This window comes from Folsomia candida, unplaced genomic scaffold (assembly GCF_002217175.1).
Source record: "Folsomia candida strain VU population unplaced genomic scaffold, ASM221717v1 Fcan01_Sc056, whole genome shotgun sequence".
NCBI lineage: Eukaryota > Metazoa > Arthropoda > Collembola > Entomobryomorpha > Isotomidae > Folsomia > Folsomia candida.
The window spans coordinates 317,136-389,224 of NW_019091248.1; the positions used below are offsets into that span (position 1 = coordinate 317,136).

General features: G+C 36.0%; 4 protein-coding genes and 2 long non-coding RNA genes across 6 annotated transcripts in view; 1 reads left to right on the plus strand and 5 right to left on the minus strand.

Annotated features, from left to right (window-relative positions):
- Positions 1–26,184: 26,184 nt before the first annotated feature.
- Positions 26,185–26,798, minus strand: LOC118433535. Its single transcript, XR_004833429.1, has 3 exons — positions 26,700–26,798; positions 26,526–26,610; positions 26,185–26,435 (listed from the first exon to the last, which is right to left on the minus strand). It is a non-coding gene; the product is annotated as an uncharacterized LOC118433535 (long non-coding RNA).
- Positions 26,799–29,097: 2,299 nt separating this feature from the next.
- LOC110862407 (elongation factor 1-alpha 2-like) lies at positions 29,098–38,647 on the minus strand. Its single transcript, XM_022111604.1, has 4 exons — positions 38,633–38,647; positions 37,887–38,189; positions 36,344–36,417; positions 29,098–29,461 (listed from the first exon to the last, which is right to left on the minus strand). Exons 1-4 carry the CDS (start codon positions 38,645–38,647, stop codon positions 29,098–29,100), a joined length of 756 nt encoding a protein of 251 aa, XP_021967296.1.
- A 197-nt stretch (positions 38,648–38,844) lies between these two features.
- Positions 38,845–40,419, minus strand: LOC110862417. Its single transcript, XM_022111614.2, has 3 exons — positions 40,157–40,419; positions 39,623–40,066; positions 38,845–39,540 (listed from the first exon to the last, which is right to left on the minus strand). The coding sequence occupies exons 2-3, from the start codon at positions 39,903–39,905 to the stop codon at positions 39,161–39,163; spliced, it is 663 nt and encodes a 220-aa protein (XP_021967306.1). The 5' UTR covers positions 39,906–40,066; positions 40,157–40,419; the 3' UTR covers positions 38,845–39,160.
- A 2,515-nt stretch (positions 40,420–42,934) lies between these two features.
- LOC118433529 lies at positions 42,935–45,469 on the plus strand. The gene is made up of 3 exons (XR_004833421.1): positions 42,935–44,105; positions 44,187–44,236; positions 44,397–45,469. It is a non-coding gene; the product is annotated as an uncharacterized LOC118433529 (long non-coding RNA).
- A 1,769-nt stretch (positions 45,470–47,238) lies between these two features.
- LOC110862409 (inactive pancreatic lipase-related protein 1) lies at positions 47,239–48,924 on the minus strand. The gene is made up of 7 exons (XM_035845518.1): positions 48,498–48,924; positions 48,293–48,441; positions 47,962–48,222; positions 47,741–47,900; positions 47,642–47,673; positions 47,428–47,584; positions 47,239–47,353 (listed from the first exon to the last, which is right to left on the minus strand). Exons 1-7 carry the CDS (start codon positions 48,836–48,838, stop codon positions 47,290–47,292), a joined length of 1,164 nt encoding a protein of 387 aa, XP_035701411.1. The 5' UTR covers positions 48,839–48,924; the 3' UTR covers positions 47,239–47,289.
- A 22,457-nt stretch (positions 48,925–71,381) lies between these two features.
- Positions 71,382–72,089, minus strand: part of LOC110862410 — a 2,285-nt gene continuing 1,577 nt past the window's right edge. Inside the window, exon 4 of the mRNA XM_022111608.1 lies at positions 71,382–72,089. This exon is cut by the window's right edge and continues 47 nt beyond it. Coding sequence (XP_021967300.1) covers positions 71,382–72,089 — 708 coding nt within the window.

Genomic DNA, 72,089 nt, shown 5'->3' on the forward strand with positions numbered 1-72,089 from the left:
GCCATAAACTGGGCTTTGAATGCAAGAGGTAAAACCATGTTCAACCCAGAAATTTTTTTTAGGACTAACATAATTTGACAGACAAACTCTTCAGTTGGTTCGGGTTCGGCACTTGGATGGATACGCAAAATTCAGCGACTTATGAGCACTGTAAGTTTGCCGTTTTCCAGGCAAAAAACGAGTTTTGCACTTTTTTGTCGAGAGAATCCTTCATTTTCTGGAACAGTTGCTAAGAGTCAGACGTTGTTTGTCAAGAATTTGTCCATCAAAGTGTGTATGATTGTCTTAAAAATATCCGGGTTGAACATGGTTTACCTGCGCATTGTTGGTTATGAACATAAATTGATAAGACCATGGGCAAATATTTCATACAGGATGCGACGTGTCACCATACTCGCCATAAAATGAAGATATTTTGAGCACGCAAAAACTCTACACGTCAAAGTTTTTATGATTAATTACGGATAATGAAGGATTTTTGTGATTGTGTAACGACTCTACTCTTTATGAATGCAGTATATATTTTTCCACAGAATTTGTGCCAACCTACATAATCATTCCGTCAATATGTGTAACATATTTGAAGGGAGAACGAAACGGTAAAGATAAGATGGTTACATATGTATGTACATACTTATGATTTTGAAGCCAATTCATTATGTATGTGAACTAAATAAAGTATAATCTGCATTATGTATGAGCAAGTCAATTAATGAACTCACTCACTCCTACATCCATACAATTATTCTTGCAGTTTGTCGCTTCGGAATATTGGTCGCATAACGTATCCAAATCCACGAAATATATAACCCAGGAACGCTATGATGGATGGTCGTCAATAACACAATAATCTTAGTTACTAGGACAATAAGCCCGTCTTACTTGGGTCAAAAACCCATTTTTTGAAAGTTCTCTGTGTACAAAAACGTTTTAACTCATACTATTTTGGTTTTTCAAATTTTCCCACAATACGCAAATCAACCTTTTTTTTAAATTTTCCTGCCATATTCAAATCTACTTTCTCTGCTTTTACTCCCTACACTAAGATTTTCCTTTCGCTTCTGTTACCAACAAATATTTCAGTCTATAATAATTATCCGTTTATAATATGGCTTATGAGAAAAGGACAAAATCCGGTCAATCAAACCGACACCGACAAGAATAATTTTTAATTATCTAATAAGCTGAGCACAATATGTAGTAAAATCTGTCAGTTTGTACCACTAAGGCATAATTAAAAAACTTTACTTATTGTACATAATACTCATTCAAAAACGATTGATTACTCAATTTGTGAAATTCATGATGTTTAATATCATTAGATTTATTTAGCTTCAAAAATCCAACTATTGTTCATTTTATTTGATTAATTAATAGGGACAATAATATCTACTTCAATTATTTTAAATTATTGGGTTCGAATCTTCACGGATAAATTTACGTTGTTGGTTTCACGCAACCTGTATATAAATCGAAACTTATCATAAAAGTACACACAAAATAGTACATATGTAGACATGCATTTACATTAAAGAGTTTGTCGCACAGTTGAATATTTTTAGTAATTTTTTACACAAATTCTTGGCAACTAATTTTTTGATGTGACGAAATGAATGGATAGAAACACTGGTACTATTTACAGCGAGAGTTGGGCATATATATTATGTATGCATGCACAAGTTATACATAATATGATATACATGTATATTTTTTTATGTGATAATAATTTATGGACATGCAACCTTTTATTTTGAATAATAAAATTATTATTACACACCTGATTATAAAACTAAAACTATGACAAAAAAAACATAGGAATCACAGCATGCTTCGATCCATTGGATAAATCGTATTAATAAATATGGTGCGTGTAAAGCTAAACTACTTGAGCATAAAAAAATATTTACAAAATCGGGATAAAAAAGACACATTAAATAGTTTTTATTCGACTTCATTACAAGCCCACGAGGGAATTAACCACTGAGGTCAGTTTCGGCTGCATACACATGTACATCAGAGGGAATGTGATACATGGCTCATGTATCACATTCAAATGCAGCCATGATGGCTGCATTTTTTGGACGGGGTTTTATCGCCTGAAGAAGAAATGGATCGAAATAAGGCCAGACCTGGTATTTTATGACTGGACTGGACTGATTTAAGTATATGTATGAACGGGAAAACGATAACGAGTTAATCCATCAAACTTATATAATTTGGTGGTCCAAACACTTAACCTGATTCTCATCCTGAAGCGGATTTGTGGTGATATCGTAGCAATGAACGAATGGAAAATGTAGTCACTACATCAATCAAAAGAAGCTGACGGGTGAATGCTGACTAAAATAGGGAAGAATTAACGTTGTGTAACGCGTTTACATAAAACGTATGTAGTACATAGACTTATGAAACGAGTATCCTGATGCTTCGTAGTATTGAATGATTGATGTGGTGATCACCACACGTGCCCATCATAAATAAATACCTTGTCAGATTGCAAGTACTTATAACTACATATGTACAACTCATCTTAAATTACATTTTATTGTATAAAGGCATGATTCAATTAAACAACCTGATCAATTCTGTAATGATCAGGGTGTAGGTTAAAAAAATATTATTTCCTATTGTATAAATACATGTACATATTTGTGGTTTTGACAGTATTTGTTAGCACTCCAGATGTATGCACATATTTATTTACTAAAATATATATTGTTTGATTGGATGAGCGTTGGATGGCTTTCGAAGGAATCTCAATTTAAAGATTTTTCAACAGTTTCCTAATTTTAAGTCTAAAATGTGTATTTTAAGCCTGTACCAACTGCCACTAATTTCTGGGGTAATAATCTTTCTTTACTTCTCCATATTGAAAAACACAGTTAAGGGAACCAGAGGTTGGTACATATGTGAATTAATAACTTTATTTCTAGATGATCTTCTTATGGTGGAGATTTCTACACATTTCTATGTACAAATGTTTTTAACTATAGGTCGACATACAGTCAATCCAACATATGAGTACACCCCTAAAAAACCTGCATATATCGCACATGTGTGGAAATAAAAATTTGAAATTTTGCACACTGGTAGTCCAGAAAGATTGTGGTTAAATGGCGTTCTTGTTTTTGAAATATCTCAAAAAGGTCAAAGGTCATGATTTAAAAAAAATTTTTTTTTTCATAATATATTTAAGGGAATTGCAACCCTTTATTTCTTCACATATCATTCATACATGATTATTCCAAACATAACTAAACTAAAAAAACGGAAGAATCATCATACGAAAAATTTATAATAAGCTAGGCCTGACAAAATCATGCAGAATCATGCAGAATAAATAAGTTTATAAAAGATGTGTCTATTTAAAAAAAAGGTTTACAATTTGTAAGAGTTTACGAAAGGAAAGAAAGTACATAATTTTAATCCCACGGAGGTGGCTCTTCTTTGGAGGAGGACTTTACTATTGTGCCATCAGGGTAGAAATTAAACACTGCCTCAACTCACTCTACTTCAAGACCACATTTTTGTATAATAAATATAAGAAATTAGTTGATAGCAAGAGAGAAAGATATTTTAGCAAGATATTATTATTGTTTTTATTTATTTTAGGTTAAGATTAATATGTATTTGGTTATTTTTAATCACGTATAATTTAAACCTTTTCCATTTTCTGTGGAAATTTTCCACTAATACTTTTCCCCCTCGTAAACTTACATGGAATTCGGTCAAAATTCGCCCAAAGACCAAGTGTCGGAAATGGGACATATAGTCGAAATTGTCCTCAAAGTGATTAAGAAAATGAATATAAGACTTGTAAATTGAACAAAGACCATAATAAATAAAAATATTTTCAGACGCCGCATCTCGAGACCCTTTGATCCCAGAACGAGGGTTCACACTATTCATGTCCCTGTTAAGAATTTTGGAAATAAAATGCCATTAGGCTGAAAGTGAAAGCATTCAAAATAATGCCTTGACTCAATATTTGTAAAATGACAAAACGGACAATCCCTGCCCTCATGTAGGCCCATAGACTCCGCAATTTTGGGCGTCAAGCCTGTATTATGTAAAAGTTTATAGACAATATCTTTTTCTGGATTACTTACCTCAGTTTTTTGGAGCATAATCCATGACGGGTCCGTAATAGTATCAATGGATACCTTAGACCATTGTATCTTTTGGGCAATACGAGAACATAATAAATAACGGTTGTGTTTTACTACCGTTTCCCAGTCAGACGAGTTACTATATTTTAGGCAACGCAATGTGACACAATCCTGTGAAGGAATATAAGTGTCAAGAATGTCGCGTAATTTGGCTCTTTCTCTACATATTAATCTTGGAGATGGAAAACGAGGCATACTTTGGGAAAAATTGAAACTCTCAAACTCCCCAATTGTGTTGCAGCCTAATTGTATTAGACCCGGAAAAGTATTATTTCTAAAGAAAATTACGTTATTAAGGGTGACAGCATGAAAAATCTTACGAGTGATTAGATCAAAACTAAGGCCAAGTATTTGTACTGATTTGTAAACATTATCATAGAATGGAGTATCATGCACCGGCTCATTTCTTATCAGAATGCTACTTATATTCGTATGAGCAAAGTTGCAAAAATACGACTCGCTGTTATTTATTATTTTATTTGCAAATACTACTCGAAAGGTGGTCAACTGGATAAGTGGGTGACGCACACCGATTCCCCCATTTGCAAGGGGCAAATAGAGTAGGTGGCGACCAACCCACCGTTTGGATCCTTTCCAGAGAAAATTTTCCGCTAGCTCAGTAATTTTTGCAATAAAAGATTCTGGGGGGTCAAGAACTTTAAATACATACCACCATACTGGGAGCAGGTATGTATTTAAAATTCTAGCCCGTGAGAAAAAACTAACTGCACAAGATTTGCTACTATAAAAAGCTAACTTTTTACAGAACTTTTCCAACAATGAAGTAAAATTTTGTGCCATGAAACCCGAATCACCAAAAAAAATTCCTAAAATTTTTAAACCATCTTTTTTTGTGGGTAAATGGGACTCTAACCAATTAACCCCGCCCAAAAAAAGTAATTCGGATTTAAATTTATTAAGTTTCGACGCTGACAATTTGGAAAAGTTGTGGTACTCAAATAATATTATTTTGAGCTGCTCCTGACTTGAGACTAGAGCAGTCGTGTCATCGGCGTATGCCGACAAGTATTTGTTAGGTGCTCTTGGCCATGCACTCGGACCTGATAACGAAAGACTTCTGCTGACCTTAAAAAGAAATGGCTCAATTGCAAGCACATACAATACCGAGGCCACAGGGTCACCCTGTTTCAAACCAACTTTCAAGGGAACCTTTTTAGTAAAGGTGTTGCCGATAACCACCGAGAGGCTAAAGTCAGTGTGCAAGATTTTAATGTAGTCAATAAAACTTTGAGGTAAACCATATTTCTCAAGTATCTTGAACAAGTACTCAAAAGAAACTCGGTCAAACGCGGCCTCATGGTCAAGTGAAAATAAGGCACCAACAAGCTCATTTGACTGAAAAGCATCACGAAGGAATGTTAGGTTATCATAAATTGATCGACCTTTAATTCCACATGTTTGCCATGGGCCTACCAGTGAAGGCAAAATAGGAAGGAGCCGAGATTTTAACACATTAGAGATTATTTTGTAATCTGAATTAGTTAAGGAGATCGTCCTAAAATTTTTAAGATCATCAGCAGACCCTTTTTTATGGATTAAACTGGAAATTGCGGTTCGCATGCAGAGAGGGAAACTTCCATTTCTCATTGAAAACAAAGCAACATTCTTCAAAATTATAGAGAATTGTTCCTTATATTTTTTATAAAACTCATGCGTCAATCCGTCAAGTCCAGGGGCCTTGTCATTCTCCAGCTTGGAGATCCACGCCGCAACTTCTACAGAACTAATTTCAGTAGCAAGCATTTCTGATTCCTCAGCAGAGATTACAGGCATGCCATGCATATAATTATCCAGATCGGTAATGTCCACAGACTTGACATCAAATTTGTCTCGAAAGAAATCCGTAATTAGACAGATTTTGCTCTCATGCGAAATGTTTGAAAATGAGTCACAAACTGAGATGGGTTTATCGCGACAAAATATTTTTTTACTTGGGAAATCCTGACATACTAAAAAAGTAGAGAATTTATTATCTAAACTATCTATGAAAATTTTGAATGTCAGCATTACACAGATCTTGATCTGAATTTACTTGCTGAATATCCCGTTGTACTCTCTTTACTGCCCATCTAAATCTACGCTTGAGAGAAATATCCATCTCCATTGCAATTTGCACTATTTTATTTTTTAAAAAGGTGTAGGTTTTCTCAGTGTAATCGCATTTTAAAATAAAGTCATTTAATAAAAAGGAGATGGTAATATTGAAGTCATGATTATGTAGAAGGTGGTTCGGAAATACCCACAAATTTTTAAAATCAGAAAACTGGTCAAATTTTAATAAAATACTAAAAATGATGTGATCACTAATAAACGGAAACATGTTCGTGTTTACGAGATTAGGAAGATGACTAGCATTGAGATATACTCTGTCTAGTCTGGCTTCAGAATGATTTTTTAATTTGCTAAAGAACGTCATATCATTGCCAGAAGGATTAAGATGACGATAAGCATCAAAAAGATTAAAGTTTTGACAAATTTGCGAAAATTCTCTGGCTACCATCTTACGACGTTCAACTGATCGCAAGCGATCCAACGCTTCATTAAGAACAAAATTCCAGTCTCCAACTAGGAAAACATTGTCAGGACCAGAACATGAGTTTATAGAGGATTTTAAAATACGTAAAAAATTGGAACTGTCGAAATTTTTAAAAGGAAAATGAATATTATAAAAGTAAAAAGATTGTCCAAAAACATCAATTGTAATTTGTTGTAGCTTTCCAGGAATTAGGATTGTGTTGCCTGTAATATTGAACTTATTCTTTACTAAAAATATGGTACCACTACCGAGGGTGGTGGCAGAATTATACTGTGTTTTATAGGAATTAAGAACAAATGACTCACATTTTGCAATGTTGATATTTGTCTCCTGTAAACAGACAATATCGGGAGAGAATTTAGTTATTAGTGAATTTAACGAATTTCGTTTAACCGCATTATTCAGACCCTGGCAATTTAGTGTCCAAATGCTAAGGGCCATAATTAATTAAAAAAGTGTTTACGAAATTTTTTCATTTCGTCATCTGTTAATTTATTGGCAAATTGATAGGCCTGCAACTCGAAATTTCGAAAATTAAGATCCGTCATGTTCTTAATTTTTTCTATTTCTTCCGATGGCAAATCAATATATTGTTTTACTCGTTTCAAAATGTCATGCATTTCAGTTCTAACTAATTCATGATTGTTTCCCAAAGAATTCACAACCTCGAAAAGAAGGTCATGTAATTCCTGGGGTTTTTTAGTGGCCATTGCCACCATCTCATCAAAGTGGGTGTAACCCCCATGAAAATAATCGCGTTTGAGGGTTTGCAGAAAAATGTAAAGGTTATCTTTACCAAAAGATTGGTAGGTTTTAAAGGAACCATTTTTCCAAACATTAAAAGCCCACAGGCTGGGGGTGGGAGAATTTGGCAGGGAAACACTAGTCACTGATCTGGTCACACGTCGCTCAGTTTCAGGTCGAGGTTTTCGACCTCGTTTCTTTGGCGCTTTGACAGCACTGATTGTAGAGGAGGAGTCAAAATCAGATTCATTTAATGCTGACCCCTCACTTTGGCTCGGAAGAGAATCGCACCTCGGTCGCTTTTGACTTTCAGTTTGACTTTCAGTTTAAAAAAAGCTCACTTTTCAGCTGCCACTAGTAATTTTTTTTCCTTGGTGGTTTTATTTTTGAATCGATAGGCAAAATCATTGTGGAAATTTTGACATGTCATTCAGCTCTGTACGATTTTTTTGAACAGAGTTATGAATTTTTGAAAAACAGCTCGCAGTAAAAGTTTAACATTGCTCTTATGGGAGATTTTGTGAAATTTCGCCGGCGAGCTGTTTTTCAAAATTCATAACTTTGTTCAAAAAAATCGTAAGAGTTTTTTTAGGGGTGTCCATACTTGTTGGATTGACTGTATATGATTTTACTTGTGGTGTTCGTTGACCAATTTATGTGATTATAATAATCATACGTCGAATATTTATTTACTGTCAACCTCGAAAAAATGCACGTTATATTTTCATTGAAAATGTGAAAATATTTTGTTGAATATTTTTTTTATGGGGGGCAAATTTCGACGTTTTTAGGAAAAACCGGTGCAAAAGAATTTGGAGGAGCTTTTTTTGAGAAAATTATTTTAGAAAATATATAAATTTCCTTGGCCAGGTTGAAACAGAAATGACACTCTCAAAATCAACTAAATTTCTTTAAAAAAAATTATCAAAATTTTAAAATAATATGGATTTTCCAATAAAAAATATGTATATTCTTTTGAGAAAATGCCAATATATTGAGGGAAATATTTATATTCTCTAAAACCCCGAACTACTTTTTTATATTGAATAAACGTTTTCGACAGTGTGACCTAAACATGGTGACCATTAAGGTCCCTGGCAAGCTTGAACAACAGTGGTTACTAATTGACAGCTATTAAAAATAATTGACAGCTTACCTACATAGTTAATTTCAATCATGCAAAGCACTTCGTTCGGACAAAGCTTATGTAGTAGCGAATGATATTTGTCAAACTAAATTACATAGATACACACCTCTTTAGTTTAAAATGATCAGTAAAATTGAAATTTTAAGAAATGCATTGGATATAGAAAATGCCTAGTATAACCACTGGACCCCACTTTGTGGACAGTTACCCAGGGAGGGAGAAAAGTATCTGATCTTGGCAAAGGGGGAAAAACTAGAAAAAACCCCAATGCTGGCCCTGGGAATTGAACCCAGCACCTTTGATTATTAGGAAAGCACGATCGCCCCCCCCGCTTCGGCACCCTTCTCTATAGGAAATTTTAATTTTAAGTTATTTTAAAACTTTTCCTGAACCTTGGTTCAGGAAAATTTCGAAAAGTTGCAATAAATTTGCAACAATGGTTTAATATTTTTCTATTAAACTTTAACTTTTTCTGATCATTGTAAACAAAAAAATTTGAACATCCGTCATCCACAATTGGCGACACGAAAATTCGCCATGAGTTTTACCCGGAAATTTGAATGGATCCTTCATATGGGGTTAATTATATATACGAGGACCTTAAAAATATGTCATGTTTATAAATTAATAGCCACCCTGTTTCCTTTAATTCTCTTAACTCCCTACTTTTCCAGTGTATGATGGCGACTACAGTGGTTTACCAATTCATAAAAAGTGACGAACTTCTTCCCACAAAAGTAACATGCATGGCGCCCAGCCTGGTGCCGTCTTCTATGCGCATCTAAGTAGGTTTTCAAGTAACTCCGGTACCTGCATTTGTCACAGGAGTACATCTTTTCCCTCCCCGCGGGGTGTCTTGCTTCCACGTGACGTCGTAAACCACCAGCTGATCCGAATCTAAACCTACAAATGGAGCATGGATAATTCTTCAGATTTTCATGAGCAAGTCGAATGTGCGTTTGCAAATCGGATCTGCTCAACCGTGTCGCGGGACAACGTTGACAGTGTAGAGTTTTTCGGGCAGATTTTTCCAAGTGCGTTGCCTGTAAATGTCAAAATTAACCTTTTCCACAAATCATAAATAAACAAAAGAGGAGGCAATGATATGCACATGGGAAAAATTATAAACACTTTGCAGACTTGCTGATACAACTATACAGCTACAACTAGAGTTCTGGAATGCCCAGGTGATAAAAATAAATGCCCGGAATTAAGGGCATTTATTTAGGCATAGAATTTACGCCCTGGGGATTTAATATAACATTGTCCTTATGCGGGCATAAATTGAAATTCCGGACAAGTTGCACAAATATTGCCATGAATGCCTAACTTACCTGGGCATGCGCATATGCACAATTCTACTCACACAAGAATTCTTATTAGTCGCATAAAATCCTTGATGCCCACTGGGGCCAGGCATATAACACAAATTCCGAGTCACCACGATACATAAATCTACGTTTTTATGGTAGACCATGGTTTGTAAATTTACCTCGTGACGTATCATATTTCCCCTGCAGGAAAATCTCCTTCCACAAGTGGCACATTTGTACGCCTTGTGACTGTGAACGTGTTGCTCAAGCAGGGATCTCGTTTTGTAGTCCTTGAAGCAAAGTCTGCATCGGAACTTGGCCTGAATTTCGGCATGTTCAATTTTCACGTGCCTTGAAAGGCTGCTTAGGTTTTTATAGATTTTCCCACAACTAGGAAACGTGCATGGAAGGTGGGGTCGTTCCTCTGTGGTGTGAATGATTTTAATATGTCTCCGCAAATTTGCAGCGTCGTGATATACCCGGTCACAAAGGTGGCAACTGGGTCTTTCCCGATGGGAGTGGACTCGTTTCTTGTGTCGGGATAAAGCAAGAAGGTTGTTACAGGTTCGGCCGCAAATCTGTGTACATAAAATAGAAATATAAGCAAGCACATGCACATTTGTGGGTGAAATACGTGAGAATATATAACACAGAGAAATCATACTGGCAACATAGATCGGTGCTTTCCTGGCTTGGAGGGCGCCCTCCACCCTTTAACCTCCGGAGGTCAAAGGGCGGAGGGCGCCATCCGACGTCGGAAGGGCGGACGGGACGAGTTTGGCCGGAAGGAGGAGGGAACAAAATATTTATCACATACTCACTTGTGAGTATGTATATAAATATGCATGTATGAGTACAAAGGTACGCACAATGCATACACATTGTACTAACATACCTACAGTAAGCAAAAATCTAGTTCGTACCTTTACGTTTTTTAAAATTCGATATGATGCCGTACACTTAGACCTTTGAAACTCTGCAGGCATTTGAAATAACTAACTGGGACCTAATTCCGCGTCGCAGATTTTTAAGGTCACCGACAGGTCACAGGTCAGAATTTTTTGAAAAATAAAAAAAACGTGCAAAAAATAAAACTCTCTGGATAATTTTTTTTCGACTTCCTAATATTTTTTATAGAATGCGGCAAGGCCTCCGAAGAAAAACAAGCTATGGTATGACCGTGTACGATTTTTTTGACGCCCACAGGAATTTTTCGCCCAGGACAGGTTGAAGGGCCTAAAATCGCGACCGTGGCGAAATTCGAAAAACTGATATATACAAAATCATACATACGCTAAATATATGCTTTTGTATATTTCAGTTTTTCGAATTTCGCCACGGTCGCGATTTTAGGCCCTTCAACCTGTCCTGGGCGAAAAATTCCTGTGGGCGTCAAAAAAATCGTACACGGTCATACCATAGCTTGTTTTTCTTCGGAGGCCTTGGCGCATTCTATAAAAAATATTAGGAAGTCGAAAAAAAATTATCCAGAGAGTTTTATTTTTTGCACGTTTTTTTTATTTTTCAAAAAATTCTGACCTGTGACCTGTCGGTGACCTTAAAAATCTGCGACGCGGAATTAGGTCCCAGTTAGTTATTTCAAATGCCTGCAGAGTTTCAAAGGTCTAAGTGTACGGCATCATATCGAATTTTAAAAAACGTAAAGGTACGAACTAGATTTTTGCTTACTGTATATACATACATATTTACAAACGTACAAGTATATGAACCTTTATACGTCATAAGACCGGATATATAAGGACATGAAGGTGGCCTCCGCCCTCCGTAGGGTGGAGGGCATGATATTTTCCGGAGGGCGTGAAGTATCCGATCTATGACTCGAAGCAGATCACAATGGGACATGCATACGTTCAGCCGTATATGTAGTGCAGCCGACCGATTACAAGATACCGGGCTAGCTTCCCATTTCACCAAACTTCTGGGCTCTCTGTACTCAAATTGTTTGAGAATTTCGATTCCTTAGCGTTTCACAGGGTACTGACTTTAAACAATAAGTTGACACGCTCCGCAGTCGAAATTTTCAAAAAATTGCACAGTCTAGAATACTATTCACCCGGCCAGAATTTTGAGTTTTCTCCACACATGTAAATATTTGCATAAATATGATGTTACCAAAACCTGGTAATAAATATAAAACCAGCACGGAATATAAACATGAAGTACCATACCACCACTTTTCTAAGAGTGTAGTTTCAATTGTAATTATTTCTAAGCTTACATTCAGACATACATATCTATTTATGTACATACCCCACATTTCTCCATTGTGTTTGGACCGTGCGTAATTGAGTGATTTTTTAAATGCTGCTTAGTTTTGAATCCTTTCGAGCAGGTGGAGCACTTCCATTTCCGCCAGGGTTGGTGATCCATTTGAACCTCGGTTCTTAGGAACTTGTTAACTTCACAAAGTACAAAATTTACGAATGTACTGATGTATTTATGATATTTGTTAATTCTTGTGTAATGGAAAAGTCTACTGTCTGGGCAAAAAAAATATGGACTGTTTTGGAAAAAAATTATTTTCCGCATATAGCAACAATTATTTTAATAATTTCAAAAAGGGGTCACCCACAGACAAAGTTTCGTACGAAATTTGAAGAATTAATAATCGAATTTAAGTACTTCGTTTATGCACGACCCCTAATTACACTTTTTGATATCTTCCATTAGTAACAATTTTTTTCGAAATTTGCCAAAACAGTCCATATTTTTTTTGCCCAGACAGTAAGTAATTACTTTTTTATTTGTGAGTTACAGTTTATTTGCTTGAATACAGTATCTCGTCGAGTTTAAAAATGACCGAATTTCAATGTGTTTGAATATGAAGGTTGAATAACTGATGGTGAGTTGATGGAAAAGTGGTTGCTCTTGTATATATTCTGAAAGAGGTTGCATTACCGCAGGCAAGCAAATCTTGAGTGAATGATTTATGCTATCCCTTCACTTGTTGCATACCCATAAGTACACACACACATAAATAGCTTACCTCCCTTTTTGGACGAAATATCTACGTTCAAATGTACATAATTTTGTACAGTCTTACATGGAATTGTACATCATCCCATGCCCAGGGCATGGAAGGCATATTTGCCCGGCATTTAAACAATTTTTATAATAAATACCATGCCTAAAATTTATTCGTATATTGTGGACATTTTACAACTATACCCTTACCTAGAAATCATGTTATCCTTTTAAAAAATAAATACAATTTTAATTCTATATTCAGGGTTTGTAAACTGATCTAAATCCAGGTAACCTTAGCTTAATGCAGAGTAAGGTTGAACTCTGGATTTGGCATAGTTTACTTAAAATAGAATAACAAGCATGCATAACCTAAAATTCATTTGGTTTTCAAAAGGGTAACACTTTTTCAAAGAGTGTGGTGTTCAAGGGTTTACTAAAATTTTACTGTTTCCCCAATGCAAGGGCGTCCGCTATGTGAACATTGATCAGGATGCGATACAAATCACATGTTTGTGAGAATATGTATGTATGCATGAGGAGCACAGTAAGTATGGACAAGTAGGTAGATTATGAACATTAAAGGTAAAGGGTTAAAAGGCTTTATGTCCTGTTAAAATTGCAATGTACATATGTGACGGGATTCGTTTACTCGCGAATGCAATACGGGGATTGTAACTATGTAAAAACAGATGCATTCCACTGGATGTGTACAACTTTCCCTGATTCCATTTTTCAGAGAGAGACAGAGATTCAGGCTGATTCTCGCAGGTGTCACTACCCGCTCGCAGAAGGGGCGTATGAAACTCACCAGTCTTTGTCTCTCTCTGACAAACATTTTATGGTGAACATTTTCTTACCAACGAGCATCTCATTTAATGTAATATGTAATGCATTCATATGCAACATATATTAAATAAAGATGCTGGTGGCATCTTTTAATTTGTTACCCCGTGTTTTCAACCACCTCGTGTTCAGATGATTTTCATCTTCACACGAGTTGGTTTGTTTTCCAAATTCTCCAGTTTTTTTTAAAGCAATAAAAAAGTGTGAGTTTTTTATAAATTAATAAAAAAAACTGTGCATCATGGAGTCTTACTCCTCCCACACGGATCAGCCACCAGTACCACCACCCCCCCCCCACTTTCGCCCCCGCCACCACCGCCACCCCTTCTTTCGACCATGTCGTCGTCATCATCATCATCATCATCATCACCACCACCACCGGATACTACCCCACCCGCCCAAGGAATTCATGGTATGTATCCTTTTTTGTTGTATTTGGGGAGGGTGGGGTTCCTGGTACCACTCCCCCTGCCCTGTTGGTTAGGGGGTCGTCTTCTCCGCCAGTATGTTCCTCTACATACGGTGGTACCAGAAGAGAGGAACATGCTGGCTAAATTTGGTTTTTTAAACCATATTTTAACCTTTTTGGTTGTTTTTGCAGAAGATGCAGAAACCAGACGGAACGTGGAAGGTAATTTTTTAAATTATGTTTGAAAAATTAAAAAATATAGTAACAATGGTTGAAAAAAATTAAAATTGGTAAAATCATATAAAATTTGGTAAAATATAAGTATTTATATTAATGAAAATTCTATTAAATTTGGTAAACAATATCAGAGCGTGGTTAATTATTAACATTAATGAAAATCTAATTAAATTTGGTACACAATATCAGAGCGTGTTTAATTATTAACATTAATGAAAAATTTATTAAATTTGGCAAAAAATATCAGAGCGTGGATAATTATTTATATCCACTAAAATTTTATTAAAATTGGCAAAAAAATATCAGAGCGTGGTTAATTATTTATATCCACTAAAATTTGATTAAAATTGGCAAAAACAATTCAGAGCGTGGTTAATTATTTTTATTAATGAAAATTTTATTAAACTTGGTAAAAAATATCAGAGCGTGGTTAATTATTTTTATTAATGAAAATTTTATTGAACTTGGTAAAAAATATCAGAGCGTGGTTAATTATTTTTATTAATGAAAATTTTATTAAACTTGTTAAAAAATATCAGAGCGTGGTTAATTATTTTTATTAATGAAAATTTTATTAAACTTGTTAAAAAATATCAGAGCGTGGTTAATTATTTTTATTAATGAAAATTTTATTAAACTTGGTAAAAAATATCAGAGCGTGGATAATTATTAAAATATTTCAAAGTATTAATAAATTATAAGAGTGCTAAATTATATTTTATAGTACGACTCTGCAATATTGGACTCTTGATTGCCCACCATGGCTGGACTTGTTCTAAAGATAAATCTGTGGCTGGATTAGTTAGCAAGATGGAGCAATACAGGATTTTGCACTCAATGAAGCAGACATTTCCAGGGTACAATCTTAAAGTTAATTTTAATGATAACAGCATCTGCACCAAATGTATCGAGTATTTTGGTCGGCGAAGAAGCGCTATGCTATGTTGTCATCCAAAACATAATGATAAGTATAGTGGTAAGTATGTGAAGTACATTACCGCGGAGCAATACTTTACCCAGTATAAGGAGATAGGTTTATTACCAAATCAAGCTATATGCAAGGACGCAAAATTTTGCCATGGTTATGCTGAAGAAATTCAAGAACAAGAGTCGGAAGACCCATTTGAAGAACCTGTCACCAAGAAGAAATTGGTCGATACGTTGACCAATATAAAACAGACAATCTCTCCTTCATCCCCTGCAATAACATTTAATAGAAGAAACCTCATCCAACAGGGTAACCTCGTCACAAGAGAACTTGAGCAAGTTGCCAAGACAATCACCACAGGATTTAAAGAAGTCGGATTGCCAATTGAAGAAGAAGATAAACAACAACTTCTACAAGATTCTGAAGATCTCAAGTGGATCATGAACAACTTAAAGTTGAGATTGCAAGGATGTTCTCAAGCCGAAAAAAAACAGCTTTTAACCCTGGTTCCGCCATCTTGGAGTATCAAGAAAACCAAAGACTTCTTCGACGTTGGACAGCGGTTGGTCCAGGGAAGTCGAAAACGTCGAACAGAAACCAACACCATTCTTCCTCCCGTAAAACCAAAATGTGGATTCAAAATTACTGATGAGACAAAATCCAGGATTAAGGACTTCTATTATCAAGATGATGTTTCTAGAGCCTGCCCAGGACAACAGGACTTCTTATCCATAAAGAACAAGGAAACAGGGAAACGAGAACATAAGCAGAAGCGGTATCTTTTAAGCAATCTGCGGGAGCTCTACGAAATTTTCAAGACCCACCACCCGGATTCGAAAATTGGGAAATCATCCTTTATGATGCTAAGGCCGCCAGAATGCATCTCGCTAACCAGCAAGGGATACCGCAACGTTTGCGTATGTATTCATCCTGAGAACGTCAAACTTTTGTTCCACGCTATCAAGATTTCTTCAATCAAGCCTTTAATTTCACAATTAGTTTGTGAAAACGGAGGCAAGGATTGCTACTACAGGAGATGTGCTCAGTGTAAAGGATCCACAACAAGATTCAAAACAACTTTAAGAGAAAATGAAGTACTCAAGAACAACGAGTCAATATCGTACCGAAGATGGCTAACAACCGATGGGACCCAATACGTGACTCAAGAAAAGGATACCGAAGAATTCTTGGACTTTGCAACTTTAGAATTGGAGAAGATGATGAAACATCACTACATCAGCAAAGCTCAGCATGAATTTCTGGTGGATCTTCGCCAGAATCTCAAACCAGGTGAGATTGTCATATGGGGCGATTTTTCTGAAAATTATTCACCTGTCATCCAAAATGCTGTCCAGTCTGAGTATTTTTCCCATAAGCAAATCACTCTCCACCCCTTCACGATATATTGGAACGTGAATCAAGAAGTCAAGATGAAGAGCATAACTGTCATTAGTGATTGTATCACTCATGACACAAACTCTTTCTACGCATTCCAGACCAAACTCGTACCAAAACTTGTTGCTGAGTTTGCTGCTGCCCAAATCAAGATTACCAAGATCTACTACGTTTCGGATGGATCTGCAGCCCAATATAAGAACCGAAAAAACTTCTGTAACTTATACCATCATCTAAAGGACTTCGGAATTATAGCTGAATGGAACTATGGAGCAACTGCTCATATAGGGACCTCAAGATGCTCAAGGAGGAATTGCGAAACGTCGAGCAAGAACTGCATCCCTACAAGGCACCAAGATTACAACAGCCTTAGAATTCTATAACTGGTGCAGTTCAAATATCAAAGGAATAGAATACATCTTCATCTCGGATTCCGAAATTCAGGAGATTATTGATGAAAAGGATTTAACTTCCCGGTACGAGACAATAAAAACAATTGCGGGGACTCAACAAGCTCATCGTATTGAAATTGCATCGGGAAAAATTCACCTTTACGAAGTTTCTCGGGACACCACGGTGATGGCTACGAAAATAATGGAATCCGAAGGCCAACCTCCCCTGGTCATCATCGATGAATGCTCTGTCAGCGATTGGGTTGTTTGTGTCTACGAGAAACAATGGTATGTCGCAATCATCGACGAAGTGGACCTCGCGGAACAGGAGGTGAAGGTGACATTTTGGAAACCCAACACCTCCAAATCCAAATCTGGAACTTCGTATATTTCTGAAAACGCTTCTTGTTACATCAAGATTGGACAGATTATTAAGAAGATTTTCCCATCAAGAGCATCAAGACGTGGAAGGACCATCAACATCTCTATGGAGGAGCAGGAAGAAATAGGAAGACTCTTTCAACAATTTCAACGATAAATGTATAAACTTGTAAATAGTGTATATATGTAAATAGTAGGTTAAGTTCTTAGTTTAGACCTTTATTTTATGCGGTGCTAGTATTATGAAGTGATACCTCCTAGTCTCAAGAAAGAAGAAGGACGTGGTGGCGAAGATGGACTTCGAATGGTGGTATTGGTGGCTGACCTAATAATATTTTTTAATAAATTTATTTATTAAATCATATTATTAAATACTTTAAATGAATTATTCAAATTTACCCGATTCTTCGAATTTAAAATCATTTGGTAATTTAGTCATGATCGCAGATCGCATAATATAACTTTCATATGGCTTTCAATGACTGTTTTTAATTGGTAAGAATGTTAGTTTAATTATCCCGCGATAATTAAATTAACATCACCTTGGGTAAGGGTCCGAGGTTGTTGCTACCTCGCTGATGACTGGATTTTCCAGCAGGAAGTATTTGTAAGCAAATAATTCTTGGACTAAGCATAGTCGAAACCCTAAAATTGCTGATAGTGTCTAACAAACACTATTAGCTTATGAAATTTTACACAATCATGGTGATCCATGATTATGAACAAATAATTTCAGATAAGCTTAAGTTTTAAATTTGGAGTGATTTGGATAAACTTAATGTGCTTATCTGAAAAATTGATAAGTACACTGATAACCCCCGGAGCGCTAATTTTCGAGTGCATGACGTCATTATAAATTCAGATAAGCTTAAGCTTTAAATTTGGAGCGATTTGGATAAACTTAATGTGCTTATCTGAAAAATTGATAAGTACACTGATAACCCCCGGAGCGCTAATTTTCGAGTGCATAACGTCATTATAAATTCAGATAAGCTTAAGTTTTAAATTTGGAGCGATTTGGATAAACTTAATGTGCTTATCTGAAAAATTGATAAGTACACTGATAACCCCCGGAGCGCTAATTTTCGAGTGCATGACGTCATTATAAATTCAGATAAGCTCAAGTTTTAAATTTGGGGCGATTTTATGACTTCATGCAATACAAGTGCATTTTCATGCAATTCTGCATGCCTGAAATGCATGATTCATAAGCGTCATATATATTCATAAGTTTGTTACGGCCTTTACCATACAAGATGGCCCCCACGGAAACTTTGACCTCAAAAAAGTCATGGTTCCAGTCATTTCCCTTCCGACAACAAAAGCTGAGAATATAGCTCTTTTGACGTAGACAAATCTGGCATCAGGTTGTCAGAAGGGAAATGACTGGAGCTATTAGTTTTTTAACGATTTATGTGTATGTAAAAAAACCGCGAATATTCGAATTTTGAAATTTTTGATGCATCGAAATGTTCATATTCAGGGGGGGATTCGAATGTCAAATGCAAGTTTGGGCCTAATTCTTGTTGTACCGAGTGTATACTAGCTTTCTCATTTTTCCCAGTTTCTTGTCTCAATTTTTAAAGGGGGTGTGGTTACATGCAGTTCTTAAATTCCTATACTACGTGAACCCTTCCACCGAAAATTAAATTTGTAATAATTTTTATAGAAATCGGTGGGATCGATGCGAAAAAGATTTTTACGTATCCCTCATTTTCTATCAACAGTATTCAATCCCGGTATTTCATTCGCTTGCAGCCATACATACATGCATGTGTACCTTACACATTTTCTTATACACATGTACATACATATGTATGTACGCATCATATAATAATTGACACAACTTACAAATTTGTAGTTTTCTAATTGTAACAAATTTAACTTTAATTTTAATTTGTCCCAAATATCTGTAAATTCTAAAATGTTTGGCTCTCTGTTCTGTCTAAAAGGCTTTATTTGACCTTAGGAATTACAACATAGTGGTGCCATTTATCAGGTTATCAAGATTTATTGCTAAGACTGAAAAATTTTCAAAGTATCGTGAATGGCAGTTTTCCCAGTAGTAGACGCAGTCGGCAATTAGCCTTAAATGTGCTACCGCCACTGGTCGGGCTGTCTCTATTTGTGAGCAGTTCAGGCACCCTATAAAGTACATACATAGATACATACAAATATAATTCCTACATATCACGAGGCAAAACAGAGTGGCAAAAATTATATGTCCCATAAAAATCTTTGTGTGGTATTTTGGTTCATATAACGCACGAACTATGTATATTTCAAGCTATAAAAGTGCAAAATAAATAATTAATAAACTCTTAACAAAATCAACACCCAGCGGTGTCAATATATGACTTAAACAATTGTTAGAATATTGGCACCAAGTGGATATAACTTGTTTATACATGGTTAAAAAGTATAACCATTGGGAAGTAACCAATTCCGCACGGTATCAACATTGTAACCAAGACGATTAAGTCACATACATAGTGACAACGCTCAGTGATGAATTATAACCAGTTTGCTTAGAGTGTGAATAAAAATAAATTTATTAATTACAAATTTATATTAAAAATAGAAATAAGTACAAATATTTTAAAATGGGTGAATTCATACAAGCAAAAATGTAACAATTTGATGAAGTAAGTACTAATAATTATTTGTTTAATTTTATTTTATAAAAATTGATTGAACTATTTATGTAAACATAATTTTCATTATTTTAAGACATTTATGACGAATGTATGTACATAAATTTAGGTAGCTAAACTTAATAAAATTATATGTACAATATGGAAATTAAAACTTTATACATACGTAGGAGCTGAAGTATTTAGAAATACATACGCTTGTCATTACCCCGACAAACGATTAATTTATAAATATATTTTATGTATTTGTAACCACAAATTTCTTAAACATGATTCAAAGCAGGCTAGTGGCATCAAGCTACATATGTATATAGCTCAATCTCATAGCTCGGGCAAATTTCCAACGACAGGGTTCTACAGAGTCCTAAATACGAATATTCTTATCGGTTACCTTTCCATAAATAATGATTTAATACTTCCAGTGCAATAACATGGAAAATTTCCTCAATTGCCCCAAAACTGCCTGTGCACCGGACTATTTTAATTACCGCTTTGCCTAGAACCTTACGGCGTCAAGGATAAGCAAAGGAAGCAAAATTAGTTGTTACGAACAATGTTTGTGCAATTCTTTAAAGACACGCATCACTTGGGATGGTATTTATGTATGCACACATTCATATTTCATACAGATCATTTGAAGACTGTGGTAGACTCATAGTCAACACATGTATGATCCGAATGATAAATCCAGTTCCGAGAATACGAAGATCTAATCAAGTAAAATAAAACAAGGGTATTAATTTAGTGTCAATAATAAGGGCTGCATACGTATTAACAACTCTGAGAAAATACTTCAAGGTTCGATTATGTACTCGTCTTCAAGAGTGTCACGGATCAAGTATTCAACAAGCCTTACTTTCTCAATTCGAAATTATTTTTTGAGAATATGCCCAAATGTTGGTTAAATTCATAATCTACAACCCAAGTCCAATTCAACATTAACTACAACAGCACGTTGCATAAAATGGATGTCAATTTAAAGAACGACAAATTAAAAGTGATCCTCACAATATACCACGTTGTGATAGAATTTTAGATTCTCCGTACGAACTGGGGATATACACATATTACTTGCTAATATCCTTGTAGGGTCCCTAATTGTTAAAAATCGACTTATAATCTTGAACCACAAAACCCCAATTGCATTACTATTACTAATTAAGAACCACATCAACAAAATTAGTGAAATTTAACTACGTACATATGTACTTACATATTGGCGGGGTTGAAGAATGTTGGCGGGGTGGAATAAACAAGAACAGTATACAGGCCTTAAAAATATTACAAAATTTGTACAGCCTACATAAATACATGTGTGGGCAACTAATTCGACACCAAGCTCACCAAAGGAAACCACAGCACCCACAAATATTCCACTTTGATTCTACGCTGAACCTGAAGTACGAGACGAAGGTCAACCTTGTTGAATGTACATGCATATATAATTTTTACACACTACATACGTTGGTACATACATATTTACGAACAACCAAAACAGGCCGCATGCCTGGCCCAACAGTTCTGGCATAGGATCATGCAGCAATGCTATACTCTAAAAGCATAACGTCATGTTTATTCGGTACAAGGAAAATTTTGGTTGCTGTTCAACTTCCTATGGAGGAAGAAATTAAAACAGTTATCGATATGTAAAATACACCTTATTCCGTTCAAGATTGAAGACAAATATGGGACATATTAATTAATTATCGTTTTTTTTGCACAAGCCGAAACCCTTCACCCAGTAGGAGGACAAGGATTAAAGACAAAAATTGAGTAACCAGGTCTCTGTCTACCTCAAAAAATCCGTTCATATTGCACAGGAAAATGTAATCAAGTAAAATATGTGTGCAAATTACATACATTTGTAATAACTTTTGTTCTCGAAATTAATTTCCATGCGACGTAAAACCCTAATAGAAATAGAAAACTGAACAACGTTTATAGGAAATAAACAAAAATATGGTAATCAAGATGACCATTTTGTCCATCAGCGTGTCTAATTGAATGTTTGAAAAGTTCATGTCATTTAATATATGCATGAACCACTCGTCGATTTACCTTGGGACGGATGATATCTATCACACACTTTTGCACCTAGATATTCGTTAAGTAATTATCACGGCTTAATATGAATTTATCCAAAATGTCCACAGAACATCCTACATACCCACTTTAAAAAACTCTGAATCCCAATCTCCAGCGAGTACAATACCAACTGTTCGCTTCTTCCTTAACCAAACTTTATTTGCTGTTGTTTCATGAAACTAATTACATTTGATAAACTGTAAAAAAATTTGAAAACAAGCAGACCAACTACTGATCCGATGTTTGCAACGCAATGTTACATACACAAACATATTTTTAATTTATTCTTTTGCACGTTAAGTGTATTTTATGGAATCTCAACCCTTTACTTTGTATTTTATCTCATGTAAAAGTCACAACAACCTTGAAACCTTGGGTTTCATATGTGTTGTTTTGCTTATGGTCATCTGCCCTTATTATGTGGAGAAAATTGCCAGATCTTTACCTACAGTTTGGGAATTTATCACAGCAATGACAAAAAATTATTTTCTGTTTACAAGAAAACAACACGAATGGAAATATTTACTAATTATGGGCAGCCTTTATGCATTTTTTTGTAGTTTACTTAAAAATAAATTGTAAAATTTTATCAATAGTAATAAATTTGTACTTGTAATTTAGCTTACTCCTATATATTGAATCCGCTATATATGTATTAGTTATCTAAACTTTCTATTAGTTTTAGAAAGTTTTCCTTCTAAATACTCCAACCAAGATGAACGCACAGGTGAACTAATGATATTCCTGATAAAATTAGCCTAACACGTCGTTGGCATCGGATGGCACAACATATTAAAAGCTGCACTCAAATACAATCATTGCATATGAGTTTACAAAGAAGGATGAACGCATACGGGTCGCTTGTGAAAACCATAATTCCCGATTAGAATATCAAAAACTGTACTAGGATGTGAATTTTAATTGTGTACATAATTAAAATTCACATGTTGACCATGCGATTAAAACCAATAGTGCCACAACGACTATTGACAAACACAATTTCAATAATCGATAAAATATACCTGCCTTTAATTTACAACTAAAGAGCTACCTATCAGCTTAAATGTTAAGGTGCACACCTGCAAATATACAGCTTGCAATGGAATTCAACTTATCACCCTAATAACCCTGACCATGCAAGAATACATAACGCAGCCCAGGGATAAAAACATGTTGCGATACGCAGTGACGCCCAGTTTCTCCCATATTTTCTTGATTCCTGCTTCTAGCATTATTGTGTTAGTCCCTCACCTGAGAAAGTGATGAATATGGAAGGGAATTTCATTACATTTTGTTTATCATCCTTGTAAGGGAAAAGAAAGTACACGTCAACGATCCTATTCAAGATGAGGACGGCTTCAAATATCTCGAGGACGCCGAACATCTTGCCAAATCGCTTAATTTTGCATTATTTCGTGGAGGTGGCTGGAGCAGTGGTCAAGGTGTGAACGGAATTGTACGGGGAACAAGTGAATGTTTAATTGCAGTTTGTAAAATGGCTTAAAAAAATTACATCAAACTTCAACGTCGAGATCATTGTGCGAGATACGTTTTCGCAAGATTTTTTCATGACATCCAAGACTGAAATAGCTGAAATTTGTGCATCACGACGGCACTGGTGTCTGCTGTACAACATACAATTGGGAAGAAATTTGAATGTAAGTTATAGTACGTACAATAGTTCCTACATAAGTAAATGATGGTATTATGGTGTTATGTAATTTACGCAATATTTTAAAATTTTACAGCTTCCAAACAATACGTAAGTAAGGAGATGGAGTTTTTCTGCTACTGGACATAAGTAACTATTATTATAATTTTAATCGATGGTGTGCATGTTTATATTGGTCCACTTTTGCTAAGATTTATCCGTTTACTTTTATCGTTACATACAGTGTAAGTCTATATTTTTACATTGATTATTGGGATGTTTAAAGAAAATCAAATCCGGTGTTAAATTTTATGCAGCTGATTGCGAAAAGCTTCATTTTAAAAATTTACATGCAATTACTTGCAACCGTTGTAATTCAGAGGGTGTACCAAAATTCGTTAGAAACATAGCCCCAAAGGATCTCGAGTATTTCAGACATGGACGCACCAGGCCTATAATTCCGTGACTATATAATTCTACCGCTTCAAAACGGGATAGCAATGTTGAAATTTTTCACTTCGATTCCAACCCTGATAATTCGTGCCTGATTATCTGTGGAAAGTTTTAAGGAAATTCTAACCTCTACCTGAACGGTGGAAGAATGGAAAAACCTAGATTTAGATCATTCAACGACACTAAACAAGAAAAAACTCCATTTAACAGTTAATCTATCATATCATAACGTCGTTATTTTTATTATTCTGGTTTGTTTCACCATTTACTTAAGTTTACTGCATGAGTTCGCAAAAAAAACACCGTGACAAGAGAGTACATATGTATGTATGTACAAGTTCAAGATAATGATCAACAAAAGAATCACTGCAACTTCACCTTTGCTGCAGTAAAATAAAATTCTTCTTATAAATAAATGTGCACCACCTACACGTACATATTTTGATTTCTGTACGTATTGGTAAAATAATTATTTTTCATGGTTTGTTTTTTAAATTTACATATGTATGTATATGGAACTAATTTCTTGTTTTTAATGAATTCTAAATTGTCTGCTAAGTTCCGACCCCCGTTGTCAAGCCCCACACTTCTGCGTAGTAGCAAAAAAACTTATCGGGTTCCACCAAAAACTGATGTGTGACAGCGAACAACACGACTGAAGACAGCATACCACTTCAATATCTGAACCAGTCGTATTTACATACGTGGGCGCGTGATGTGCGAAGAGCAGGATTTGTTTTTCTCTACCAAGTTTGTTGTGCAAATCCATCTAATTGAAATTTTCTATTTCCAAATATTTACATGCGTAACGGACCCTCTTCTGTCGGTATTAGTCAAAATCCATGGTAAGATATTCATCGAACTTGTGTGTCTATGTATGCACGCATATGTACTATTTTTCATCTAACGGAAGTAATATAACTGTACCACATGATTTGATAAATCGTATGGAAATAAGAACGGTATTGAATCGGTACTCATTATTAAACGTTAACAGGATACCTAATCGGTACAAATATGTAGTAACAATTCGGCGCCGATTCATTATCACTTGGTGCTTTATTTCGCTACCTTTCCGGGGCTAGCATTTTGCAGCTCGAGTATGGAATCAGGTAATATTTTACGACTAATTGGCCAATAACAAGTCCATATTCCTTGAAATTTTTCGTTATTGACTATTAGGCATTTAAAAATTTTACCGAAAGATGTTACCAACTTTTCTTACACCCTGTATATATGTATTAGGTTGCCATTTTCAATTTCTGAACTTTTTGCACACTTAAACATTACACGTGCCAAAAATATTTTTCCATCCATCAACATATATTACCACAGAAAGATGTACATATCGGATATTTTGCATAATCCGGGTCCGAGTACCAACTGGATTTTTAAAAAAACTTAAAAACCTAAAATTCAGCGTTTATGCGGTCGCATAGGTTTCAGAATTTACATTATCTGATTTTCAAACCTGGCCCCGCTTACTATGTTTATGAGTAAGCTCATCCCAACCCAGAGAACGGCCTCTGTGGGGGCTCCTGCTAGTTCTGGTCCGTCAGTGCTTCATAGCGAAGGAGCACCCACCCCGTACGTTCACAAAGCCAAGTGGGTATTAGCTAAAGTTTCCCGGTACTAGGGATCGAACCGCTCCTGCGTGGTGACAGGCTAACACTCAATCCATTAGCCCACAGAGCTTAGATTGGCAAGTTCAATCGTCAAGTTCGTCAGGTATAGCAGTACTAATTTTTAGTTAAACTTAAATATGTAAATGTGTGCCTACATACATAATGTCGTTCATACATACGATTAATTTAGTAGAAATAAGGTGAAGCTTGCTTTGTCAATTATGTAACCAATATTTTAAATCTATACATACTTATGCAGCCATATACATACATACAACTACATATTTGTGTGAATGTTAGGATTCCAATTAAAATCTGTCATCTTAACTTGTCCTCGACTCCATTGCAACAACCGCCACGGAAAATTTTGGTCGATGTGAAGTTTTTTCGTACCAATGTGTTTTGTCCCGAGATGCGCATGTTGGTTTGGAGGTCAAATTCAAGTTTTAAAACGGCACAGTTTCCTACAAATTAGATTCACATATTTTTCACGATTAATCAATTTACCGAGATGGAAGGAAAAATAAACATTTCATTTATTTTTACTAAGTCACCTCTCTGCGTAATCCTCATATCAAACAGATTTACACCTTCTGGACCAAATCGCCCCTCATTTCTTATCGAAATGTGTATCATTTTCTAAATACGTGAAACAAAATAAGATACAAATTTAACTAACGCACGGCTAACATAAATTTATTGAGGGTAAATATTTTTGACAAACATACCTTCCTTCAACCTGTGGAAAACATTGGTTTGGTTGAAATTTGGCAATGTAGGAGTCCTCAAGTGTATGTACAATGCGTAAAATTAGTTACGCCACGACCCTAAAACATACATACCAGTTTAATTAATTAATTTATATATTTATTATAACGGTCTTAATTAATAAATAATTGGGCTAATTTTATTTGAAAATTGTCAATAAAAATTGCTTGTGCTGCATAAAGTAAGAATAATAATAATTTTTTCCGAGAATCTGGGGTATGTACGACCAGTATTTTACACTAAAATATTTAGTTCTCACATACCATAAAAATACTACATTGTCCCGATAATTTGACTTTAAATAAATTCCAAACTAATTAAAAATATTTACATAATTTCTCAAAGTAAAATCTTACCATTCACTTCCCTAAAATTTCACGTCTATTACTGTGACGTTCCCATAGCCACGTCGTCAACTCAGGACAGCATATGGCCAAGAATTTACGGAATTTCCTCCAATAACTGTTTGATTTGATATAACTCACTTACATATTCCTATTTTGACACTGACATGATTCTCAGTATTAAAATCTGCATTTATTAACTAAGAATTTTTAAAATTTCAAATTACAAATAAGTCTAGAAACTAATTCCTGTACTTATCAGTGGTTGCTGGATGGAAGGAAAAACGTATGCAATTTGACCTGAATCCAATTTATGAAGCTTTATGCTTTACAATTTGTTTAACAAACAATAAAAGTTCCATACTCATAAAAACAAAACAAGGAAGCGAATATCGTATAAAAATTGGAGGCCATTGCGTAAAGCATGTTGTTAATGAAATTCAGCTTAACGCCCCCCTCCCCCAAATAATAATTATGCATCGCCTCCTAGGCTCGAAAACCTTGAAATTTCGTGTATTATACACTTTACCAAAAAATAAACCACATCCTTCCAGCACGGTCCATAAATGAACTGTGTTGATGAAGGAAGCAACCCATTTTATTTGTTGTACATACTCACGTCAAGCACAATTCACAATTTGAGAGCAATAAAACATTGCATTTATTCATGTATGTAAGTAAATAAGAGGTTTTTATCGAATTTTTGGCCATAAAGTACTAGAAATTTTACAGCATTTTTCAATATGTAACTGGTCACATGTGTAAACTCACATGTTCATAAAACATAATAATTGATGATATTTATTACGGAATTTCAATTGATACTTGTAATTTACAAATTTTGGGTTTAAACGTTTTGTACGGATTTATATATTTGCTTTCGAGTTTGTAAATAGTTTATAAAATTGCACCAAATTCAGCCAAATATTTGCCACAGAGGAAAAAATGACATACTGCGGTAGCGGTTTTTCATGTCAATCCAAGGATGAGAAATATGAAATGAAATATGTCTTAATTAAATTTCATAAAATTTTTGAATACCAAATAACCCAATAAATATGTCCCGGCATGTACATAAATTAATTAAAATCCTTGATGATTTTAGATAAAGTCTGACGCGAGTTTTCCTTTAATGTATGCTAAAATTGGGTGACAAGCATTTTTCACTGACCTTAATTTAAGAACAACCGGCATCTAAATATGTACGAATCAACCTTAATTTATGCCATTTTCTGTAGAACTGATATCTGTAGAATCAAAGATGTCTGCTTAACATGGTAAGCGGTGGCTATAACGAATAGAATAATAGATGTATTTTCACACAGAGCAAACTCTACTAAATCAATACTGCTAGTATAGCACTTACCTAGTCCTGTCTTAAGTTTTGTCCAATGCATAAATGAATGTAGAGCAAACAGGTTATTGAATTTTAAAAAATGAACAATTGTATTCGAAAGCCCATAAAATTCACTACAAAATAGATTGACTAGCTTTCAAAATGTCCACCTTTTGCTGCGACACAAGCCCGAAGTTTTGGCATCCAGCTCTCGATCGCAGTACGCACACGCTCCAAGGGGTAGTCATCCCATTTCTTGATGATAGATTTTTTTAGGGATTCCAAACTTGTATGGGGTTTAGAACATACATCCAGCTCCAATTTGGACCATATCTCATAGTCCAGCGGATTCAGGTCCCGTGATGATGCAGGCCATTCTTGATCACAAATGAAGTCAGGAATTTTGGACTTCAGCCACCTCTTTACGATTTTAGCCCTATGAGCTGGAGCTGTATCCTGCAGGAACGTCCACTCCTTATTTTTGAATAGGGTGTGGTTCAGTGGTTCCATAATTGGTTTGAGAACATCGCTCAAATAATTTTTGGCACGAACCTTCACCCCCTGAGGGACAAAATGTACTTTTGTCTTCCCATCCCAACTTGCACCCAACCAAACCATAACAGAAGCAGGATGGTGCGACCGATTGACTTCTTTCAAATTTTTGGGAATAGGCTGGACTTATTGGGCGTAGACCCGGTCATTTTGTTTATTGTATTTGGCCTCGACCGTGAAAATCTTCTCATCCGTGAAAAAAATCCGTTTCCATTTTTCACCCGCGTACCGCTTGATCAGCGCCCGGCTCCTGGCCAATCTATTTTTAACTTGCCGTGCAGTGAGCAGGTGTTGCTTTCCACGTTTTAAAGCCTTAAGTCCAAGGTCCACTTTAAGAGCCCTGGACATAGTTGTACTTGACACGTTCATTTGTATGGCCATTTTCCTTTGCGTCCGGCGAGGATTCCGACGAATTCGGTTCTTCAGTGCCTTGAGGAATTTTGGTGACCGTTTTGACCTTGGCCTCCCACTTCTTGGTCGGTCCTCAACACTGCCAGTGTCGAAGTAACGTTTTACGGTTCGTTCGACCAATTTGCGACCAATACCAGTTTGTTTGAGTGAACGGAAAATCTCGGAAATTTTTTTCCACTCAGATGTTGGTGAAGAATTGCAGCACGCTTTGTTTGAACAGCAATCATTCTGATACACTAAGTTTTAAAAAATATTGAAGCGTGTTATTTTATACGAAATTTCATGGAGAATCAGAAAAAAAATATATTAACTTTCCACAACAATTGCCAATATGTTTTTTTTGAGCGGGAAGTAGTGGACACAACTTAAGACGGGACCAGGTATTTTAAATGACAGACCGGATATCGCTCTTTCGAAGTTATGAAAATTATACGACAGCCATCCGACAGGGCATCCCGTATTTTAAGTTGTGAATAATGAAGGAGGCATTGTTCATTCAATTAATTATTTACCTTACATTATCAAGTATTATCATTTCTTATCCGCATTAAACATGTACAATGTAAACACTTGCCAGGTGATCCATTTGGCTATTGTTTCCTACTCACTTTCTAAATAGCTGGCATAATTTTTTAATTATGTATCATGAACAACCCATATCCGCTACTACATTAACAATATATAACATACCTGTTTTTATCTGCCCCAAAACATTTTAATTATTCAAAGCAGCTAACAAACTTACAGGATTTGCCAAGGGTGCGGCCAGTTATCCTTATCCAACCAAAAGAAATAGTATTAACTGCAGCCTCACTGCTTTAAATAATCACAGTATTAGAAAATGATATTGTACTACATTCTACCGTCTTTGGTTCGACACCTCAAAATTATTAGATTTCTTCGATGTTCATTTTTCATCTGGGACGAGAAGAAACACCAAATCGTATTAAGGGCATTGATGTATCATAAATTCGTCAAGGCATGGATATATTTACACTTTATCTACGTCCTGCTGCAAATCTTGAATCTTACGATTGTGAAATACACCTTTATTGAGAGCTCTGTTGGAATAATGATGTGCATTTTCTACATCCTATGTCTCGTAGTTCGATGGGATCATGTTATTGGGAAGGAGGGACCTGAATGTGTATCAATGCAATTGCATAATTACATAATTTCACGAACTAAGGGTATGAAAATATTGGCAAATTGTCTCGAGTTGTTACGCTATATTGGTTGGTTTATTTTAGAGGTTGAAACCTCATCCAAGCGCACCCCATTCGAGAAAATGGTAAAGCTGTTGTTCATCCTGATGGAAGTATCGGTTGGAGCACTACCTTTAAGTCTTATGACGCTAACTTATTTGTTTCCATGCATTCCTCCGTTTCTAGGATCCATGTTGTGCGCTGTTTCTAGAAAAATTGTCATACAAGACTCAATATTTCGACTCATGTTGTCATTTCTTGAATTTGTAATGATGCTGCAAATTGCTGTTGGAGCGATTCAATATTCTGGTTATACAATGGTATCAGGCATAATTATATTGTTCGCTGAATGTATGAAGACATTGGCCAGCCAAACTGGAGCAGATGAGCTTAGGATTAGTTCATACAGTAAATTACAGATATTACAACAAATTATCAATGACAGCATTCGGTACCGTATTTTACAAACATTTATTATCAGTATACCGGTTGTACAAATTATTTCCTGTTTTGCCACAGTTTGGCTATTGCATCAAGGAAAAATATTGAATTCCTTATTATTTGCTATATTCTATTTGGACTGCATTTGTTTCACAATGCTGATAATGAGTTGTGGTGGATTGTTGTACTCGAAATCAACAGCTTATATCAAGACGATATCCTCTGAGAATAATAAACTGCATAGAAAAATGTTGAAATCTATGCGGCCAGTAAAGGTGGTATTCGGCAATAATTTCATTGATGAGTTGACTCCGTTAGTCTTTCAAGGATTTTGTCTACAACAGACGGGATCAATGTTGATCTTGTGTATGTATGTATTTGGTGGGGTGACGATCCTGCCATTGTTGGACAGGACTAATCAGCTGCGTAAGCAAATGCTGCTTATTGCAGTCTCCCCAATACACGGCACGTGCCTTAATGTGTTGATTCCAAACCTCCCCTAAGACAGATAAGTCCCCCTTGACTTAAAAATCCTCCGGTCCTGACTATGAATTGAGTCAGGACCAGAAAGAGACTTGGTGGCTCCACCAAACGACAAAGTACTGGTGGCGTATTGCTACGCGACCAGTACGGGATCAATGTTGATCTTGGCGAAGGTGCAGTAAAGAAATGATGGAGGGTGTGGCGAGGAAATAAAAATATTTGCTATATATGCGTGTTTCGAAATGTCGAATTATTTATAATTCGACTTATGTTTAATTCATACCTACATATACAGAGAGCAATTTGCTTGGGTGATAACGATTTTGGTCTTTAATAACTCCAGAACGGAACTGGCTTTTGACTCCAAATTTGGAATGTAGTAGCATATGACCCTTGGCTCGAGGTTGGCAAAAATTCAGACCTCCAGGTGCAAAACCACACCCACCACTTACCTCAGAGTCAGATGGTGTCATAAAAACACTTTCCAAACTTAATTATTCGTATAACATGATAATTAAGCACGTCAGAGGTCTGGTATTTTCAATAACTTTTGATAACATGTATGGAATAATAAGTGATTTGACCAGAATCACACAACGCTAGTCTTGCACAACACTCAGGAAAGTACCCCATCGAGGTAAAAAATCTGGGAGTTCGCACGAAAATTGACCTTGTGACCTAAGAGTTGGACCCACCAGGTCAAACCCAGGTGCAGGGTAAAGTCTAAGGGCTCCACAACAACATTAAACGGGGCAGTCGAAATATTTTGCAAATGTTAATGGATGCGGACTCGAGTTAATCAGCGGTCGTGAACGCGTAAACAAACCATGAACTGATTTCCAAAATTAACTGGCAATTTTTCTAGAAATTAGATAACAGTGACTTATGTGTGTCATTTGACATAGAACTATATTGTCTACAAGGTAGAAGTAATAAAATAAAATAATCACTGCGTTTCAGTCAATTAAAAATGGGCAAAGTTGTGCTTTGTTTACTACGAGAACTTTTTTTAAAAAATTTTAGAGGCCGGTGAAATTGCATGTCGTCTCGTTTAACCATGAGTAAAAATTTTACGAAAAGTGTACGTAATGCGACCCGCTATATCCACCTTGAATAAAAACCACTTTTGGAAGTCTTAAAAGCATGGCTGTGAAATTTGGGGGGCCTGAGAGTGGCGGAATATCGTGGCGGAGAGAACTCTGACAGCCTAAATTTGACCCACGATTTCAAGACGGCCTTAAAAGATATTGTTTAGGTTAGAGCGGTTTTCCACGCCTAGAAACATTCTAAGTCTCCTGAAAAAAGTTGCAAAGCCAAATTCTGGCGTGTAAATTTGTATGAGCATGTTTTATACCGCCCAATTTTAAAACAACATGAGTTTGGAAAGTTTTATTATGACACCTACAAACTCCGGGGTCCGTAGAACGGGCAGTTTTGCACCTGGAGGTATGAATTTTTGCCAACCTCGAGCCAAGGGTCATATGCTACTACATTCCAAATTTGGAGTCAAAAGCCGGTTCCGTTCCGGAGTTATTAAAGACCAAAATCGTTATCACCGAAGCAAATTGCTCTCTGTATATGCGCATACATATGTGCATATATATCTATGCGCATGCAAGAATACATTTGACATTCAAATTTACATTTATGTATATGAATGCAAATATGTATAAATACGTATGTACATATGTGTGAATGCGTAGCCAAATAATATGTATATATGAACATACATAGCTCGAAAGAAGCCGTGGGTTTAAAAGATCAATAAACTGATTACAACGTGAGATTACAACGGGCCAAAAACACTCTAAATGGACTTCCAACGACTGGAAATAGGTCTGCTGGTCTGACGAAAGCAAGTTTTGCATTTTCGGGTCGGATGGTATGGTTCGAGTCTGGAGGAAACCTGGGGAGGCTCACAAGAACGAATGCCTTCGCCCTACGTGATACACGGTGGTGGTCCGATTATGGTCTGGGCTTGAATGTCGTGGTCAGGAGTTGGGAACTTGGTCATAATCGACGAAGTCACAACCAAAGAAGTGCACGTAAGAATTCTGAAGGAGAATTTGAAACAATCGGCCCGAAAATCTGGACTGGGAAGGAGCTTTGTCTTTCCACTAGACAATGACCCAAGGGTCACGGTCAAGTTTATCACAGAGAATATAAAACTTATTCCATGGGTTGCACTATCTCCAGATATGTACATCTTTGGTTTGAATTAGCAAAAACAATGTCATACCGGAAACCATCATCAAAGAAGGAACTAGTGAAAGTTTTGAAAGAAGAGTGAGAGACCATTGGAGAAAGCGTTTGTTGAGCCAATGCCAAGACGAATTTCCGCCCTCATTGCATCGAAGGGAGGTGCCACAAAGTATTAGCAGTAATTTTGTGCGTTATAATTTTAATGTCTCTTTTTTTAAGATTTTTTAATTAAAAGGTGTCCATACTTTTTGCGCCCTCGTTTTTTACATTTTCTCACAAAATTATATAAGAAATGTATTTATGTAATTTACATAAATAAATCATACTTACAGTTGAATACTGCACTAAATTTGCCAAGTATGATCAATTTTTCATGATATTTGGATAATAAATAATTATGAGTTTGTTTATATCATGAACATGAACCATATCATGCAGCAAATTTTGTATCGTGGGTGTACATAGATGCTATCCCTTTAGAATTAATTACAATAGCAAGTGTACGCATGTACGAACTAGTACCGCATTGAGAACCCAATATTTTTATGCGAATGTTGAAGAAAATAAGCATTTTACAGGGATATATTGTGAGGTGAAAAATTTCTGGAAATAATTGAACAAACGAAACATCGCTGGTCTCATGTTTCCATTGCATTTACAGCTAATCCAAAAAGTATTGGCAACCCTAAATTTTATTTTGTAAAGTTGGCTATAACTATTGCATCCGTTTATCTATTCTCATGAAAAATTGACCATATTCGACAAATTGAATACGTTACAGACTGGTAATAATGATTTTGTCGCTAAAATTTTGTAAACATAGTTTTTAAATACTGTAATCATTTAGGGACTTGCAACCCTTTATTCTCAATACTAAAATGTTTATTACACACCAGATTCCAAAACTAAAACTATGACTAAAAAATATAATCGTAAAATTCATTCCATACATACATTCTCACGTAGTACTATTGAGATATATCTATATTATGTTTAAATCTGTATTCAGATTATCATCGATTTATAATTGAGCAATGCTTTTTGGCTAATACGCGTTTCTTTGTGAAACATGTTGCACGCATGTATGGGTAAATATGCTCAACAACGTGTTCAGTGTTTATTCGTCGTTGACAGAGTTCATAGATCATCAGACACACATACGTAAATAAATATGTATGTACAAATGCATGTAAATATGCAGTTAATTAGCAGTCGACTCGGCCTAGTGGACAGACTCTGAATAGTCTGGCCCAATGACTGAGAGTTCGAATCCAGTAACTTTGCAAAAGTGCTGGAGGAGAACTGGCTGCTAAAATAAAAATATGTTTGATGCAGGCAAGTATGTATTGTATAGGTAGTCTGGGCTGTCTATGATGGTTTGCATATCAGTAGCAACCACCGCTTTTCCGTCCCTTTCCATGCTTCTTACAAATCTAGCTAGTTCTGAATTTTCTCCCAGATTTGAATATTCTGATTTTCGCTAGTAATCTTTCCCTCCGTGTTACTTATGAAAACCAGTCAAAATTTGTACTGATAAGGAATATCACGTTAATCAACGACAACAAACAAACAAACAAACAATATGTGCATGCGTATAAATAAATAAATAAATCGGTACCATTACCTGTCGTTTATTGGTGGCATTTATAAATTATAGTTTACAGTTAGCATTTACGCTAGACAAATGTACATACACTACATAACATGATTGAATCACCCTTTTAAAAAAAATTCAAGTAATCATATCACGAGAACGACATGGAATATTTCAAATATTTTTTCAGCATTTATTGGTAATATAGTTGACTTTATTCTTACAAAAGTTGGGACAAATATGATTAACTGTAGCGCTTATAAAAAATAAAATGTGCGAGAAAATGAAAAACGGACGCAACATAAATGCGTCACCCCTCTGAATTTTTAATTGTGTTCACTTTAGTTACTACCAAACCTAAATTCATGTATGGACATTGTGAGATAACACAACCCCAGGTTGTAAAAAAAATTACCGTGAAACACTTAACATGGCCTGCAGAAAAGAAATTTCAATTAAAAAAGGCGAGAAGTGATTGCTTATCATAAGAATGGACTTGGGTATAGAAAAATAAGCAAGATAACAAATATACTTACAGTGCAGGGTTTTCTCATGCAATACTGGGATATTGATGGGACTAATTTTAATTTGTTCCTACCCAAAAATAAGCGGTCACGTATTTTTGCGTTTCTATTAATGCGCGCATTTGAGCGCGTGGTGGGCAGTTAAAATATTTTTTCAGCCAAAACGTCCGATTTTCAAAAGGCTCTAACTTTTTGAGTTTTAGCGCGAATTAAAAAAACTGAAAACATATATGCTTAGAATTACTTCCTTTACAATATAAAATTTTTTATTTTTTTTTGAAAATTTCAATTTTTACCCAAATTTCGTATTTCGAAAAATAGCAACTCCTACAAAAATTGAAGTTTTCAAAATTTTTGATTTAATGAAATTTGCGGGCAATATGAGAGGTGTTGCAGTCCAAACGGGACAGTATCCCTTAGAGATTTTCTCAGGATGGCTCAATACGATGACATGCGCAGAGAAGTCGGCGGCTCCCTTAGGTGGGCTGACCTTCCAGTCTCGGGCGACGTACCCTCTAGCATCGAGAGCTTCAATCACGCACTTGCCGTCGGCGTTTCCTTCATTGCGCTCAATCTTCCATACCATCTTGCAGGGATGGGCAATATACATGAAAATGTATATTGAATATACTTTGTCAATATACTCAAATATTCTGCTTAATATACTATACTATATACAATATACAACGACATCGAAATATACAATATACAAATATACGTATATAATATACTAGATTTTTGTTCCAGATAATATACATGTATATTCAATATACAATTTCAATATACTTTTTCAAAAAATAAGGAATCAAGCCAGATAACGTCTTAAAACCGTTGACATATTACCAACTTTGATAATAATTTTAGGAAATTTTGGTTTGTAATAGCATAAAATAACCAAAATAAATTTTAACAAAGGATTTTTCGTCTAAAATGACAATGTAATCATCTTCATATCGTAGACATTTCAGGTCAGCAAATTATCAGAGGTAGGCAAGGTACTTTGTCCGCAAGATACAAGAAATACTTTGTCAGACAAGATATAAGATAATCCTAGTTCACGCACACAAGATACTTTCCTAAAGTTGAAGTACATACTTATGAAAGGATTAGTTAAGACGCAAGATATGTATCTTAAGATACTTTTATTTTTTCAACATATAAGGTGGAATAATCGAACCTAACAGATAAGTTTAATGGAATTCGAACGCAAAATTCAAACTATTTAGTAATGACAGTTAAGAATTTTAAAAGTTTTATAAGCTTCAAGGAATTTCAAACAAGTTACACCTGTATTTAGATAGGGGTACTTGGGGAGTGCGTAATGTTTGTTTTGGTACATCTTACTCAAATTGTCGTAAAGTATTACGTAGTGTAATACATTTTTGCATAAATTGGTAAGTATTTGTATGTACATGTGCATACAAACACATGCATACAATACCTGTAAAACAATCAATTATATGTTGTATTATTAATTCGCAAGAGCAAAATTTTTAAAAGTCGATAATATTACTTTAAATAGGCTGACCATCAGTCATTGTTAGAAATTGACTTCATTTATTGAATAAATTCGATACATTTAACCTTTTCACAAATTAATGAAAAAAGAATCCTATATCTTGAAAGTATCTTAAGATACATTTCTGCCGGGCATCAATGGATAAGATAGTTACAGAAGATACTTTTCATCTGCAACAAGATAAAATATACAAGATACTTTTCGATCAAGATATAAGATAACCTTTAAATAATCAATGTCTTCATCAAATTAGAATTAACGTATAAAAACTTTTATGTGCAGTTAAAAAATTAAAGTCGATAAAAACGTTATCTGGCACTCCTTAAAATTATAAAATACTATTATCTAGTGCATTTTAGCGGGTAAAATTGAAATGTATATTGTATATTCGGAGGACCGTTTTTGCTCCCAATATACAATATACAATATACTTTTTTCTGAAGATTTTGATATACAATATACAATATACAAAAAGTATATTATATACTGTATATAATATACTTGTATATTCAATATACATGTATATTGCCCATCACTGACATCTTGTCGGAAACCTCCAACATGTTGTCTCCGTTCCATCCAGAAATGGGGACAAAGGGCACGGAAGTTGGATTGTATCCAATCTTTTTGATGTAGCTTTTGACTTTATTCTTGATTTCCTCGAAACGAGCTTCAGAGTAGACAGGCTCGGTGGAGTCCATTTTGTTGACTCCAACAATAAGCTGTTTAACTCCAAGGGTGTAAGCGAGGAGGGAGTGCTGACCAATTTGTCCGTTCTTGGCAATACCGGCTTCAAACTCGCCAGTACCGGCCGTCACGATAAGCAAAGCGTAATCGGCCTGCATACGTTAAAACAAAACAATTAATTAGTATTTTCAAACTTTTAATTTAATCAATATCAAATTTAAGTTGTTATCAATAATTTTCATGCAATTATTAAGTGGCCAATTTATATCACCTGAGATGCACCCTGCACGAACTAGGTCAAATAATAATTATGCATCCAGCTTGCCTCCCAGCCTCGAAAAAACCTGAAATTTCGTGAATGATACACTTTATCAAAAAATAAACCTCATCCTTCCAGCACGGTCCATAAATTAACTGTGTTGATGGAGGAAGCAATCCATTTTATTTGTTGTACATACATACACTCTCCTAAATCTGGTAGTGATTTTTTATTATTATTACTGCGTGGAGTATCTATGTGACTCTACCGGGAATCCTAATAACCATAATTTCTGCTTGGTAGCTTATCGGCACACAGCGGTAATGAAAAACATACAAATCGGAAATACATCATTTCTGGTCCCGTAGCAAATGATGATATTACTCTACCGGATTTCGGAGAGTGTACATACTCACGTCAAGCACAATTCATAATTTGAGATCAATAAAACTTGCATTTATTCATGTAAGTAAATAATATTTTTATCTAATTTTTGGCCATAAAGTACTAGACATTTTACAGCATTTTTCAATATGTAACTGGTCACATATGTAAACTCAAATATTCATAAAACATAATAATTGATGATGTTTATTACGGAATTTTCAATCCATCCTTGTAATTTACAAATTTCGGGTTTACACATTTTGTACGGATTTATATATTTGATTTGCTATATATATTTCTAGTACGTAAATAGTTCATAAAATTGCACCAAATTTAGCCAAGTGTTTGCTGCAGAGGAAAAAATGACATATTGCGGTAGCAGTTTTTTTTTCCTTTTTTCATGCCAATCCAAGGATGAGGAATATGAAATATATCTTACGTAATCAAATTTCATAAAATTCTTTTATCAGAGAACAATCACTCCTTAAGAACAATTTGAACCCTCTCGTCGCCTGTCTCATTAACATCAATTATGTCAATCATATTCTGAATTATCTCTTGTAGCTTTTTGTGTTGCGTTCCGAAGTCTTGGATTTTCTCTAGCTCGGTTTCCAGTTCCTTCATCAACCGTCCGGAAGCCTTGTATTTGGCCACACCTACCATACTCATTGCTACTCGACCAGTTCCGATGGCTAATCCTATGGCACCCAGGACTGGGTGACACACACCGAAGGCCAATGATGTAGCTATTATGGAAAACCCACCGGATGCTAAACCTGTTGCGGAATCAAGAAGAATGCCTGTTCGCTTGAATTTAAGGATTTTAATGCCCGTATCGACTTGAAACTCTAGCCCATCTAATTATTAAACATTGAGAAGAATTATCAGGTTCCCATTAGATTTGTATTTGATTTTCCCATCTTTATATCATGTACTTACTTATGCAATCGCTCATTTCACCTAACTTTATTATTAGTGCATCCTTTTTCTTCGTCATTTGCCAGAAACCTTTAATAGACATGGATTTGCCATGGATTTTGTACAACGATTCGAATTCTTTGAAAAGCTCTTCCGCTTCCTCCTTATGCTTTAACGCTTCCTCCAATTTTTTTCTGGATTCGTCTCGTAAATTGGTTGCATTGTCCACGAATTTGATAAAGTCTTTTAGACGCCAAAATTGCACGGCGAGAGCCAACACCTCTACGGTTACTCCAATACCCATAATCCAGTTTAATTTGTCGGCATTATGCGTCAGTCCAGGACAGGGCCCTAATTCATGTACTCCATCCGTTATTACGTGGTAGACTTCAACAGATTTGTATATTAAAGTGGTAAACCCGCAAATACAGTAGGAAGCAGTAAATCCTTGACGTCGGGGGGAGCCTAATTTTTTTTGTAGAAATTTTATTAAATTCTGACTTATATGTCGAGTTTTTATATATTAACGATTCATAACGTAAAGCAATTTCTTACCTCAGCCCAACATTTCTTTGCCCATTGTAGTATTGCCTTGAATTCAACCTTAATCTCTTCTACTGACATTGCGACCTGATGAGAAGAATATGTGTAGATAGGACAATTTCAATACCAAGATGAACTCCTTCCGAGAGAAAATGTGGAAGCTCAGTCTACTAAATATTGGTCAAGGTTTCACAATATTCGTGCTTCAATTGTGGAATTGTTAGTATGTATAAAATTAAATGAATTGATGTTGCACAAGCAACGGTGACAAAGAAGCTCTTGTGTATACTGGAGGCTATAATACCCATGGGGCGTGCATTTATATTTAGTTGTGAATTATGCAGATCACCATTCAATAAATATCAAAGCCCATGTTCAGGAACTTGATACCGAGCTTATCTCAAGTACTTTATTTTTCATTCGTGGAACTGAAAAATAAATGATGTGTCACATCCTGTGTTTCACATTAAACCACACACAACTCCCTCGCGCCAGTATGTAGCAATGGGAGGTTACAGAGGTACTATTTACAGAGAGTCCGGCAACTTAAAACGACCACTTTACCTTATTTTATAGCAGGCGTAATTTTCGTTTGTGAATTTTTGTAATTGGCTCAATATGTAGCCCTTTACTTTGTCGAACGAGACGCAGTCGTTTTTTCCACGCAGCCATCACGTTTGACACCATTTTCGTGGTGATTTTCGACCACTCCTGCAGGACAGTTTGCCAAAGTCCGTCCAAACTTCTCGCTTTCCTCTTAAAAAGGCACTGTTTGAGGTACCCAAATCCAAAAAAGTCCATCGGACTTATATCGGGGGACTTGACGGAGTATCTGAAGTTGGTATGATAGCTATTCCCAATCTTTGTTTTAATTCCTTGGCGTAAGCGGCCGTTTTCCGGGAGGTATGCGAGGACGCCTGATCGTGATGGACCACGACGGATGATGTCTTCTTGACGTACAGCTTGCGAACTTCAACCTCCAGCCAAGGCTTTAATACTTTGTCAATATATCTAGTAGGTCGAATTAATTTTAACCTTTGGTGACACTCTATGTAGTGGAAGGACCCCTTTTCCTGTTATTCCTCCGACCACCATTAACTTGGCTTCGTAACTTTCGTTTCTCACCAACACCCAACTTGTCGGCACTGGTTCTCCTTTTCGACGATAGCAAATCCTTCTCTTGCCGTTGCAATTAACCAAATAGAACCACCCCTCATCTATGGTGACTACATTTTCAAATTTTTTACCAGAGAGGTATTTTTCATACAGTTTCCGTGAAGTTGTTTTGCGATTCCGGATATGGGACTGTTTGAGAGCGTGAACCCGGGTTTTCCTCCGTGTCGATTTCTTCAGGTCATCATGTATTACTCTCCCAATTGTTCGCGCACTAACTCCCAACATTTTCGCCATGTTCACTAGGGAAGGCGGGTTTTCCTTTTTGGTGAAATTGTCAATTTTCTTAGTCACCTGTTTGGTTCTGGCTGGTCGAGGGTGTGACTTTCGTGGGGGTGGGAGTCCAGCCGCTGCAGCTATTCTCTTGAATCCAACGTTTTTCAGTACATTCAAAACGTACGTTTTACCGACAGTGAATCCATTTGCTGCCAGTTTCTTCACAATCTGTCTGTTAGACAATCCGTCGTTGGAAAACGCCTTGACTAGTGCATCGCACTCGGGGGGTCGTTGGGGGGGGGCATTTTAGCACACTGATAAAATTTGTTATTTTTCTACTATTCCTAGACTAAATGAGTATGACATATGCAAGTTTGGGTATTCCCGGGTGTTTTTAACCCATAATACTCCTATAATTAAGGTGGTCGTTTTAAATTGCCGGACTCTCTGTACTCGTACTAATTCTAAAAGGGAATAAGTGCAGTCCATGCATCATTTTAAAAGGTGTAAAGTGAACCAGAATAACATGTAAATAGACTGCACTTACGCACTTTTAAAATTAAACATCGACAGCACTTATACATACCCTTATAAACTTAATATGATATCTAATAAATATCTCAATTCATTAATAAATTGGAGTGGCAAAACTACTGACTACTTCATTCCCTTCATTCAAAGTGTGAGGCAAGCCATTCATTCATCTTCATTCATTTTGAATGAATGAAGCCTTCATTTATTTTGAATGAATGAACCCTTCATTCATTTTGAATGAATGAAGCCTTCATTCATTTTGAATGAATGAACCCTTCATTCATTTTGAATGAATGAAGCCTTCATTCCCACTTCATTTCAGCAAAATGAATGAAGGTGCACAGGTATGCTCTGACATAGTCATCTAGTCATTGTATGATTTTCCGGTGTATGTGAATGATTACAAACCAATGCGAAACTTAACATGACGACCATATGTAAAAAATACATATGGTCGTACTAATTCTTAAAATACTTAAATACATTCGATGCTTAATTAGACTTAAGTGCAATCAATGCTTAATCCTAAGAAGACTTAAGTTCACAAGAACAACACTATACTTACATCATTTCAAAATTAATCATGGACTACACTTAAGCCTTTTGAGAATTAGTACGACGATGATCTATGTCGTCTGGAACCAAAAGAAGAAATAATGGAGGTTCGGTTGATTGTCTGATTGAGTCATTTTACTCCATTTATGCAGCTAATTGATTATGGGGTTTGCTAAACTGCATCCAATTCCCATGTTCATTCAATACCATTATGGGATTCAATTTTATTTGGATCCAACTCATATTATAAAAACTCAACCTTATCGCTTTATACTTGTGTGCATACTGACTCATGAGTCAGTAATGCTGCAGCAGTATCTACATCATATTATAGAGTGGTGGTGGTTCGTAAATGTATATAAATTAAGTAAGCGCATATTTTATTCCAGTCGTCATTGCTAAGGACACATTATTGGGAATAGCTGGTCTTGCATTCTACTCTCTTGAACGATTTCATAACGAACATTTTGTGATTTTATATTCTTATTTATCTTAATTTACTGACGCCTATGCAAATTCATGATTATTATTTTATGTGACAAGGATTTGGACATTTCTCAATTTATCTCTTGTAATTTTCCACGTTTTCAGTATGTAAGAACTCTTATCTCTATTTGCCTAACCAAATTATCTGTCTACCAGCCCGACTTACCTTGAACTTAACCCAATATATACCATTTCCTCCTTCTTTTCTTTGCCAGTCTCCAAATGCTCTTTTACATGTAACGACGGTTGGTTAAGCTACTCTAAATTTGTATTGAACCATTCTAATTTGACCAAGTAAAATCAGTAAAAATAATTCTTGCCACTTCGACTCACACCCACATTTTTACCAACATAAGTTCACACACATTTAATACCATCCCCATCATCTGTCAAATATTCTGGGGGGTTGATTAATCTTTTAATTTGAGTTGACATCGTCAAGGACTTTCGAAAGGTAACAAATTAACAAGGACGTATCCATTTACACTTTTATACAAATAAAATTTATAATTTGGTAATTGTTACAATTTAACAAGGCGACGTTTTGGATACGAATCTTCGTACGGTAAACAAACTTCGTGATTAGCAAACCCATAGGCAATTCTGAAGTTCGCGTTACTGTTTATATAAGTACCAGATTATAATCGTGGAATAACTAATGCGAAATTTATTATTATTTATCATTTATTATTATTTTGCTAAATTCGCGAATTTCAAAACCCGGCAAGCAAATTCGATCTCTGTATTAACGATTCACCCAAATTATTTTTTCAAATTATTTTCAACCATATTTGGCCAAGTTTGGACCAATTTTCCCTCAAAACCTAAATTTAGCAAAATCAGCCAAAATTGGCACATTTTGGCCTGTATCTCGAAAACCACTGGAGGGCCCCCCCCCCCCAATATTATTGCAGATTCTTAATCTACCAAAAATTACGGAAATTTTAAGCCATTATACAGCGAAATCGTTCGAGCGCGAAAAAAACACCTTATAATCGTAATAGTCTATATTAATAATTGCATATATTTTTTTATGAATATATTTTAATTGTGCTTTTTTGTTAATTTGAACCTGTAGAAGCGAGTGTGGTAACCTGATAGCATTCTATTTTCTTCCCACGATTTTGGGTGAGTCTTTTATACCTGGTCCCGTCTTAAGTTGTGTCCACTACTTCCCGCTCAAAAAAAAACATATTGGCAATTGTTGTGGAAAGTTAATATATTTTTTTTCTGATTCACCATGCAATTTCGTATAAAATAACACGCTTCAATATTTTTTAAAAATAAGTGTATCAGAATGATTGCTGTTCAAACAAAGCGTGCTGCAATTCTTCACCAACATCTGAGTGGAAAAAAAATTTCCGAGATTTTCCATTCACTCACCCAAACTGGTATTGGTCGCAAATTGGTCGAACGAACCGTAAATCGTTACATTGACATTGGCAGTGTTGAGGACCGACCAAGAAGTGGGAGGCCAAGGTCAAAACGGTCACCAAAATTCCTCAAGGCACTGAAGAACCGAATTCGTCGGAATCCTCGCCGGACGCAAAGGAAAATGGCCATACAAATGAACGTGTCAAGTAAAACTATGTCCAGGGCCCCTAAAGTGGACCTTGGACTTAAGGCTTTAAAACGTGGAAAGCAACACCTGCTCACTGCACGGCAAGTTAAAAATAGATTGGCCAGGAGCCGGGCGCTGATCAAGCGGTACGCGGGTGAAAAATGGAAACGGATTCTTTTCACGGATGAGAAGATTTCCACGGTCGAGGCCAAATACAATAAACAAAATGACCGGGTCTACGCCCAATAAGTCCAGGCTATTCCCAAAAATTTGAAAAAAGTCAATCGGTCTCACCATCCTGCTTCTGTTATGGTTTGGTTGGGTGCAAGTTGGGATGGGAAGACAAAAGTACGTTTTGTCCCTCAGGGGGTGAAGGTTCGTGCCAAAAATTATTTGAGCGATGTCCTCAAACCAATTGTGGAACCACTGAACCACACCCTATTCAAAAATAAGGAGTGGACGTTCCTGCAGGATACAGCTCCAGCTCATAGGGCTAAAATCGTAAAGAGGTGGCTGAAGTCCAAAATTCCTGACTTCATTTCTGATCAAGAATGGCCTGCATCATCACCGGACCTGAATCCGCTGGACTATGAGATATGGTCCAAATTGGAGCTGGATGTATGTTCTAAACCCAAAAAAATCTATCGTCAAGAAATGGGATGACTACCCCTTGGAGCGTGTGCGTACTGCGATCGAGAGCTGGATGCCAAAACTTCGGGCTTGTGTCGCAGCAAAAGGTGGACATTTTGAAAGCTAGTCAATCTATTTTGTAGAGAATTTTATCGACTTTCGAATACAATTGTTCATTTTTCAAAATTCAATAACCTGTTTGTTTTACATTCATTTATGCATTTGACAGAACTTAAGACAGGACTAGGTATATTGCTACAATAATACCGTGTTTTCGCCATGTATACAAAATATCGTATTAGCAATCACATAAATTGTGAAATTTAAAACAAATCTTATTCCATTCGCTGATTAAATCAAATCGTCTTCAAAATTCGATTGATGGACAATCAAACCATTCTCGTAAACATAGATTGCACACTTGGGAACAATTCACTCACATGCAATATCACATTAATTTTAGGATGATCTAACCTCAAGTGAAACACCTATATTGCAACAAGTTATGAATTCTTCATACTTAACCACTTGCCCCCTGATTTGTACATAATTTTCCTTCAGTACCACATTGGTTCCATTTGATAACTACCAATTAAAATTTCATGGCTTCAGTCAGTCTGGAATTTGAGTTATTTTTTACGAAAAATACGGAAAATCTGATTTGCAGCATTGGTCGATATAGCGAGAATTCCCAAATTTGCACAAGCAAGACAAACTTTTTACAAGCTTATAGCTTTTTCACAACACACCAAAAAAATTCTCAAAATCTGTTAGAGATTTTGGTACCATGTTAGAATGAATGAATTGTAATTACGTCACAGGTATGCAGTTGGGATTGTCGTTATGGTTAAAAGCTAAGTTAATGTCAGGTAGTTGGGAGGCAAGGGGTTAATTATGTACTCATAATCGGTGGAGTGATTGTGAAGTGGAGTGGATAGATCTTTGTATAATGCCTTTTAGAGTTTCTCAACGGGTTCGGGTTTATCGGGTTTCGGGTTTTTATCGGGCTCGGGTTCTGATACGATCTCCTTCATTCGATTCTTATCGGGTTCTGATTCGGATTTACCTTTAGGATAATCCGAAAACTCGATTCAAAATTGAAATACCAAATAACCTCTAACTGATATTTTTAGCACTTCAACCTTCTTTTAAAAATTCAAATTAACACTATAATATTAATATAGAGAAAAAAATTATTGAGCCAGAACAATTAGCGGAAGATCAAACTATATATTCGAGTAGAGTTCTATCGTTTTCCAAGCAAAATGACAACGAACGTGTTAGTTATGTCCGGAACCAGGATTCCCGGTGAACGCTTATTCGCCTTATGAACAGATTTGGTAACCCCAAGTACACAAATACTTAATCTCAAGACCATTAAGAAGACAAGAGTAACTGAGTATTTCAGAGGGTATGCTCCTTGGGAAATTGATAAATTACTGGAAGTATAACAAGTTTTTTAAGTCTAAAAGAATCTTTAACACTGGAGGTAAAAAAATTGAACTAAAAATACCACTAATTTCACCATTTCACACTTATCGGGTTTCTTATCGGGTTTGGGTTCGGATTCGGATAAAGGCAATCGGTATGGGTTCGGATACGGATCGACCCATAAAATTTCAGATTATCGGGTTCTGGTTTATTTCGGATACGGATGAAAGGTATCGGGTTCGGGTTCGGATGAAAGATTTCGAACTCGTTGAGAGACACTACTGCCTTTTGATGAACAACGGTAGCGATTATCTCTATGTACAACCAAGGATTTCTAAACTCGTGTAGTTTTTCTTCAAATAAATGTACACCGTGCCTCATAATATGTAGCATCCGTTCAATTTTCATCTACCAACCATAACAAAAACCTAGCACTTGCCAAAGCATACAAATTCCGGCGGTAGGTTAAATTGTTAGAATATCTACAACAATCATTGGAAACCTTGTGTATGAGCTGGGTAATTTTATTTATTCAAGAATTTCAACACAGTGACATGAGTTATTGGCCTATTGCGTACGGGGAATATGAATTTGTGTCCAAAAAATACATTCCGGGTTCAGCACTACGAAGAAATACAGTTGAGTTTAGACACCGATGATGAATTAGGTAAACAATTTCTTTAATAAATCAACTAACTCATGGGGCGTGTACTCTCCCATAACTTGAATCTCATTGGAGTCACAAAGGCCACCCTCATAATCCTGGAAATTATCACACTTTCTTCCCCAGAAGCCCCCATTACTGCTCAAAGATTCTATGTAGTATGCTGGGGACCTGGCGTGGGAACAGTCACCTAAAATGAATTTTGTTAGTAGGTAAGCTCTATTTCGCACATTAAAGATTTAATTACAAACGAGGTCAACACCGCAGCCTGGCTGATACCTGGTTATCACAAATTATCAAAAATTAATACCAAAATTATTGTACGCTTGTAATGAAATCGCTCAACCTCCCGCCATTTGGATACCAATCTACATGTCCTAGTGGGTCATAAAATGCCGTGAAACCATTGGCACAAGTGTGAATAACATCCACAAAATCCGCATCGCTTGGATCCGTCCTGTTGTCTAGGTGGGCAACGTCGAAAAGCGGCAATGCTGGATCGGATGCTGGAAAACCCGAACACTTAACCATTAAATAAATTATCTTGCCGTTCGTTTCGCAATTTACCCGTAATACGTCCAATCCTTCCTCCAGTAACCCTATTTCCAATTTGCCCCACTAGGTGTCCCCCCAGGCTGTGTCCGATTAAGTGAATATGTGAACTGTGGACTTGTCCAACGTCCATCAACAAATCTAATAGAGCTGCCGCATGTCGGCTTGCAATCTGGCAGTTCGCAACGGCCATAAAATAATCTGGTGACGTCGTCAACTTCGCCCAATCCATTATTATCACGTTGAAAGTCATTGGTGGTGGAATGTTCAAAAATGCTGTGAGCAGTTAAAAATTGCAAAATTATTACAAAATTCAAGCCTTGTTGCAATTAATTTATGCTTCAACCTGTACGAAGATCCCAGATATAAGACTCGTTGGGGTTCCCGCCAAACCCATTTACCAACATTTTTATGGGGGCTCGCAAAATAAACTTTGATTCCGTTATGGAGGATGGATCACCCACGATTAATTCTTCGGGGGTGAATGGATTTTCCCTGGATTTTTTAAATTAGATATCTCTTCAATTTATGAATATTTCAGGGATTAATACCTTGTGTAAAGGAAGAAATGAATATCAGAAACGTTTCCAAGCTTTGAATTAGAGCTAGGTGTGAGTTTGGCTGGAATCGGATAATTTGAGCCATTTGGGTTGGAAACCACACTAAGTTCTCCTCCGAACCATGAGTTGGGTGAAGAGTGTACAAAAAGACACAAACAAGAAACCCGAAATTGTGAGTGAAGAAGTTTAAAACACTTTTCATTTTTGCTAAGAAATCCGAAATGTGATGATACTGAATTTGCAATAACCCGAAAACAACCAACAGGCGAATACTGTGAATGAAAGCTCAATGCTGAACTTATCAAGTTTGATTGCATAATTTTAATTGTCATGTTGGTCTTATCGTGTTATTGCAATCTCCAAGATAACATTATTTGATTACAGCAGCAACTGTGTTACCAACCAAGTTCAATATTAAATGTCCAGCTTAATATTAATATGATTTAATTTTTTAAGCACTTATTTAACTATACACAGGGTATTTACTTTGAATAGTAATTTTAAATATTAATATTTAATTAATATTTATATTTTGAGATTGTCCAGCCTTCAAAATTATACGGGGACCCTATCAATCTATAGCTTTTGAAACATTTATGAATGGTCTTTAGAATGTGAACAATTGTTTGCGCGATGTGTATTTTTGTGCTAATAATTAAAACGAGATATATGTATGTAAATGTGGTTTTGTAAAAGGATGTAACACGTGGTACTATAGTTTGCGACTGTGGATTAGCAATTGCTGGAATACTTGCCTAACATTAATCATATTATCATATATGTAATTGTAAGTTTGACAGAAATTTAAGCTAGCCACAAATTCTTGTTGTCAACGTTTTTTGTTGAATTACGTATTATCCCATAATAATAAATGAAGCAAAGTATGTTGGTGGGCTAAAAGTGCGAGATAAATGGCAAAGTACAATTTTCACGCAACTTTAATCTCGGAGGTATGCTGGTGCGGGCGAAAACGAGGTAAAAATCTCGCTTCGCCCAGCGAAAAAAACTACTTTTTCACGCTCACGTGCAGTGAAATGACAACACGTCTCGGGGTAAAACGCCGACTCCGCGAAAAACCATAGAATTTAGTATATCTTAGCCAGTCATGGAAAATCTTCCAAGCTTCCCCCGAACCAAAAAAATTTCCCCCAATCCGATATTACATATAATGACCCAAAATTTTGATCTTAATATTAATACATACATATGTAGATTAATTCATTCACACCAAACATATTAATGAAATAAAGTTGAGTTTTGTCATATTCACGATGTTGCATAATATGCAACAGATGACGAATATTACGCGTCATCTGTTATTATTATCAACTCGCATATGATATGCACAAATTTAGTATGAAGTACTTTTTGTATGACAATTGACACCGTTTAGGTTCTAACGAAGGATAGAATGTCACACTTGCTCGCTTGCAGGGTGATTTGGTGACGTGAAGTTACTTCAGACAGGATGTATTCATACATATGTATGTATTCATACATATGTACTTACAATGCGAAGGCAAACCATGTTCCACTGTAACGGTATATTTTTATGACCACCATAGTTTGATAGATCAACTCGTCAGAAACCACGTTTGTTTCGACGTTTGAGCGGATAAGCAAAAGTCAGCGACGTTTGAGAGCTGGTAGTTCGCGAAAACGGGCGATTTCCTGAGGACAACTGTCGACCTTATTTTTTTGGCTATAAAATCGCAAACTCACAGGGCCCAGAAGTCGCTGAATTTTGCATATCCGCCCAAGTGCCAAACCAAACGTTGTTTCCGAAGAGTTGTGCAATCAAACTATACTGGTTATTAAAAAATCTGGATGGCACATGGTTTGCTATCGCATTGTAAGTAGAATAAGAGTAGAACTGTTTATCTAATTAAAAACTAAACTTGTAATATGTTTCTCACTAGGTATACTCGCGACCTGTCGTCTAGACCTATGTAGCTATCCCACTATGTTTTTTAGAATCTACTTAGGTCCCATATTAAGGATCCAATCCTAGTTCCGTGTAAAATTCATATTTGGCGCCGAGGCTTGGCGTCCAACTTAAAAAGATGGATTTTCGACCAATTTCAAACCTGTATAACTTTTTAGCGGGATTTTCAAAATTTTTGTATCACAATGATCACAAAAATCGGAAATCCAAAAATCGGAAATTTACGAAATAATTGAAAAACAAGTTTTTTCTGTTGTGAAAATTTAACTATTTGTGATCATTTTGGTTCTAAAATTTTGAAAATCCATCCAGAATCTTAAAGGTTATGGCGATTTGAAAAGTAAAAACACGCAAATTTGGCGAATTTGGCGCCACACCACGGCGCCAAATATGAATTTTACACGGAAATAAGATTGGATCCTTCATATGCGACCTAGGTAGATTCTAAAAAAACATAGTGGGATAGCTAGGTCCAGACGACAGGTCGCAAGTATACCTAGTCAGATTTCCCGTGAAATTGTTCGTATAAGTTTGTTAAACTTTTTGACCGAAGAAAAAAAACCATAATTCAATATATATGTACCGTATGAAAACTATAAATTGAAAACGAATAGGTCTGGAATTATTGTTCATAGAAAACAAAAATTACTAATTTTAAATTAGGACTACGTTTGCATTTAATTATTAAGTATATAATGCACTTAATTATTTTAATTTGATCATTTTTTCCGGGGGGACACTACCATTGCTTGTCCCCCTGAAAAATTTATCGGGGGGACATTGTCCACCTGTCCCCCTGCTTCCGCCGCCTATGCTGAAGTAGCATACTGAGACAGCATTCTTCTGCAGTGGAGACTGATACAGAGCCGTATTACTGCGGTGAAGGGCCTGACATGTTTCTGAGAAACAGTTTCTCTGGAACGAATGTTTGAAATTTATGAATCTTATTTAATGATAAAATGTGTTGAATTGCGGTATCTAAGAAATATATTCTTTACAATATATAAAAAAATAATTTGTGTATGACCATACATATGCAAGAAATATTTTTATCCTAGAATAAAGCTTCTTATTTTGCTCATGCATTCTTTAAAAAATGGTAATACAGTAAGTGCTAATGAACCAGTACCGGAAACATATATTCCACTATCCTCCACTCCAATATGTGCCACTTCCATATACATCTGTGTGTGTGTGGTATATGCAGTCAATAATAGTGTCCCACTTGTAATGGGGCTTTGGCGTGTTGATTATAGTGACCAAATGAGTGGACTTTTAGGCAAAGTTAATTACTTATTTGATGTTAGCAGGTTAAGCCAAATACATGGTAATGTATAAATATGTAATTATTCTATTATTAGCGTTACAATTGGTAACCCTAAATTATACGCAGATAATTAAATTGCACGCTCCAAAATAAAATTTCAAAATTAAGCATCACAGCAATTTTCAAAATCGTATGAAAATATGCACATGCATAAGTACAGATATGTACATACATATATATGTTTTGATAATCATTACATAGTTTTGATAATTGGAACTTTCCGCTGCCCACAAATTGTATCATTTTATTTAATAATTCTTAACACAAACTATTTTCTTCTTGTGTGTGGGTTTTAAAATGCAGAAAATTATTGACCATGAGGCCGGATGTTTCATATTATGTATTTACACAATTCAGCTGTCCCATAAACACTGAAATTATAAATAATGACAATTCCTAATAGACTAGAAGCATTGTGCAAGATTGTTCAGAAATTGTTGCTTCCTATCAAAAATATTTACAGTCCTACGGTTAAACCTGCTTAACCTTATAAAATTTTACCATAACGGAAACCATGAAGTAGTAACATATCAATATCAATGACATGGTGTTACGCAAATTAATACAGAAAAATCAACCCACGCGATTCTGGCTTCACCAAATTACTTGCTGTGTGCGCAGGTAAACTATGTAGGTGTTAACTGTACGGGGTAAAAGTACATTTGGTCGACACTTGAGTATCCAAAATTTCATAGACAGCTTACGAAAAATCAAAAGTTCTCTTCATTCATCAATTCGGCATTCACTACGAAATAATTTCATCCTATCAAGGCCGGAGTTTTTCATTCCCTTTAATTTGCAAATTTTAAACCATTCCTAACACACATAACTTTAAAAACATCGATTAAACAACCGACATCCTGCAATGAATCATTTAATTCTTATTTCACTCATGTTTAACCAAATGATAAATGGTATGTGGTTCTCTACCGATTTATTTCACGACTGTGACGTCCACTTCGTCACGTATGGGAAGGAATATCAACTTTCCCCCTTGCTAGACCAACTTATGATTCGCCACCGAAATTCTTATGCTTCGCAACTAATCGGTTCATTCCAACTGAACCAATCTGCTTATATCCGCATTGACTTGGACGTTAACTCAATCCCACAATTTCACAGATTTCGCACTCATCGTATTCGTGGATCTTTTTTATTCCGCTAGCCATCAATATTTCCTATGGGCTGTATTACGACGGTCTCCCTACTCGCAATACATATTCGCACACGTTTCGGAACCATATAACCCAAATTCCTACAAAAATTACTACTTTGGACATTCGCCGTCAAAGCTAGTTCTGTTTAGTGTCCATTACCCCGAATTCGTTTTCATACCATGTGTACCCTGTGAATCTCAAGTAGAACGATTAGCCAAGAACAGGCTAACCCTTCAAAAAGTTGATGTAGCATGGAACGCCCAAAATTTGAATCTTCGAGGTCACATAGTTAAACATCTGGGATGGCCACCGCCTAGCCCACAAGATGGTCTTTGTGGCCCTAGTTTGACACAATTCCATCAATCAACCTCAACCGAATTTTGTTCACTGTATATCCTCCGACAAAAATATAACGTTACTTATCGACACTGGAGTACAATGGATGACATGGACAATCAAAATTGCTACGGAATGATACAATTCAGTTCTATTCTTTCTAATGCAAGTATAGTCATAGTATTACAAAATTATATCCCAGTATATCACGTGACGTTTGAGAATGTCCGGTTTTCCATTGTTACTTCCTTCCCATCCGTTAGAAACGACTTTGCCACGTTTCTGCTACCATTTGACAAACCCACATGGATTCTGCTGATCGTTGCGTCCATAATGACTTCAACTTTAACTCTGGTGGACGTTTCCTATTTTGGATTTGTGTATCGATTCGGGGTAAAGGAATATCTTTACAACCACCTATTCCAACTTGCCGCCCTTTTGCTGGGTCAAAGTGCTAACGGTGACGTAACAAAGATTTTTGCCAACAAACGCGTCTCCATCGTAATCTCGATCGTCTGGTTATTTGGGTGTTATATTCTAATGGCAAACTTATACCAGGGATCAATGTTTTCGTTTTTGACGGTTCCTCAATTTCCCTGGTAACCTCTAGACTACCCATTGTAACAACAAGCACGTGGCGATCTTACCAATTATTCTCTAAGAACAACACCGTAGTGTGGGAATCGACCCTTAAAGTTGAACTAATACCTCAATTAAAACGGGCAATGATGGGAAATACCGTGTATCAAAAGTTAATCGATTCTTTAGACAAAAGACTTATTTTTGTTAGCCAAGTAGGAAATTCTGTTAAAGACATCATTCGAAATATTTCAAACTCAAAGCCCCTTCCCAACAATTTCAAAACAAGTGAAACCTTTGTAATAATGAATGATGCAAATGATTTAGCTTACTTTACAGACCCGGTAAAATTTTTGGGTAGACGTTTTATCATCGATAGTATGGATGACACAGGGCTTCGAAAGATAAATGTAATGTTTGGATTCAGGAATTTCATATTTCCCTGTTTTTATTCAACTTACAAGACCTTAGTGGAGTCGGGGTTGGTTGCAATATGGGATCGCTTATTCGTTACTTTAAGTAGATTAACTAGAATGTTGATACATGGAAAGAACATGTACAAAAGGTACTACGCCCAAATAAATAGCGGGATACAGTTTCAGCCAGAGTTTCACCAGTGCGCCCCCGTCTCAGTGGAAGCGTTAGTGCACATGTTTGCCATCTGTGGGACTTTGTGGAGCATAGGCTGGATAGTTTTATTACTGGAGTGCAGCCATAAATGAGTAGATACTATGAAGCAACGATTTTTTGAGGCGTCCCTTCTTAAGCCTACTATCCAAATGGGATATTCCATAGAAATGAAATTGGAGTATTTGTGTGGTGCAATGTATGTCATAGATATTGGTTAAGTCTCGTTCTACTCTGCATCTCTAGCTGAGCTCGCCTTCGCTTTGCTCAGCCAGCAAACACGAAGTTTTCCTACCAAAATTAATTCCCTGTATTGCACTTACAATTTAGAATTAACTAGCCAGGTTGAAATTTGGGTGTGGACTTGTGACACTTCATTTATCGACATTTGGGAAGTGTGGTCAACTATGAAACTATTGCTAGACATTATACAACTAGTTGTCTAATACTGCATATTTCCGACCTGTTTTTTTTCGTGTTGTTATGACAGAGTGGGGTGTGATAGGTTCAAGATTTAATTATGTAAGCATATTCATGTCACATGGCAAATCAGAAATCAGAAAATACATATCAGATTTATTCATCAATACTCCACCAATTGGTAACTTTTTTTTTGGAATAGTTTTTATAGATAACATTTTTATGGAATAGTTTCCTAATCTGCTTTCACCAATCTGCCCGCCACAGGTGATGGGATTCTAAGGAGACATCTTGTGTCTTCCTTCTACATCCCATCAACTGTCCCCTCTTTCAAGTAGGGGAAGTTGATAAGGCTGGCAAGCTTAGTTAATGCTTACATTCATGATTCGTACGTGCAAATTTGATACTTTGATTCGTATTTGACCCTTGGCCATGACCGATGCAGTCACAAGTTTTATCAATGAGAGCGAATGCCAATTGTGTCTATACAAGGACCCTAGACCATAAACATTTCTGTCGCGGGGAATTTAAGACGTAACGTAGAGTTTATGGTTCACGCAGCGATAGCCTAGTGCCGGCTAAGCGTCCACTGATTTTCCTCTGTTACGGATTTATACTTTTTTTTGCATATTGTAATCATCATGATAACCTTCATTCTAAATACCTATGACTGTGAATCAAGCAGAACCCCTCAACTATGTAAATTTAGGAGAAAAATCTTGAATGTGTACCTGCGCATCCGCTATTATTCATACGTTTGTGAGACTTACATACGTATCATGGACCCATCGACATACATATCATAGATATTAGACGGAGGACCGTTATCCTTTGTTAACCAAGTAAGGCGGACGAATTCCTCATAAGCATAAAGCGACCTCTGTCCTCTGATTGGAATGAACTCGATCAAACCCAATGGTCACCAACGTATTAACATACATATCGTCGTTGAATATGCATTTGGACACATCTCCACATCAACCTGAGCTTGCACCTATTCAAATTTGGAGCCTTTATAGTTGGCAAATTTGAAGAATTTTTTCTTATACATAGGAAGATTCGTCGGGACGGATAAAATACGAGTTTATTACAGTTCGCATTGACACAGGAATGATATTGAGCTAGGCGGATGATCACGCCATGGCAGAAGGAGTCATGGGAAAGTCTCGTGTTCTAAATGCCCCAAATTCACTGAGTTTGGCGGCACGTTGGGAATTTCTTTTTATCAAATTGGTACAACATTCTCAGATAATTACCTACAACCACGCCTAGTTCAACAAATTGAAATGTTGAATTGATCTGCTTCTTAATCATGCCCTTGACAATGCTTGCCTGAAAATGAATGCATGGAAGGGATGAGTTCCACCAGACAGACGGACATACAGGCAGAGAAACAAAGACTGGGCTACAATTATTATAAATTTGAGTTACTTGCAGAATGTATGTTTTATGCTTTTTCTTATGCTTTACTTTTCTTCAAGGTCTGCATACTCTTGAATTGTTGAGATGTAGAAAATGAGGTTAATTTGATAATTCGATAATTATGTAAAAATCGATAAATATATGTAATTATTATTCCTGCTTCAAATCAAATGCACGGATAAGGTAGAAATTAACATTTTCCTATAATAAATACTAATAAATTATTCATGTCAAATATGAAATCACCACGTTTAGTATTAGCCATTTCTCTTTTGTATCGGAATAAAACTTTTCTACGTTCTAAGCTTCAGTTAAGAAAAAAGAATTCGGTCCTGCCTGTTTCATGTTAAGAAAATCTGAATTAAATGGTTTTATTAGTTGCCCCAGCGGTATAAATATTTTACGAAAAATGTACCATTGGACTTACATACATCGGTTTCACCATGTTCAATAGTTTTCAATAGTTTTCGATCCTTTTATCCACGTAATGGTAATTCAAAAAATGCAATAAAATTCAAAATTGTTAGAAAATGCTTACCCAAGAGCAATCAAACCAAGTCAAGGGAATACTCTATATTCAGTTGCATATGCATTTAACATCATACCGATCCTAATCATTCGATCAGATACTCCCATCTTGTTTTGTGTCTGTAAATTATCCAAAAATGTGGCGTGAGGAAGGTATAAATCTTTTACATCGCTGCATTCATGTAATGCAGCGAAGTACAATGAAAACGACGGTTTGTTTCGATTGGAATGAAAACACTCGACGTGCTATTCCCTTGGCGTTATCGTTCATTTCAATCTTTAGGAACCTTCCTAACGGTAGTAGTTATGCCACTGTAGTTTATGAGATGCATCCGACTTGTTATGTTCGATAGTACCAGCGACGACAAAACCATTGAAATTTGCTACTCCATCGTAGTTACATCTATGCTGTGGTTTGCACTGCCATTCTACTGGTTTTTTTCAAGGAAGTGGGGCCCAATGAAATATGTCAACATCTAGGAGGCAAGTCTAAACTTGGAGAAGTTTTTGGATAGTAAGTAGACAGTAACTTAAATTTTAAGTCAAAATATGCCAAATACAAAGTAATGGGCTGTAATGAATCATTACAGACGGATATACCCAACAGTTCCCTCACAGTGTTGAATATCGCGAACAATCTAAAGTCATAAGTCGAATGATTCACGCAATGTTCTATGGATTTGACCATTTTGCCCCGATGCTGGTTGTTTTGGTGGCATCTTCAAAATACAATCCGGTATTAGCTACAATTAGAGATATTCTTGCATTCCTTAATCGTCCATTACCAATCCTATCCTTTCCACTACTTATCATATACCGGATATTTATTGGATTTTGTTTGATTTTGGGAGCACTGCCAACCCTTTCTGTTTTCAGCATAGGAATACTAATAACTGCGTATGGGATAGGATCCCTGTACTTATCGACCCTTCACATCATCCCACGCGGATATGGAAGATGTGGTCAAAATGTATTTAATGATCGCGTTCAGATATACAAAAATCTTCGCATTATGGCAAATCTTCAATCAGAAATAGCTGCCGATTTAATAACGACTCGCATGCATCACACCTATGTAATTCTACTATCAACAATTTCATTGTATTACATCCTGTTTGAGCTTTCAGCTGCGGTCATTCATCTCAATGTTGTCGTGTTATGCTGCATGGTATTATTTTTTACGTTTATTGTTGAGTACGTTGGAGTATGTTTTGTTGCTAAAGCATCCCTTGCATCAAAACAGTTCATTCGTAAAATGCAAATTGCTGCTGGATCAGACAAGCTTAAGAGGAGAATAGTCAAGACACTTTTGCCAAATTTCATTAATGTTGAGGTAGTGACTTCAGTAGCAGGATTGGAAAATGGAATTGAGCCAAAATATTTCTTAAATTATTTGGATAGAGTGGTGGTAATGACGATTGATTTATGGTTATCTTCGAAGAAGGTATAAATGTGGTGAACTGCTTGTAATGATTATAATACATGTTGATCTATGTGAGAATTTACTTATGAAATGAGGTGTGTGTCAATGAGCAGTTGAAGGAAAGAACAATGTTGTTTTCTGAATAGTTGTGTGCATAAAATGTACTACTTTTATTTTCCAATGTCGACTCTTATAAATGGTTTATACACAAGGTGAAAGGAAGCTGACACAGTTCCGTAAACCTTGCAAAGAAAAAGTCAATCATGTATTTCCTTTACCTTTTTATGATTATTAGCTACTTAAACTTAAGCAAGTCAGGTTCTTGTAAACCCGAATTACATGCATAAATATTTTCCTCTTGGTCATGAAAATCTTGTTCTAATTATGGATACATATCCAATACATATAGTGTTTAATTAATTTTAAACCTAAGTCAGGAATGCTTCGATTAACTTGAACTGGGTTTGTTTTAATGTATAATATTGATAAGACATATATACGACGTAACTGGAGTGTCCTTGCACTTGCGTAATTTGCAGAAAAGAGATGAACTCGGAAAAAAGTATTGAAAGTTAACGAAAGAATACACCAAGCTCCGAATCCAATCCAGTGCACAACATGCACCAAATTACCCAAGATAAAAGATGAGCCCACGAGATTCTTGTATATTACAGAATTAATTAAAAAAATATAAATACATTCGAAGGTTGCCGATATGAAACTGTTAGGAGACCAAACTTCGTTAGACCTTGAAAATGTGTACATTATAAATAGCTGGATCACAAGTGAAGAAATTGTACCAAATCATATAAAGGAAAATCATATCTCGCGACACATCTTGCTTAGCATTAAACAGATATCACACGATTTCTATGTAATTTGTAACCTAAACCTTCTTCAACGAAAAGGAGCTGTATAATATATATACATTCTCACTCAGACTAAAAGAAAATCTGTGCGAGGTGTCAATTTGGGTTGGTCAATTTGGTTTGGTTGAATTTGGTCCAGACAATTTGGTCTATGCCTAACTTAGTATGTATATGGATGTATAAAGTTTTTATTAAAAATCATCATATCATGTAACAGTAATAAAATGACAAATAAATCAATAATGGACTCAATCTTCAGATAAAGTGAGTACCTACTTAAGTGCATACAGATTTGGTATTGAACATGCTTTCAACTCAAAATTGGGAAAATGCAGTGAATTCTCTCTCTTCAATGCTCATTTACCTTTAGGGTAAGGTATATGAAGTAAATATTCGAGAAAAATATTCCCAATTCCCGTCAATTCGTTTTGTAAGTCAGAGGGAAAGATTCAAATTGAATCTCAACCGACTCTCAATGTTAATCAAATTTGCACGTGCTTTTCGCGCGAAAAATTCTATTCTGTTAACTTTCATGGGTTGCAATAGTGGGATTGATTGGACGGGGAATTGGAAGTGCGACCAGATCACAACACTTATCCCGTTCTCACCTCCGTTCAATCCGGGTCCCATAATAGGCGCTGTACTGGACCGACGTGGTCCGCGGTAATGTCATCGTTGATTATACTGGAAATTTCATACCTGTCCTGGCCTTAACCTTCAATCCATCAATCGAGCAGAAAGTTGCTTCAGGCGGGACTGTTTAAATAAAATTTTAAAAAATTTGTATTGGATACGAAATATCGATTCGAAAAGAATAAAATTTGACGCATTAAAAAATATCTATATTTATTCACCACTGTCTTTTATTAAAAGCAGAATACATGTTTGTAGACTTGTTATTGCATAAAAACCTACTGATTTATTTAGTCATATCGGGATCCACTCAAATTTTCAGTCCAAACTTACAATAAAGCTGCCCATTTTGAGGTGAATTTGGATTGGTGGCAACGAAACAAATAGTCTGTAGTAGGATTTACTCAATTAGATCTCTATTGTGGCATAATATGTCACAATATGTAACAAGATTTAGAATATTAGCTGGAGCCAGGGCTTATGTACCCGTTATGTCTGTCTGTCTGTCAACACGATAACTCTCTTTAAGCTCTTCTCATAACCGATCAACATCCCAATTTCCAGAAACGATATTTGCGTGATGTATGTATGTATGTATGTATTGTAATTACAGATGTATGTATGTATGTATGTTATACACTTCATAGACTGAAATAAGGGTACCTCCAAACATAACTAACAAAAGATAGATAACTAACAAACCTAAATATCTTGAAAAGTGTATATAATTCAGCTCATATTTTACCCACTGGAATACATACCTTGCTAGTCAAATACATTCTTCGGACAGAAAATACCAATTCCTGCGTCATACATAGGTATAATTGTTATGCATGCTTAATGACTTTAAATTAGTTCCATTTACTTCTTTCCATCATCTATCACGAATGTCTTCTTAGCTAGCACATCCTATTCATGCATAATATATTTCCAATAAAGTGTTGGTTTCGAGGAAAAACTTATATCCGCTTGATTAACAGCATGGTTTAAAACTATCAATATATTTATTTCGAATCTTAACTATTCTCATTTTGTGGGAGACGAAGCGCTCAGCATGAGACAACTGGCTAAATTTATTCCACAAAAGAATCCAAAATATGCTGTACCATTAGTCTTGTTTTCAATGAAATTTGACTATTTGTATAAATCTTTATCTCCTTTCTTGACATGGCATATTCATTCTTTCCATTTTAAGATATGGCGAAGCAATTAATAGCCGGTATTTTTGTGCTGTTCTCGGCTATTCAAATATTCTGCCATGTCGAAGAATTACCCACATTCGGAACCTCATCCCACCCGCATTTCCACAATTTAATTACCCACTCCTCCTGTAGACAAAATATTATTACAAATCGGCTCAAATTACACTCAAGCAACTTACCCACCACTCAAAATATCCCTATAACCTTAGCAACTCAAATGAATGAATTGAACCAATCCGTGATTATGTTCAACATATTTCGCCATCGTAACTGGGCTTGTTCAACCGTTTGGTTACACATGGATTTTACGAAATTGGATCAACACCTTCCAGATGGGTATGTCAACCGCGCCCTCAATTCATGGATACCAGCTTCAAGTGTGAAACATTTTATCGACGGTACTGCAAGCGATTTGAGAAATTCAGTGGAAATAGTGAATTTAATTGTGATACCAAATATCGATTTGGTCAATCCCCGATTAACATTCTTTTCTGGATCTGTATCATTCATTCCGAACTTCTATGTTCTTATTTTGGATGGCAAATGGGGTAAACTGTACTTCCACTCGCGCCCCGATACTGTCGCACTCCTGACAAATATGATCGCATTGAAGTACATTAATTTTTCTGGAACAAATTTCAAGCTGGACATAGAGTGGCGTATTGGCAGTATGCAGCCGAATTTTAAAACAATTTTCCGACCTCAACTACAATACGGGAATGTTGATATTTACATGATACAAATAATTTCTGCAAAGCTCAATTTTACATTGAAGGATGACAATACTTGCGGTCATACAAGGAGTTATCAGTGCATGATTACTAGAAATGCACGATTCGAAAGTTATGGCCATACTGACTATTTAAACTTTGTTGAAATATTGACCGATTTTGAATCTTTTAATTTTATCAGTTGCAACACAGTTAATCATTTGGATTTTAGTATTTATGCCCAACCATTCCAAACCTGGGTTTGGGGTTGGTTAGCTATATCTATATTAACCGTAACTTTCGTTACGGATATTCTTGCAAGGCTAAAGGGTCTCAAGATACCCACAAGTTTACTGTTTGTGGTAGGATTGCTAATTGATGAGGGTGGTTTAATATCCGAAAAATTGTTGGACATTCAGGTATTTCGAAGATATATATGTTTTTTGTTGCTACTCTCCACCGTTATTACTAATGCTTATATCGGAATATTCATAAACTACCTTATTGAGCCATTGTCAGCCAGTCGGTTTGAAATCTTTGAAGATATTTTTTTGGACGAATTCACAAATATTACTGAGGAACAGTATCAGACCAGGCTAGATGACCGGGGTAAATTGGACGCACGTGTGAATGACGTTAACTTTTCAGTGCAAAATGACTGGACAAAATTTGCGGAAACAGCAAGTATAACCCTTTTGCAAACGTTTCAAGATGTATATAACGGGTGTCCATACTGCAGTATTAATTACCCGTTTCGTAATTTCATTGACAAACAAGCGTCAACGAAGTCTTCTTCAAAATTCGAAACTCAGCTATTGTACCATTTACAAAACCTAAGGGTCAGATGGTTCCCGTCAGAAATGTTGAGGCGGCTGTATGAAGTAGTGAAAGGTAACGAAGTCATGGCTTGGACTGAAGCTGAATTAGTAGGATGTGGTCGAGCAGTATTTATCACAGCAAAGTCAGGATTGAAATCTTACTTGAATTATCTGCAGAAACATTACCCTTCACTTGACTTTTATTTGGGTCAAGAGGCAATTTTTCCCGTTCCGTTCGGAGTGTTTTTCCAGACATCTATTCACTCACGAGTTCCAGGGAAATTTAAGAATTTGATGGAATCCGGGATTTATAGCAAGGTTACGGATTGGTTTGGTGTAAATCGGCTGTCAAAGTTAAGGCATTCTACACACATGGTTGATGTGAACGTAGTGGGTAGAATTAATGGAAATTTGCAGTCTGTGTTTTATATTTTCCTTATTATTAAATTAGGTGCAATAATTTCATTTTTGGTAGAGATTAAACTACCAAATTTTAAGCGACTCTTGATACGTTTAAGGGTAAAGTGGGCAACTTATGGTACTAAACAGAAGACTCGTCGAAATTTTTGTCGATTAAGAAAAAACGAAACCAATTTCAAATAGAGCAATTGATATTTTAATTTTAGAATAATGATAGTTAATATGTATTCGTTTATTGTAGACGGATTTTTGATTACATGAAATGTTCGATATATGTAGATCATGTAATACTTGTTCAGAACAATGATAATTTTGTTAAATAAATTGTTTATGTTCGCAAATATATATTGCCGAGTAGAATAATTCTCCAAATCCATTGTCCACAATGGATGTGAACATTTGGCTTGGTAATCCCGATGTTACAATTTCCTATTTTATAAGGTTTACATTGGATGAATGGTCGTTAAATCAAAATTCTTAGTTCACCTCAATGCATCACGCCAACAATTTAACGTACTTACTTAATTACATATGATGGTACGATTTTACAAATTTTATTTCCCACATTGTTTACAACTGTACAAATAAAAAAAATTAGCCGTTTTATCGCAAAGGTTGCGGAATTCTTCTAAACTTGACGTGAGACATCGGTAACTCTCAAACTACAAGACTTCTCCATGTATACGCCTTCTGACGTTCATGTATAAGTAGAAAAGTCTCGTTAATTAAATTATTGAAGCTCTAATGAGAAAGAGGAGGTAAATGAAACAGATGTAATAATTGATAGAAATAATGTTAACTAGATTTGCAGCCTTGTTGTCATGTGAGTGCAACAAATTAGTCGTGGTGAAAAAACTGTTACGCTTTTCCTCAGTGATATGTACATACAGTCTGTCCACTTAATTTCGGTGCAATCTGAAACGCAAGGAAAGAATGTGATATTTTTCCATGTTTGAAATTTTTTTGAAGAATGGTTTTTTGGGACATCATAGCCTAGTACTTTGTGGGTCCCCCAGATGCTTTTGGCATTTCCAAAACTCTTTCCTTGAAACTGTCTGCAAGGTTTTCCAAAGTGGTTTTTTTGATCTCATTCCAAACTTTTCGAAAACGGCGAAATAAAAAGACTCGATCACGTGGTAATGGCTCCTCATATGCCTTGCTTTTGAGATCTGACCATAAATTTTCTATAAAGTTGAAGTCAGGACTATTGTCAGGCCACACCCCCTTTCCCCACACCTCGCAAGACGCCTCATTGAGTTTGGCCATTGTGGCTTTTGCAGTATGCGCTGGGGCTCTATCTTGCTGGAAAGTAATATTTTTAGTATTTGGAAAAAGTAGTTCGTTTCCCATTCCATCCAAATAAATAGGTAGGATTTGTTCACGGTAATACTTTCTGTCCACCTTTTGACCTGCCGGAACGATGTGGAGTTGCGTCACGCCGCGGGAGCAGAACCCACCAGCAACCATTACTTTGAGGGTGTTCTTCGGAGTTTTTGTGGGTGGGACTTGACTTCTTTCCACAGTTGGGTACCTGGTGTTCTGAGGGTGGAGATATATCCATGATTCGTCAGTAAACATGATGTGTCGCCGCTTTTCCGCACCCCTTGCGCCATCAGTAAAATACCCGTTTTTCTCCTAAAAATCACCAAATTTAAGTCGATCCTTAATGTTTTTTCACTTGAAGGTGGTTTTTTCGAGCTCTTGAATGCTTTACGACCCCAGTGTGTGGTTTTTAAATGATTCTGTACGGTAGATTTGGAAATTTTCTGTCCCAGGCATTTGAACCGTTCGGTGAGATTTACAGCGGCCGCACATTTTCTTACCGAACTACCTACTTTTCGATGTATTATTTTCTTAATCGTGTTCTTAGTTGTAGGAGATATATTGGTGGGTTGACCAGAACGAGTTTTATCAGTGGGCGACACTCTGGTTTTCCACCTCATGGCCGTGTTTCGGTGAACTCGCAGTTTTCGACGTATTTCTTACGCACCCTGCCCCTCCCTCAATAGTGTTTGGATTCCGATTCTTTTTTGCACTCGTGAAGATAAAGGTGTGGCAGACATATTGCAAAAAAATTTGTAGCACACAATGCGAAATAAAAAAGTTATCACTACATTTCAACTGCGCGGTAAGGTTTTGGAGACTGCACCGAAATTAAGTGGACACACTGTATGTAGAACGATATTCTTTTTTTTTGTGCTTCCTGCTCGACATTCGTCGTGTCTCCTCTGCCTACCTGGCCAGAGGCGTACCACCGGTGGTATGAGGTTGTATGGAAAACCAGGCCCGAAGGGCCCGGGTCTGACCGGTTGCTCAAACACTAGATATAATTGAATCCGCCTATGACAAAATTAAATTAGAATTTTATTATTTAGCAAAACTTTTGTTACAAAATTAATTATGTAATGTGATTCCAGTACATATGTAAGGCAAAGTGAGGAATAACTTGGACCGGATTTATCCTTCGTTGCTGCGTAAAATCCTAACACATATTTCTCAACGTATTTGTTTTTTGAAACTCTCATTCATGCAGAAACTGCAGATGTACACTTTGTTCAATAACAATTGCAAATTCTATTATTAATGGGTGTCAAAATGAAGAACTCGCTAACCGAGTTTTGCACTCGTTCAAAACCGTCGCAGAATTTTACTCTAATTTTATCTGGCAGCATTTCAAACTGGAAGGAGGATCAAAACCAACAATGTGCAACTAGATTGGTATGTTTATGGATACAGAAAAATATAACTTCAAGAAAAATTTAGTTCGACCTCTTGTCATACCCTCTCCTGAAAAACTGTGTGTCATCAAAATAATGTTCATGAAAATTCCCCATCATTAATCTCTGCTGCCACGCGGATGTCAAAAATTTCTACCAAGTAGCTGGCAAAAGTTGAAGTCCATGAACTGGGAAATTTGATCAGAGTCAAATAAAGTGTCCTAAAATATGATTAGGGTAATAGGAATCCGAGTATAATAAACTTTTCAAAAATTTACAGCGAAATGTCATTAAAAACTAGCATTAGTCATGACGAGTCCTATATGTACCTGGACACAGCTAAGACCCCGAGATCTTTATATTTCCTTTGCTTCGATGGTTGAGTCTTCGGAATCGGAACTTGCATCATTTGAAAAAAATTCAACATCAGTAAGTTCACTGTAATGTAAATTTCATCGTCACAGTCAACCTCTAGAAATTATGGTCTCACACGCACTGGTTTCAAGATTTAATAAATTTTCAATCAAAATCAGTCCTTCAGTGGCTAAATTGTCGAGGTTAAAACTATTGTCAATTATGGGTAGATGAGAATGGTAGTTGATTTTAGCCAATTCAAACAATAATTCACAAACTTTAATAACTTGAGCCATAACTAAAATATTATTATTGAGCAAATTGAGTTTTAAGAAAAGAGAAAGGGATGATGACCGGGATTTGAATGTGGTTGGTGCGGAGAATGTGGAACGTGATTCTCACTGTGACATCTGCTTCACTACCCACCTAGTTTGTGAGACAAACCCTACTATCCGGATGATAGTAGGGTTGGTAGACAAGACAGGCTAAACTACGCCCCACGGTTTTGTTTATGAGGGGGGCCATTCTCTAAGATCGTCGCCAAAATGGAAAATATACAAAAATGACATTTTGATGCAAAATTTGTGGAATATGATTTTAAAACATATACAACGGGAAATCATGTTCTAAAATGGCACATATTAATTATATTATAATATTATACTCGTACATTAGTTAAATACGAATAAATGAATCAAAGATCGAATTTAAAAATAAAATTAATGTCGATTTGTGAACAAATGACCATGCGCATGCCTCTAAATCGATAAGGTTGAAACAACTGTGGTGCATACTACTTATTAATATATATGAATTTTCCCTTTCCTAAATTTTCTAATAGCATAATTACATTACAAATAATGATCAAATGTTTCAAACAATTCGGATTCATATTTTAAATTCGACAGTAGAAAGTATGCACGGTTTATAACACTTTCACTAAGATTAAGTTGAGTACATAATTTTGCCTTCGCATTTTAATAAGCTTATTAATTTATTAACTTATTTGTATTAATTTTGTATTTTGTGCTAAAATTCTGCATTCATTAATATCTTCCATAAATGCTTTCATTGAGAAACTAGTAATCATTAGCAGTAATAATCAAACCTTGTCATTAACAAATTTTGGATTTAAATATCAATTTGAAATTGTCACCGCTAGTTATACAAACATCTTCGATTTAAGGACACAAGACAGAATCTGATGATTTAACTTTCGGGTCTCCAATTTTCCCATAATGGAAACTTCTTCTATTACTAATTTTCCATCACTTCCGGTTGTTGTAACGGTATAATTCTCGCGGTATCCAGCCTCTCCAACCTCAATTCCAGGTTTTACTTGATAATTTATTCCACTAGAACCATGGATTTGTTCCTGGTTATGCCTTTGCAGTGCAATTTCTGGTCCCTAAATAGAGTGTAAATTATTTAATTGCTCTTTCAATATATTTTTAAAACTGAAAAAATGGGGCAATTTTGTTAGTTGCTTTAGTTAAACAAATTTTTCTTCGTCATTTGAATTTTTATTTTAACTTTCACTTTTGTTTCTTAAATATCGCGGTATGTAACAAGTTGGTTCCAAATGAGATTGGCAATATTACACTATTAGCCTGCCATCATCTTTTCTTTGTTCACTGCGTAGAAGATTCTCATCGTGCATGTAGTTTTCATATTGCTCGATATGAATATTTGACTCTTCCCGAAAGTGTTCTCTTCCCTTGACCCTTTCCCAGTGATCTTATTTAAGATGTGTTAAGGTACATATCTTGTAGTGTTGCAACTCCCTTTTTAACTAATTTTGTGCCGACTTATCACTACAGGACTAGATTTGCCTGACACAAACTTAAATATTCCATGCCAAACCCACCATTTACATAATCGCAATCATTGAACTCACAACTTACAAACTCTACAACAATGGGAATTTTCTGTACTACCCTTCCAGGGTGCCCCCCCTGCGACCGCTTTCGTGGGTGGGGCCCCCAATGGGACGCGGACCTGTGTAATGCTGGGCTTGCGATTCAGTCAACCCAGACCGAGGTGCCAACCGGTACTTTTATAGTGAAAAATCGGTCAAGTAAGTTGAATTCAACACAAGAAAAATTAACAGCACATCATATATAATAAAAATTAAATAACCTAGAATTGTAAGCATACATTCGTGATGTAACTACATCAAATTTAAAATTTTTTTAACTTTTTAGCCATCAAGCCGTCGGAGGTGATCGAATCAGGTCTTAATAAAACCGCAATAGGCATTATTCAGGCTAAACTTTACCTAGAAACTGATGGACGTTAAGAAAAATTATCTGCTAGCAATACGTTTTCTGGATTTTTGTTTGGCTGCCTATATATGTACCGCAGCTGTTGAGAAGCTAGAATTATTCTCATCAATGGATGATGATATGAATGACGTTAGAGATGTGCAAAAAATCGCATGGCTCGAAGACGTTGTTGACTCTATAATCCAAATGGAATGGATGGACGTTACAAGAAACACTTCACAGCAGCAGTAAGATATCGCTCTGCAAATTATTAAAAATTCCGAGTTCTGAATGAAAGATATAGGTTTTGTTTTTGTCACTCCGAGTTCGATGAAAATGATCAAAGAGCATACGTAGCATGTGACAATAATCGATGTCCGTAAGTGGAATGTTAATAATTTAAATGTCCAGGTTTTTTAAATATGAAATATTGCAATACGTAGTGTATAATATTGTAGACATGAGCTTTGGTACCACGTGGACTGTCTCAATACCCAGAGTAATGTTAAGTACCGACGTCCTCCACCAAATCCGGAAAAGTCACCCTACTATTGTTGCGAGAACTGCGAGTTGGAATGTTTGGATAAAGTTTTCTTATATTCAAAATCGTTCATAAATGTGTGGTTACACTTTTCTGGCTACCGCGACAGCATCCGTGTTGGCGATGGGGATAGAATGAATGGGTATAGCAAGCTGCATTTAATCGAATTTGAAAAGCTAAATCACCCGAAGGTTAGCATCATAATCAAAATTTAAGAAGAAAGCAGTCGGAGAAAGAGAAGTAGTACTAAAACTGCGTATGTATTTTAGTTTTTTAGAGTTTGCCACATGTGGCAAGCTCAGAAGGCCGGATGGTCATCTCCAAACGCCAGGTTTGACTTGCTGTACAATGCTACAGTGAATATCAGTGGTACTGAACACTAAATATTTGACCATTAAGTAAAATATGATAAAAATTATAACGTCGCAGGTAAACCGAACACAAACCTTGCTATGGACTTATTTCACGAGTTTCTAAACAGGTTGAAAATTAATATGAGAACATTTCGTGTTAAAATTTGGGACTCATAATTCTGTCTTCTTGCAGTAACGACATCAAATCGATGTCGTTACTGCAATATGGGAACGTTTCCTTAAAAGCAGTGATCCGGAGAAGCAAGTCATTCCAAATCCTGTGGGACTTGAGGCGTGAATGGGAGAATCTTCTGACCGAGTTGGACGGGGACCATGAGGAGCATCATGCTAGATATGCAAAATGGAAGGTGGACATACCAGCAGCGATTGAAATTCTTGTTAAAAATAAGAATCTAGTTAGGTTAGGAAAAAGATTCCATCCTAGGCTTAAGAATTTTGATTATGGAATGTACTTCGTTGACGATGTAGCGAAATATAAGAAAAAGATTGCGCTGTTCGCCAGCAGACTTGATGCAGCACAACGCTATCGTACAGAAGTACGATCATCTGTCACTAAGGATGGAAAATGTCCGTGTCAAGAGAATATGTGTCATATTTGTCATATATGTCATATATGTCATATTTGTCAATTTGTCCGTCCAATTTGTCAAGATTCCAATTTGTCCGACATTTATGACAAATATGACGGACAAATTGGACAAATTGGACAAATATGACGGACAAATTGGACAAATTGGACAAATATGACGGACAAATTCAACAAACCGTATTCCGTCTCATTATTCCCAAAACAAGAGGGATTTTGGTGTAGATACCACATACCGACATAAAAAATACATATTTAAGCTGATTTAAGTTGAAAATTAATCATAAATAATTAATTGATTGGCAAATTTGTCAATCATTATTTTAAAATTCGACATGGAGTTGAGTGAAGATGTTGCGGATTTTAAGGTAAATTGTCGAAATTTTCGAATATAATCACATTTTTGCAACATAAATAGTCGAAACTACTGTGAGAAGTTGAATTTATTTAATTTCGAATTGTTCCTTTCAGCAACTAACTTTAGACTGGGCTGCTGCCGTTCCGGAAGGGAAACCCTCAGAGCGACTTGAATTTCTTAAATCATATTTTGGTCTATGCACGACGGATGAACTGAAGAGGATAAAGAAAATGGTACAAATTAAAAGACGGCGAAATTTTAGGGAAGAGCGATTGGTAATCTCATGCATTTATCACACAGTTAAGATCAAAATACCATATTTCCTTTATGTTAATATTATATAATTTTAATTCTGCAGGCAAAGAAAACTAAAATTGATGAAACGGAAACTCCATCCACAGGTGCGGTAAACTCATCTTTATCAGATGCAGCAAGCCCACCTGTGGATGGGGGGAGTACGAGTAAAGGGTGCAAACCATGGTGGGAGGAGTATGAAGAACAGGATATTGTATCAATCGATACAGAAATGGTAACCAAACCAAAACATTCGCCAAATAGAATATATAAACAGCACGTGGCATCTGTGGACATCGTCAATTTCAAGAAAGAAAGTATTTACTCCTGCAAAGTTTTCCATGAACCAGGATCGTTTCAAGATAATTTTGTAGCTTCATTTTATCAAAATTCACTGGCAAATCTCAATTTCCCATCCGAAGACGAGGTCAAGCGTCAAGTTAGCGAACTATTGAAGGACAAGTTAGTTATAACAATTGGGGGAGAAAGTGATTTTCGAGCTCTTGGGTTGGACATGGCTGATTTTGACATATTCGAACTACAAAGTCATTTCTACACATTTAAGCCAAACAGGGACGGTGTCTACATACGAGAAGGTCACAGTTTAAAATCACTTTCGGCATATTACTTACAAACACAGCAACAATCAAAACACACCTCACTTCAAGACGCCCAGATCACAATGGATTTATTCAATGTTTATAAACGAGTGAAATTACAAGATGACGTTGGTAACTGCGAGTCAAGGCATAATGTTAATGTGTTATACAATGATATTCCCGTGATTCCCAACCCATTTTCCAGAAAAAAATTAAAAATAAATGAATATTTTAAGTTCGAATAAAGAATAACAGAAGTCATGTCAAGAACGTTTTGCTTAATAAATTTTTATTTATCATTTCATTGCACAACAAATTATTCAAACTTTGAGAGTCGACCGCATAAGGGCATACTGCTCAGTAATTTAAAATTTATTTTGCCAACAATTCATCATCATTAAATGGGGTGTCCAAATAAATCAATTCGTCAATATCCTGGTCGCACTCATTATCGTCAACACATTCAACTAACTCTGATTCTAATTTACTACTGTCCCGTCCTAATTCTAAATCATCGTTCAAGTTCCATTTTATGCACATTAATCTGTTCACATTTTCGTGGGTCAATATATTTCTAGTTTTCGTGTGAACATTTCCTTGCCTTGAGAAGCTTCTTTCGACCGCTGCACTCGAAGCTGGAATCGACAATAGTCGAACAGCGATACCTGCCAATAACGATGTTGACTGAAATTGACGCATGTTGTCCCAATATTTGAATGGCAACCGATGGCTCAACATTGTTGAGTTAAATAGTCCTTCCTTCATCCGAAAATTTGTTATTTGATTTCCTAGCTCTTCTTTTAAACTCTCGGTTGGAATAACTCCTAGCGACTCGGCATATGTCTGTAACTCTTCCAGTGTAAGCACCAAACGATGCTCATCATCCTTAAATGTCCTGCCGCGGTAGCGTGGATCCAAAAGGTTTGCCAGATAGTGAATCGAGGTTATCCTATCGTCAGTGCTTCGTTTCTCGAAAGATTTTATACAAATTCTAATTTCGGATAGGTTCACAGCCTCTTTAAGCATATTGTGATTATGTCCAGCAGGCTGAAAAATTTGTCGCAGTTTCTCAAATTCCTC

What these genes read in the sequence shown, in the direction of transcription:
- LOC110862407 (XM_022111604.1), bottom strand. An exon ending in AGGTTTCCGACAAGATGTCA is followed by an intron (nt 36,418 to 37,886) that starts GTGATGGGCAAT and finishes CATCCCTGCAAG; the next exon opens with ATGGTATGGAAGATTGAGCG. An exon ending in GAAGCTCTCGATGCTAGAGG is followed by an intron (nt 29,462 to 36,343) that starts GTACGTCGCCCG and finishes CGACACTGGCAG; the next exon opens with TGTTGAGGACCGACCAAGAA.
- LOC110862417 (XM_022111614.2), bottom strand. Translation starts at nt 39,905, where the DNA reads ATGGGTATTGGAGTAACCGTAGAGGTGTTGGCTCTCGCCGTGCAATTT. An exon ending in TGAAATGAGCGATTGCATAA is followed by an intron (nt 39,541 to 39,622) that starts GTAAGTACATGA and finishes TTTAATAATTAG; the next exon opens with ATGGGCTAGAGTTTCAAGTC.
- LOC110862409 (XM_035845518.1), bottom strand. Translation starts at nt 48,838, where the DNA reads ATGACAATTAAAATTATGCAATCAAACTTGATAAGTTCAGCATTGAGC. An exon ending in TATCTGGGATCTTCGTACAG is followed by an intron (nt 48,223 to 48,292) that starts GTTGAAGCATAA and finishes AACTGCTCACAG; the next exon opens with CATTTTTGAACATTCCACCA. An exon ending in CTGCGGTGTTGACCTCGTTT is followed by an intron (nt 47,585 to 47,641) that starts GTAATTAAATCT and finishes AATTCATTTTAG; the next exon opens with GTGACTGTTCCCACGCCAGG.